Source organism: Oncorhynchus kisutch, linkage group LG28, assembly GCF_002021735.2.
Source record: "Oncorhynchus kisutch isolate 150728-3 linkage group LG28, Okis_V2, whole genome shotgun sequence".
In the NCBI taxonomy this organism is placed as follows: domain Eukaryota; kingdom Metazoa; phylum Chordata; class Actinopteri; order Salmoniformes; family Salmonidae; genus Oncorhynchus; species Oncorhynchus kisutch.
In genome coordinates, this window is record NC_034201.2 from 15,295,067 (window position 1) to 15,367,155 (window position 72,089).

Below are 72,089 nucleotides of genomic sequence, written 5' to 3' on the forward strand. Positions count from 1 at the left end.
CTTTGTCATTATGAGGTATTGTGTGTAATCTACACACAATACCCCAAAATGACAAATCAAAAACAGGTCAATTTGGTTTTTAGCAAATGTATATATTAAAAGAATACAGAAATACCTTATTTACATAAGTATTCAGACCCTTTGCTATGAAACTCGAAATTGAGCTCAGGTGCATCCTGTTTCCATTGATAATCCTTGAAATGTTTCTACAACTTGATTGTAGTCCACCTGTGGTAAATTCAATTGAATGGACATGATTTGGAAAGGCACACACCTGTCTATATAGGTTCCACAGTTGACAATGCATGTCAGAGCAAGAACCAAGCCATGAGGTCGAAGGAATTGTCCGTAAAGTTCAGAGACAGGATTGTGTCCAAGCACAGATCTGGAGAAGGGTATCAATAAATGTCTGCAGCATTGAAGGCCCCCAAGAACACAGTGGTCTCCATCATTCTTAAATGGAAGAAGTTTGGAACCACCAAGACTCTTCCAGAGCTGGCCGCCCGGACAAACTGAGCAATCAGGAGAGAAGGGCCTTAGTCTGGGAGGTGACCAAGAACCCGATGGTCACTCTGACAGAGCTCCAGAGCTCCTCTGTGGAGATGGGAGAACTTTCCAGAATGACAACCATCTATGCAGCATCCACCAATCAGACCTTTATGGTAGAGTGGCCAGACGGAAGCCACTCCTCAGTAAAAGGCACATGACAGCCCGCTTGGAGTTTTCCAAAAGGCACCTAAAAACTCTCAGACCATGAGAAACAAGATTCTCTGGTCTGATGAAACCAAGATTCAACTCTTTGGCCTGAATGCCAAGCGTCACCTCTAGAGGAAACCTGGCAGCATCCCTAAGGTTAAGCATGGTGGTGGCAGCATTATGCTGTGACAATGTTTTTCAGAGTCATGGACTGGGAGACTAGTCAGGATCGAGGGAAAGATGAACGGAGCAAAGTACAAGAGAGATTCTTGATGAAAACCTACTCCAGAATGTGCAGGTCCTCAGACTGGGGTGAAGATTCACCTTCCAACAGGACAACGACCCTAAGCACAGAGCCAAGACAACGCAGGAGTGGCTTCAGGACAAGTTTTTGAATGCCGTTGAATGGCCCAGCTAGGGACTTGATCCCGATCAAACATATCTGGAGTGACCTGAAAATATCTGTCCAGCGATGTTCCCCATCCTACCTGACAGGGGATCTGCAGAGAAGAATGTGAGAAACTCCCCAAATACAGGTGTGCCACGCTTGTAGCGTCATACTCAAGAAGACTTGAGGTTGTAATTACTGTCAAAGGTGCTTCACAAAGTGCTGAGTATCACTAGGATCACTAGTCACTTTTAACAATGCCACTTTAAATAATGCCACTTTAATAATGTTTACCTATCTTACATTACTCATATCACATGTATATACTGTATTTTATATAATCTACTGCACCTTGCCTATGCAGCTCGGCCATCGCTCATCCATATACTTATTTGTACATATTCTCATTTACCTCTTTAGATTTGTGTGTATTAGGTAGTTGTTGGGAATTGTTAGATTACTTGTTAGATACTACTGCACTGTTGGAACTTGAAGCACAAACATTTCACTACACTAGCATTAACATCTGCTGACCATGCGTATGTGACCAATACAATTTGATTTGATTTGATATGAAAGTAAAGGGTCTGACTACTTACGTAAGTGTGATATTTCTGTCGTTTTTTTCTTTATAAATTAGCAAAAAAATTATAAAAACCTGTTTTTCTTTGTCATTATTGGGTATTGTGTGTAGATTGATGAGGGGAAAAAACAATTGAATCCATGTTTAGAATAAGGCTGTAACATAACAAAATATGGAAAAAGTCAAGGGGTCTGAAAACTTTCAGAATGCACTGCATATTATTTAAATGGTCTAACGTGTCGTGCTGAACAAGATACATGGCTGGTGAACGAGACAGTAAAGATTTATCCCTGATTGCCATCTTGTGGTAGATACTGTATCTAGCAGGCCTAATTTCAACGAAATACAGCCTTCATTTCTAAGAATATGGTTTAGAAACTGTATTGAGGATTAACTCTCTTATTTTACTTATTTCAAACAAAAACAAAAAACTCAATTTTTAAAATACTTTTGTTTCCAAAGGATAGCCTACCTTATAAACAAATTATGTATAGCTCCAAATGATGTCGAATTGTTATTAGATGTGTTATAGAAATCACCTAGTGCTGTGCATGTGAACATATGATGGGATGCACCATTGTTTTTGTTGATGCCCACTATTTTAAGATTTGCACACATTATAGAAAAAAACAAAATGTGTTACTATCTCAATTATATTCATTTCCAAGGTTATTATCATCATGTCTAAATTATATCAATATTATTGAGAACGTTCTAGTGGTATAAATTGTGTTATCGCGGTATTTCACTACTGTAAACCAGCGAGAAATTACGAAAGGGGCGTATTCGCTCGTGTACATTCTATTTAATAGCTATGTGAAATCAGCGACATTAAGCCACACTAAGCGACACCAACGGGTCCCAAATCGCGCAAAAAGCTTCAAAACAAAATCATAGATTTACCTGAACACGATCACAAATTGTATTATAGTTTGTCTGTTTCAAGATGTGTTCTGTTTTTCTGATCCTACCCTCATCTTTTCGTGTTATTTTAATAGATATTAAGGCTCATGGTTAAATTCTAGAGGTTATTTGTCAATATTCTGCCAAGGTGGGTAAATAAACAAAAAAACGCAATCATTCGATTTGAATAAGGGGACATACTTATTAAACATCAATGTTATATGTAAATGAGTTGAAAACGAATTAATGATTGAAAGTGAAATATTCTAATATTAGTTTAATTTCCATTCCACTGGATGGCACTGTCCCCCCTGCTGCTCCAGGGGTCTGAGGATTAAACTAGTCAAACACATGCATTGGTAGATTTGGTGTGCATGGTTATAAACGTTACAATTGTTACACTGTTATTGACTGTTATAAACACATATTACATTGTACATTGTTATTACATTGTTAAAACAACAAACCCACATTGTGAAGAGTGGGTGAAATCATAAAGGGTTTGCAGAAGCACATGAGCTGAAGGGGGGGGGGGGGGGGGCAAGTTAAAATAAAATAAGTTACAAGAGGAGAACCAAGAAATAACCCACAGACAGACAGACAGACAGACAGACAGACAGACAGACAGACAGACAGACTGTCATACAGACAGACAGACAGACAGACAGACAGACAGACAGACAGACAGACAGACAGACAGACAGACAGACAGACAGACAGACAGACAGACAGACAGACAGTCATACAGACAGACAGACAGACAGACATGTAACCACTTATCAGAAGCTGATGAGGTTGTTGTAGATGAGACTGAGTTTCAAGTAACCAATAGGATTTGATATGCTGTATTCATGTACATTTTTCTCAGTAGCCCCTACTAATTCTGCTCTCACCGAGATATTCCCGTTACTCACATCACCTATCATAACCACCAAAGCCATTCCCTGCTCACTCAGCTCCTGAAACTGGTCACACTCTGCCCCTTCCAAACACCCACCTTCCTACACCATCCACTGACACCTCCTCCTCCCTCAATATCACTCCATACGTCGACTCCTCCCATACCTTCCACCCCAAGATTCTTGCCATCATACTAAATACCAGAGTGTGGTCCAAGGCAGAATCATTCCCTGTGGCTACATTAATCCTGGTCCCTCGGCCATCATTCAGGCACACCAGCTCTTTCACCTCTATCAAAGTGGCCCATGTTCCCCTGCCAGAGTGTGTTGTGTGAATTAAATCGCCACACCACATTATCGTGTATAGTGTTGTCATAGAGGACTTAAATAAAATATAAATAAATGTCAGCAGTGGATGTAGATTTCTGCTGAAAAAAATAGCCTGATGACACAAACTTTGTTGGTATAACACTGGATCCTATTAGTGTAGGAGGATTCCAAATCACCCCCTTTATTGGATACAACTTGTATTGTTCCAATAGTACAGTAACAAATAGCTGTAAAGTGCTGTAATGAAAATACGGTTTTGGTAACAGTTGACAGTAGGTTTTCCTCAAATAAACTATTGAATGACGCAAATATAGCCATCAAAATGATCAATGCTTTGTAAGTTATGTACCTTTTGTAATGTTATTTTATTTTTTGAGCTGCAGCCCATAGGTAATAATGAATTTAAATGTTTAAGTAACTTTAAACTATTACCGTTCTGATTTTATATTTAAAAAACGTACTGTAAGTCTAGTAAACATTTTTTGAGGGGACTTTTATTATGAAATTTAGCCGTTTGATAATGTGACCTTAATATCGCTAGGTTCACGATGCTCTATCTAATGACGTACCAATTTGCTGTATAATAACTTACACAGTCTGGTCTAAAAACTCATGATAAGAACAAAGTCCACAGAATGTCAGATGAAGAGATTCCGTCAACTTCCAGAGAGCCTTTTCCTGAAGATGAAGAGGTGAGCATTTGAAAGCAGACATCTTCTTTTCCAGAAATATTAGATAGAGTGTTAGTAGCTAGCTAGAAGTTTGCAGTATTGTTGATTTTAGGGGGGAACATGGCGGGAAGGAGGCTTGCACATCTGCATAGCTCTCTACAGATGCTAGCTAACTAGATACCACCAGGTCAAACGCTGACCAGAAAACATTAGCTACAATGTTTGTCGTCGTGCAGTTGAGAGTAATGTAGCCAATATTCCCGTAGACTTTTAAATTCTGCCAATTTCAGTCTGACGAGCCTTGGAGTCCCAGAGCAACCCCACTGACGGTATCTGTAGCTTGTCGTCTGTTTCATTTAGCCCAGGCAGCACACCGCACAGTCGCATGCAGCAAGACCAGCCCAGAGCAAATCAGCTGTCTACTTTCAACACTAGCTGCTTGTTGCGCTCTGGGGACTGTCAATTGGCTACAGTAGCTAACAATGTCATGTTTATGTTTATGAAGAACAGGCGTGGTGAGGTGTACCTAACTGCGTGAACTTTAACATCGGTTCAATTGAAGGCATAACTTATTGCACACTTTATAATAAATAATATGTGAACGTGCTCAAAATGTATTATAATTGATTGTGCAACAAGCATCACATGTAGAAAACTTTCTCGACCGTCAACCATAAATCTGTATTGATTAAACGTATTATAGAATAATGTTGCATGAAGTCACAGGAAATGGTATACAATACGCAGCTCATTCCCGTATAAGAAAACTGAAATTGCCATACAAATTTGTTTTAAATTGCACATTACGTTGATTAAATGTTAGTGAATCATATGCCAAATAAATATGTACAATTCAGTGAGCATGTCATAAAGTAGTCTACTGTGTTTGTGCTCAGGCAAAAGACCCCCCATTTCAGCTGAAGCCACCTCCAAAGGCTTTGCCTAAGGCGGAGGGAGAGGTGGATCCAGAATACGAAGAGAAAAGGGTGAGACAAATTGCTTTGTCACAAACTCTATGGATTAATTTAAGATTTTAAAATGCAATTGCAAGTTGAATGATTACATTAGGGAGTATCACGTGACACAGATTAGTCACAGCATTGGTTAAATTCTGTGCCAGATATTTGAGAAAAACATAACATAACATTATTTTTCCAACTTTTGCAATGGGCTCCCCACTGTGGTAACTGTGGGGAATTGCAGTGTGTAGTAGTGAGACTGCAGTGTATAGGGAGAATGTGAATGGCACAATTACAGTTAAGCATAACATTGATCTCATATCCTTACTAGTCAAAAACAACTTGTTGGTGTATTTCTGTATCCCCCCCCCCCCCTGTCTTTTTACCATAGAAAACAGATAGAGCGAACCGGTTTGAGTTTCTGCTCAAGCAAACAGAACTCTTTGCCCACTTCATCCAGCCTGCGTCTCAGAAGTCTCCTACTTCACCCCTGAAAGTGAAACCTGGACGACCTCGCGTTAAACAGGATGAGAAACAAAATCTCCTCTCTGTTGGAGAGTATGTGGCTGTTGACTTGTTTTAAGAGTCTTGCCTTTATTTACAATTTTCTAAATATCAGGTCTATGTTATTGTAAATAAACAAGCTATATTGGTGAATAATCCATGAATAATAAACAATACAATCTGTTTACCATTGTAGCAAAGCATACTATTTGTCCGCCACCTGTGTTTTTACAGTAACCGCCACCGACGCACAGAACAGGAAGAAGATGAGGAGTTGTTATCTGAGAGCAGGAAGGCAGCTAACGTCTTGGTTCGCTTTGAAGAGTCCCCATCCTGTACGATGTTTTCATATAGCTTTTAAATGCTAATTTTAATAGTCAGCCCTCCATTTAAATGAACTGTAGCAGGTGCTGTAAATGTTGTATTCTAGCAGGTGTATTCCTTTAATACTAATTAGCTCCCATTTGAGAACTGCTGATGATGATTTTTTTTTTTCCTCCATTAATGACAAAACTTTTTGTCTTTTCCAGATGTAAAAAATGGAGAGCTGAGAGATTACCAAATCAGAGGTCTCAACTGGATGATCTCCCTTTATGAAAATGGCATTAATGGAATCTTGGCTGATGAAATGGTAATAATGACTGTAACTTAAACATATAATTAACAATAGTCTATGTTTACTTGCCTCCATTAAGTGCCAGAGCCATATATTGATATCCAAGTGTAAAGGGACATCCACACCAAGGATGATAAAGATAAACTATACATAACTATAAAGCGTTGGCAAGCCTCCACACTAGAGGAAGGTTTATTGTTCTGCAGCAGGGGTGGGTGAACTTTTTGGCTTTAGGGCCACATCAGGATTTTGAAATTCAATGGAGGGCCAGAAAAAGAGCAGTTATTTGAAAATGTATAGGTCCATTATAAAATCTGCATACTTTCTATCTAGTTTTAGACGTTCGAGTGACGTTTTTTACACAAAACAATCATTTCCCAGCTCATCATTTTTACTCAAACCTCCCGCCTGTGTGGGCCGTAGTTTGCCAACCCCTGTTCTACACTCTAGGCTACACCTGTCAATCAACTGATTAACGCATCCTACTGCACGCTGTAGGCTTATCACTATTTTCATGGTGTGTTCAATGTAGATAATAATATAGAAACACATATTTAAATGTAGCAATTCAACAACAAACACTGTTTAGCCTGTGCATCTTCATGTTATGCTTGCCTTGTTGCTCTAGTGGTTTGCAAGTGATTTCCATTTTTCTAATAGTTGTCAAATCTTATTTTTCGCTGTGCTCATCTGTCTGTTCTGTACACCATTTGCAATGCAACAATGTTATCACCAGCTAAAGAAATCTTTTTCTCCTCAACTTTTTTTACATTCAGCAATTAGCAAGAGCAAGCCTGCTTGTGTCCTCGAATAGGCTGTTAGGTGTACTATAAAAAATGTCATATAGCTTTTGTAGCCTGTAGCTTTTCCTGGGAATGCGCATGGTAACAGCTGGAAGAGAGGCTAGTTGAGATGTGTCAAATCAAACATTCAATCACGTTTTATTTGTCACATGCGCCAAATACAAAAAGTGTAGACCTTACTGTGGAGCCCCCGAGTGGCACATCAGTCTAAGGCACTGCATCTCAATGCTAGAGGCGTCACTACAGGCCCTGGTTCAATTCCAGGCTGTATCATTACCATCTGTGAATGGGAGACCTATAGGGCGGCACAAAATTGGCCCAGCGTCGTCCGGGTTAGGGTTTGGCTGGGGTAGGCCATCATTGTAAATAAGAATTTGTTTTTAACTGACTTTCCTAGTTAAGTAAAGGTTAAATAAAATACTGTGAAATGCTTACATACAAGCCCTTAACCAACAAACATTTTTTATAAACTAAAGTAAGAAAAAAAGTTATACAATAAAATTACAACAACGAGGCTTTATACAACAGGTGGGTCTAATCCTCAATGCTGATTGGTTTAAACTGCATTCCAGCCAGTGTCTATTCCACAAGTTACCACCGGCTAAATCTATGACTTTAAAATGTCTATTTACTCTGTTTCATCTGACTGCGCAATCCACTGTCTCATCAGCCCAGCCAGGTAATTTATAAACTTGATCTTCACTATAAAAAGCGTCTAGACATTATCTCACATTTCAATTTCGACTAATATTTTGTTTTCAACAGCTGAGATTTATATAAACCTTGCTGTCTGTCTTTCCAACATTTGCAACATTGTTTAAAAATTCAAATTAGATCTCCAGCTGTCCCATAGTAATGAGCGTGTTGAGACGAGACAGGCAGGCAGCATTTCTCAGCCAGTCGAAATCATGAGTCAGCTTTCATAATGACTCCCAACACCATCATTAAGTTTGCTGACGACACAACATTGGTAGGCTTGATCACCGACAATGATGAGACAGCCTATAGGGAGGAGGTCAGAGACTTGGCAGCGTGGTGCCAGGACAACAACCTCTCCCTCATCGTGAGCAAGACAAAGAAGATGATCTTGGACTACAGGAAAGGAGGGCCGAACATGCCTCCATTCACATCGACAAGGCTGTAGTGGAGCGGATCGAGAGTTTCAAGTTCCTTGGTGTCCACATCACCAACAAACTATCATGGTCCAAACACACCAAGTCAGTCTTGAAGAGGGCATGACAACACCTTTTCCCTCTGAGGAGACTGAAAAGATTTGGCATGGGTCCACAGATCCTCAAAAAGTTCTACAGCTGCACCATCGAGACCATCCTGATTGGGTGTATCACTGCTTGGTATGGCAACTCCTCGGCATCCGACCGTAAGGCGCTACAGAGGGTAGTGCGTACGGCCCAGAACATCACTGGGGCCAAGCTTCCTGCCATCCAGGACCTATATACTAGGCAGTGTCAGAGGAAGGCCCAACAAATTGTCAAAGACTCCAACCACCCTAGTCATAGATTGTTCTCCCTGCTACCGCACAGCAAGCTGTACCGAAGTCTAGGTCCAAAAGGCTCCTTAACAGATTCTACACCCAAGCCATAAGACTGCTGAAGAGTTATTCAAATGGCCACCCGACTATTTATGTTTTTATACTGCTACTACTCGCTGTTAATTATCTATGCATAGTCACTTTACCCCTATCTACAGTACATGTACAAATTACCTCGACTAACCTGTATCCCCACACATTGACTCTGTACCGGTACCCCCTCGATATTGTTACTTTATTGTTTTACTATTTGATTGTATTTTTTATTTTAGTTTATTAAGTAAATATTTTCTTAACTCTATTTCTTGGTTAAGGGCTTGTCAGTAAGCATTTCACGTGAAGGTCTACCAACACCCGTTGTATTCAGTGCATGTGACAAATAACATTTCATTTGATCATTTTTAAGGATACCGGTGTATATACAAAGAAATGTCAATTGAAAAAAGGTCAAACGAAACGAAGTGCAGTCTTTCCAGCTTCAGTTTGAAGTGATTGTGTTAGCTCTGTTGTTGGCTAGCTCCTAGAATAACAGTGTCCTGACTAGAGAGCACATTTTCTATGCCCGGCGAAATCGTGCCTCATTAGCTCATTGGATGTATCCAACTAAATGACTCTAGAAAACAGCTTAAACAAATGCAAATGCAGCTACTCTTGGGATAAAGCAAGGGATAAAAAGATGCCAGCCAGTATGGCAATGGAACATTTTAGAATGAACGACTGGGTCGTGTCCATAGATACAGAACAAAAAGACTGAACGACTGGGTTGTGTCTCCGGTAGGGTTGCAAAATTCTGGGAACTTTCAATACATTTCCTGGTTTTCCCAAAATCCCGGATGGACGATTCCTGGAATCAGGAGGGAATAAACATGAAACCTGGAATCTTCCAACAAGGATTTCTGCATAACCAGGGAATTTATTGAAAGTTCCCGGAATTTTGCAACCCTTGTCTCTGGCAACTGAACCGATAGAATGAACGACCAGCCGGCTTGGGTAGCAACCCTAGATTTGTGTTGTGAATATAGCTTTTGGAATGATGAAATATTATGAATAAATTCATCTAAATAACGTAAATCATTATTTGAATATGTTTGTAACCCGTTGTATAAAATTGATAATGCCCCCTAGGCCGGTGTTTGGAGGATACATTGGCACGGTTTGCCGGCCATCGACTTCGGCTCGGGCCTAACAACACCCGTGCCAATATGTCCTCCAGACACCGGCTTCTTGGGCATTATCACTTAAATATACAGGGGGTACCGGTACCGAATCAATGTGCAGGGGTACAGGTTAGTCGAGATAATTCAGGTAATAATAAACAGCGAGTAGCAGCAGCTTAAAAAAGGGGGTCAATGCAAATACAGTAGTCCAGGTAGCCATTTGATTTACAGTCTTTTGGCTTGGGGGTAGAAGCTGTTAAGGAGCCTTTTGGACCTAGACTTGGCACTCTGGTACCGCTTGCCGTATGGTAGCAGAGAGAACAGTCAATGACTAGGGTGGCTGGAGTCTGACAAATTTTAGGGTCTGGTATAGAGGTCCTGGATGGCAGGAAGCTTTCCCCCAGTGATGTACTGCGTGATACGCACTACCCTCTGTAGTGCCCTGCGGTTAGGCCATTCATTACAGGTGTGGGATCTTAATTTGAGCCAATTTGCTACAGCAGTACAATAATCCTGCAGAAACAGTAAATGTTGATTATAATGAATTTACATTTTTGTAGGGGTTGATGCATTATTTATGAGGGAAAATAAAGTGAAATTTCAAATTGGATATTGCAAACTTCAGAAGCCTTTTTAACTTTTACGGGTTGGGTCCTAAACTGGGAAGGTTGTCGCTAACGTGCGCTAATGTGACTAGAACTTTCCGGGACATAGACCTATCTGATATGGGCAGAAAGCTTAAATTCTTGTTAATCTAAATGCACTGTCCAATTTACAGTAGCTATTACAGTGAAAATCCCATGCTATTGTTTTTTTTAACCTTTATTTAACTAGGCAAGTCAGTTAAGAACAAAATCGTATTTACAATGACAGCCTAGGGACAGTGGGTTAACTGCCTGACACTGCTGATAAATCCACGATAATCAAGAATTTCAATGAGCATTTATCTACGGCTGGCCGTGCTTTCCACCTGGCTACCCCAACCCCGGCCAACAGCTCTGCACTCCCCGCAGCAGCTGGCCCAAGCCGCTTCTCCTTCACCCAAATCCAGACAACTGATGTTCTGATAGAGCTGAAAAATCTGGATCCCTACAAATTAACTGGGCTAGACAATCTGAACCCTCTTCCTAAAATTATCCGCCGCCATTGTTGCAACCACTCTGTTCAACCTCTTTTTCATATTGTCTGAGATTCCTAATGATTGGAAAGGGGCCGCCACAGTCATCCCCCTCTTCAAAGGTGGAGACACTCTAGACCCAAATTGTTACAGACCTATATTCATCCTGCCCTGCCTTTCTAAAGTCTTCGAAAGCCAAGTGAACAAACAGCTCACCGACCATTTCGAATCCCACCGTACCTGCAATCCGGTTTCCGAGCTGGTCACGGGTGCACCTGAGCCACGCTCATGGTCCTAAATGATATCATAACCGCCATCGATAAAAGACAGTACTGTGCAGCCATCTTCATCGACCTGGCCTTCGAGTCTGTCAATCACTGTATTCTTATCGGCAGACTCAACAGCCTTGGTTTCTCGAATGACTGCTCGACTGATTCGCTAACTACTTCTCAGATAGAGTTCAATGTGTCAAATCGGAGGGCCTTTTGTCAGGACCTCTGGCAGTCTCTGTGGGCATGCCACAGGGTTCAATTCTCGGGCCGACTCTTTTCTCTGTATATATCAATAATGTCGCTCTTGCTGCGGGTGATTCTTTGATACACCTCTATGCAGACGACACCATTCTGTATACATCTGGCCCTTCTTTGGACACGGTGTTAACAAACCTCCAAACGAGCTTTAATGCCGTACAATACTCTTTCCGTGGCCTCCAATTAATCTTAAATGCAAGTAAAACTAAATGCATGCTCTTCAACCGATTGCTGCTCGCTCCCTCCCGCCCGACTAGCATCACTACTCTGGATGGTTCTGACTTAGAATATGTGGACAACTATAAATACCTAGGTGTCTGGCTAGACTGTAAACTCTCCTTCCAGACTCATATTAAGCATCTCCAATCCAAAATGCAATCTAGAATCGGCTTCCTATTTCACAACAAAGCCTCCTTCGCTCTTTTTGCCAAACATACCCTGGTAAAACTGAATGTCATTTACAAAATAGCCTCCAACACTTTACTCAGCAAATTGGATGGAGTCTATCACAGTGCCATCCTTTTTGTCACCAAAGCCCCATATACTACCTACCACTGCGACCTGTATGCTCTCGTCGGCTGGTCCTCGCTTCATATTCGTCGCCAAACCCACTGGCTCTAGGTCATCTATAAGTATTTGCTAGGTAAAGCTCCGCCTTATCTCAGCTCACTGGTCACCATAGCAACACCCACCCATAGCACACGCTCCAGCAGGTATATTTCACTGGGCATCCCCAAAGTCAACACCCCCTTTGGCCGCCTTTCCTTCCAGTTCTCTGCTGCCAATGACTGGAACGAATTGCAAAAATCTCTGAAGTTGGAGACTTCTATCTCCCTCACTAACTTGAAGTATTAAATGTCAGAGCAGCTTACCATCGCTACAGCTGCAGCCCATCTATAAATAGCCCATCCAACCAACTACCTACCTCATAACATATTTGTTTTTGTTTTTCTGTTCTTTTGCACACCAGTATTTCTACTTGCACATCCTCATCTGCACATCCTCATCTCACTCCAGTGTTAATTGCTAAATTGTAATTACTTCGCCACTATGTCCTATTTATTGCCTTACTTCATCCCAGGTGTAACTCTGTTGTTTTTGTCACATTGCTTTTGCTTTATCTTGGCCAGATTGTTCTCAACTAGCCTACCTGGTTAAATAAAGGTTATATAAAAAACTACAGCCTCCACTCTTCTGGGAAGGCTTTCCACTAGATGCTGGAACATTGCTGCGGGAACTTTCTTCATTCAGCCACAAGAGCATTAGTTAAGTTGGGCACTGATGTTGGGCAATTAGCCCAGGCTCGCAGTCGGCGTTCCAATTCATCCTAAAGGTGTTCGATGGGGTTGAGGTCAAGGCTTTGTGCAGGCCAGTCAATTTCTTCTATACCGATCTTGACAAACCATTTCTGTATGGACCTCGCTTTGTGCATGGGGGCATTGTCATGCTGAAACAGGAAAAGGCCTTCCCAAACTGTTGCCACAAAGTTGGAGGCACAGAAACGTTTAAAATGTAATTGTATGCTGTAGCGTTAAGGTTTCCCTTCACTGGAACTAAGGGGCCTAGCCCGAACCATGAAAAACATCCCAAGACCATTATTCCTCCTCCACCAAATTTTACAGTGGCACTACACATTGGGGCAGGTAGCGTTCTCCTGGCATCCGCCAAACACAAATTCGTTCGACGGACTGCCAGATGGTGAAGCGTACTTCATCACTCCAGAGAATGAGCTTCCATTGCTCCCGAGTCCAATGGCGGCGAGCTTTACACCTCTCCAGCCGACACTTGGCAGAAGAAGGCTTTAATAGAACGTATTTTGGATTGTTTTTTGACGTTGTACTGTTGGGGAGACGGGGATAAAATCACACAAAGTTATCCCAACGATAGCTATTGTTTTCCACTGTTTTTATAGTTATTGTTGTAGTGTGGACGCTGCTGTTCACTTGAATTATAAAAACTTTTAAACATTTTTTTATTGTTATTGTCCTTGGTGTGGATGGCCCTTAAGTGTCTGGTAAGTGCTACTAGTTGTGAGTCAATCTTATGCGCTGTATGTATGACAGGTTGTTTATTTGTTTATTGACCACAGGGCTTGGGGAAGACCCTCCAAACCATTGCGTTGCTGGGATACCTAAAGCACTACAGGAACATTCCAGGCCCCCACATGGTTCTGGTTCCCAAATCAACGCTACACAACTGGATGAATGAGTTCAAACGCTGGGTACCAACCCTGAAGGCTGTCTGTCTCATCGGGGACAAGGATGCAAGAGTATGTCCTGTTTTTTTCTCTTGAATGACACTGATTAAACATCCCTTTTCATAAATCATTTTCAGGTGGGTAGGTAACTAAGACCACTAATGACTCCTTTGACAAATGTTCTCCTTATTCACCAGGCGGCTTTCATCCGTGATGTCATGATGCCAGGGGAATGGGATGTTTGCGTCACATCCTATGAGATGGTCATCAGAGAGAAATCTGTCTTCAAGAAGTTCAACTGGAGATACCTTGTCATCGACGAAGCTCATAGGATAAAAAATGAGAAGTCTAAGGTATGAACTCAAATTAAAATAATTTAGGGATAAACATGTTTATTTTTCTACTTTTCAATGAAGTTTGGCCTATACACAATAATTTTTATGTAACCTTTACATGAATCCTGTGTTGTCAGCTCTCAGAGATTGTCCGTGAGTTCAAAACCACCAACCGTCTCCTCCTGACTGGAACACCTCTGCAGAACAACCTCCATGAGCTGTGGTCACTCCTCAACTTCCTGCTGCCTGATGTCTTCAACTCTGCCAATGTGAGTCCTGCCTCTGTTTGTTCTCTCCATGTATTCCTCTTGTAGTGATATTCCTCTCCTTTAGATTCATGTGACTGGAATACCAAATCGAGGAAGAAAGAAATTCATATTTCGCTCCAGGCAAAAGGAACTGCATTCTTTTTTTGTTTTGTATCAAAAGACCCTCCAGCAGTATCTTAATGTTTTTTGTTGTTCCGTTTATATCACCAAGTTTCAATTCGCTTCAGTCAATCACTTAGCTCCTCAGCCCCACCTGACATGCTTCTTGTCTTTCCATGATGTGTCAGAGGGAAAGGTAGCCCCGAGCATAGGCTTCCCCCCTCAGGCACTGCTCTGTTCTATTGTCAGTTCCTCCCAATTTGTCTGGGATCCCTCCCCCCAGTCACCCCCAGAGGCAGTAGCTGATCATATGTATCCTGTCCTTTTCTCTAACACAATCCTCTCTACAACCGAAGCCAAAGCAGAATCATCTTTACCTTTTTTTCCCCCTCTAAAATAACTTGCACATTCATGGAAAATCTATGTGTTAAAAACAAAATGAACATTTTTCTTTAATTCTCAGGACTTTGATTCTTGGTTTGACACCAACAACTGTCTGGGGGACCAGAAGCTGGTGGAGCGTCTGCATGCGGTAAGTTGTGTTTCACACTTCCATTACGTTCAGAGTTCACTGCAGATTCCTTCTTATCTATATTTATTTTTAGTATACATAATACATCCCGAGTGGCACAGCGGTCTAAGGCACTGCATCTTAGTGCAAGAGGCGTCACTACAGTCCCTGGTTTGATTCCAGGCTGTATCACATCCGGCCATGATTGGGAGTCCCATAGGGCGGCACACAATTGTCCCAACGTCGTCCGGGTTTGGCCGGGGTAGGCCATTATTGTAAATAAGAATTTGTTCTTAACTGACTTGCCTAGTTAAATAAAACAAATTTTAAAAATGATATACACTGAGTGTACAAAACATTAAGAACACCTTTCTACTATTGAGTGGCACCCCCCTTTGCCCTCAGAACAGCCTCAATTTGTCAGGGCATGGACTATACAAGAAAGCATTCCACAGGGATGCTGGCTCATGTTGACTCCAATGCTTCCCATAGTTGTGTCAAGTTGGCTGGATGTCCTTTGGGTGGTGGACCATTCTTGATACACATGGGAAACTGTTGAGTGTGAAAAACCCAGCAACGTTGCAGTTCTTGACACAAATGCTACACTTGGTACCTACTACCATGCCCTGTTCAAAGGCACTTAAATATTTTGTCTTGCCCATTCACCCTATGAATGGCACACATAAACAATCCATGTCTCAAGGCTTAAAAATCCTTCTTTAACCATTCTCCTCCCCTTCATCTACACGGACTGTGTATGTCATGGAAAGAGCAGGTGTTCTTAATGTTTTGTACACTCAGTGTATGTAAAGAAATACTTGTAATACATGGGTAAAAATAGATGAATTAAAGCATTTGCCTTGTTTAGGTGCTGAGGCCTTTCCTTCTGCGTCGCATTAAAGCTGAAGTGGAGAAAAACCTGCCTCCCAAAAAAGAGGTGAAGATTTACCTCGGACTGAGTAAGATGCAGCGAGAATGGTATGTGTTTGCTTCAACTACTTAGTACTTCCCAGTGTTGGCCATAGCTTTTGTTGGTTCAATGTTCCTACCTATGAAATTCAAGAAAACATTATTTCAAATGAAACAATGTTTTGTTCTAATTTTGTTAGGTACACACGGATTCTGATGAAGGACATTGACATCCTCAATTCTTCTGGAAAAACTGACAAGATGCGTCTCTTGAACATCCTGATGCAGCTGCGGAAGTGCTGCAACCACCCATACCTGTTTGATGGGGCCGAGCCTGGACCCCCCTACACCACCGACACTCACCTTGTAACCAACAGCGGCAAAATGGTGGCCCTGGACAAACTGCTGCCAAAAGTCCAGGAGCAAGGTGCTACATTCTCTCTGATCATTAAATGCTTTTACTGTAGTTTATCCCAACAGATAATAAGGGGGGTTAAACAAAAAATACATTATTCATGTAAATTGGATGTCTTTATCTCAGAGCTTTGATCTGTGGTTGTTACTGTACATTTTCAGTTGTGACAGACTATGCAATAGGTTGTATATACAAACTCTGATAGATTGAAGTACATAATGGTCCTTTAAAACCTCTTAAGGAACGTACTCTTTTTTTCAATTTTCGCCTAAAATGACACCCAAATCTAACTGCCTGTAGCTCTGGACCTGAAGCAAGGATATGCATATTCTTGATACTATTTGAAAGGAAAAACTTTGAAGTTTGTGGAAATGTGATATTAATGTAGGTGAATATAACACATTAGATCTGGTAAAGATAATACAAACAAAAACATATTTGAAATGCAAGGGAAAGGCCATACTCTCAGATAGGAGTCTAGGTGTAATTTAGATGTTGGCCACCAGATGACAGCAGTGTGTGTGCAAAATCAGACTGAGCCAGTGAATTACATTATCAAGTCTGCCAGGAGTTTGCCCAAATGTGCTGAATTGGTCAATTGATAGATTTTCAAGTACATAACTATAGAGAACATTCAAAAATGCTATGGTAAAAAAAAACAAATTAAAGTTTACACACTCTCAGGAATGTCATACATGATGGATCATTAGCTTATACACAAACTTTCATATCTAGGTGGTGAGGTGAGTGTGGAGCCAGAGACAGCAGTGGGGTCAAACTGTAGACCCCAGTTACTACATTTGAACATAAAAAATTATTTAAACAAACAAAACGATGTTACATTTTATCTCTGGGACCCTCAGGATGACAAATCAGACACCCATCTCGTAGAGGTTAAAAGGGTAAGGACAACCTCATAGGATGCAGGCTCAAAGGTTTGCATTTTGTTGAAGGACATCAGGATTCACATGTAGAATTTCATTTTTTTTCATGAAGCTTTCATAATGAGACGTTCATTTTGACAATCAAATTAGTCATGCTCATTTAGAATTAATCAAACCTTGCTGCATTTGAACTAGAGCTATGTGACTGATATTGTATGCTGTTCTGTTCCCTAATGGAATGACTGTTTTGTCTCATTGGTTGCCAGGGTCTAGAGTCCTCATCTTCAGCCAGATGACCAGGGTCCTTGACATTCTTGAGGACTACTGCATGTGGAGAGGTTATGAGTACTGCCGTCTAGATGGGAACACTCCACACGAAGCCAGACAGGTACGGTGCATGACTTCAGCTGATGAGGCCTCATTGACCACAATCACATGCTCCCATGGAAACCATAAGGAGCTGTATTGGAACGGCTCAATCAAACCTACCATGGTCGTGTTTTTGTAGTATCTTTACTTCAAAACACTGTACTTTGCCTATTGTGCTTGTAAAATTTGTGTAAAGTGTAATTACTTTAACTACATTAAACAAAACTGATATCTTAGATATTGTGTCTAACTAATGCATTAGCTTTATGGCCATGTTTCAAGGAAGCCATAGAGGCCTACAATGCTGACAACAGCAGCAAGTTCATTTTCATGTTGAGCACCAGAGCTGGAGGTCTGGGCATTAACTTGGCAACTGCAGACGTCGTCATCCTGTATGACTCCGACTGGAACCCTCAAGTGGATCTGCAAGCAATGGTGAGAAACATTTCAGTTGTGGCTTCCTTGGAAACGTACTTCTATATAGACTGCTCAAAAAAATAAAGGGAACACTTAAACAACACAATGTAACTCCAAGTCAATCACATTTCTGTGAAATCAAACTGTCCACTTATTGACAATAAATTTCACATGCTGTTGTGCAAATGGAATAGACAACAGGTGGAAATTATAGGCAATTAGCAAGACACCCCCAATAACGGAGTGGTTCTGCAGGTGATAACCACAGACCACTTCTCAGTTCCTATGCTTCCTGGCTGATGTTTTGGTCACTTTAGAATGCTGGCGGTGCTTTCACTCTAGTGGTAGCATGAGACGGAGTCTACAACCCACACAAGTGGCTCAGGTAGTGCAGCTCATCCAGGATGGGACATCAATGCGAGCTGTGGCAAGAAGGTTTGCTGTGTTTGTCAGCGTAGTGTCTAGAGCATGGAGGCGCTACCAGGAGACAGGCCAGTACATCAGGAGACGTGGAGGAGGCCGTAGGAGGGCAACAACCCAGCAGCAGGACCGCTACCTCCACCTTTGTGCAAGGAGGAGCAGGAGGAGCACTGCCAGAGCCCTGTAAAATGACCTCCAGCAGGCCACAAATGTGCATGTGTCTGCACAAACGGTCAGAAACAGACTCCATGAGGGTGGTATGAGGGCCCGACATCCACAGGTGGGGGTTGTGCTTACAGCCCAACACCGTGCAGGACGTTTGGCATTTGCCAGAGAACACCAAGATTGGCAAATTCGCCACTGGCGCCCTGTGCTCTTCACAGATGAAAGCAGGTTCACACTGAGCACATGTGGAGACGCAGTGGAGAACGTTCTGCTGCCTGCAACATCCTCCAGCATGACCGGTTTGGCGGTGGATCAGTCATGGTGTGGGGTGGCATTTCTTTGGGGGGCCGCACAGCCCTCCATGTGCTCGCCAGAGGTAGCCTGACTGCCATTAGGTACCGAGATGAGATCCTCACACCCCTTGTGAGACCATATGCTGGTGCGGTTGGCCCTGGTTTCCTCCTAATGCAAGACAATGCTAGACCTCATGTGGCTGGAGTGTGTCAGCAGTTCCTGCAAGAGGAAGCATTGATGCTATGGACTGGCCCGCCCGTTCCCCAGACCTGAATCCAATTGAGCACATCTGGGACATCATGTCTCGCTCCATCCACCAACGCCACGTTGCACCACAGACTGTCCAGGAGTTGGCAGATGCTTTAGTCCAGGTCTGGGAGGAGATCCCTCAGGAGACCATCCGCCACCTCATCAGGACCATGCCCAGGCGTTGTAAGGACATTACATCAAAGTTGGATCAGCCTGTAGTGTAGTTTTCCACTTTAATTTTGAGTGTGACTCCAAATCCAGACCTCCATGGGTTGATAAATTTGATTGTGGGTTGATAAATTTTTGTGTGATTTTGTTGTCAGCACATTCAACTATGTAAAGAAAAAAGTATTTAATAAGAATATTTCATTCATTCAGATCTAGGATGTGTTATTTTAGTGTTCCCTTTATTTTTTTGAGCAGTATATATATATATATATATATATATATATATATATATATTAGTGTATTCACACCCCTTCACTTCTTCCACATGTTGTTACGTTACAGCCTTTTTTCTCATCAATCTACACAATACCCCGTAATATCAAAGCAAAAACAGTTTTAGAATTTTTTTTAGAACTGTATTAAGAATATAACTTAAATATGACATTTACATGAGTATTCAGACCCTTTACTCAGTACTTTGTTGAAGCACCTTTGGCAGCGATTACAGCCTTGAGTCTTCTTGGGTATGATGCTACAAGCTTGGTACACTTATATATTTTAATATTTGGGTAGTTTATCCCATTTTTCACTGCAGATCTTCTCAAGCTCTGTCATGTTGAATGGGTAGCTTCACTGCACAGCTATTTTCAGGTCTCTCCAGAGATGTTCGATCGGGTTCAAGTCCGGGCTCTGGCTAGCCCACTCAAGGACATTCAGAGCCTTGTCCCGAAGCCCACTCCTGCGTTGTCTTGGACGTGTGCTTAGGGTCATTGTACTGTTGGAAGGTGAACCTTAGCCCCAATCTAAGGTCCTGAGTGCACTGAAGCAGGTTTTCTATCTGCTCACTCTACCATAAAGGCCTGATTGGTGGAGTGCTGCAGAGATGGTTGTCCTTCTGGAAGGTTCTCCCATTTCTACAGAGGAACTCTGGAGCTCTGTCAGAGTGACCATTGGGTTCTTGGTCACCTCCCAGACCAAGGCCCTTCTCCCCCGATTGCTCAGTTTGGCCAGGCGGCCAGCTCTAGGAAGAGTTTTGGTGGTTCCAAACTTCTTCAATTTAAGAATGATGGAGCCCACTGTGTTCTTGGGGACCTTCAATGCTCTTTTGGTAGCCTTCCCCACACCTGTGCTTCGACACAATCCTGTCTCGGAGATCTATGGACAATTCCTTTAACCTCATCGCTTGTTTTTGCTCTGACATGCACTGTCAACTGTGGGACCTTATATAGACTGGTGTGTGCCTTTCCAAATCATGTTCAATCAATTGAATTTACCACAGGTGGACTCCAATCAAGTTGTAAAAACAGCTCAAGGAGGAATAATGGAAACACCTGAGCTCAATTTCGAGTCTCATAGCAAAGGGTCTGAATACTTATGTAAATACGGTTTTTGTTTTTTAAAATACATTTTCAAAAATATCATATGTTTTCACTTTGTCATTATGGGGTATTGTGTGTTGATTGATGAGGGATTGTAGTTTTTTTTACATCAATTTTAGAATAAGGCTGTAACATAACAAATGTGGAAAAAGGAAGGGGTCTGAACTTTTTGAAAGCACTGTATATTAAGCATTTGGAAAAGTAATTATTAGTCAGTATTAAAATAAAGTAAATATGACTTAGTAATTATTAGTAAGAATTTCACACATAAGTGACTAATACTATGTCATGCATACAAAAATACTAGTAATGTTAGTTCATAACACTGGCTTGTATCTTGTCTTTTACTTTTAAAAAGTGTCTTGTTTCAAAGAAATAGACACCTCCATACACTGAGGCAATCAGTGTGTTTGTTTTTGCCTCTCTAGGACAGGGCTCATAGAATTGGTCAGAAGAAACCAGTGCGTGTGTTCCGCCTCATCACTGATAATACAGTCGAAGAGAGGATTGTAGAGAGAGCTGAGATGAAGTTGAGGCTAGACTCCATTGTTATACAACAAGGTATTCAGCATGGTTTTAATTTGCAACTTCGTGGTTTGTCATTCCATGGCTTTCAAATCCATGTAGATCATATAAATTTACTAGAGAGGTTATGTCATAAACCCTCAAAGTTCCATAATGGGGTGAAATTTGCAGCCAGCTTGGTCAGGAAGAAATCCAAAACCAGTCTAATTGGAATGAATGGCAGTAGAGGCATAATGTAGGTGATGCATTTCCTGCTTTTACTTACACAGGAAAATAAAAGTAAGGCATGTGATGTATCAGAAATACAACGGAATTATAGTCAACATAAAATATTGTCACATTATAATTACAGTATGGAGTTTTATACACATTTTCTGGATAAACAGCATCTAAAATATATGTAAACAGTCCATAACTGTCTCGTGTTTTGTTTTCTTGGAAAGCTGAGTGCTATTATATGATACAATATCAGTACTTGCTGCATTTATAACTCATCCAAGTCCTATTCAGTGCCTTGGGTGTGAGAAAAGAGCTTTACAAATTAAATGAATTATTGTTATTATGAACTGATCTGAGCCTGTGTATGGCTGTGGATTGACTGCATTGTTTGAATGGAATGTTGGCATATTGGCAGCTGATTCCTCTAAAACTGCCTGGCTAGCTAGTTAACACACAGTGCAGATACTTTCTTCACATTCATTGTTTTTCACAATATTTTATCACAGCACTGACAAACTGTGGTTGACTAACTCCCTGACCAACATGGCTGACCTTTGGAAGGTTCATGTCCATTCTAGTATTCTAATTCCATGTTCAAATCCCTTAAATGTGTCCTTAACTTAAACAACAACAAAAAATGTATGGTCTGACTCAGCAGACAGTACATCAGACTTGGATTTGTTATTGGGACAGGCAAGACAGACCTTGGTTAGGCTTGAGACAAAATTAGACCACACATATATGCTGTAGATGCATGCATACATACATATACTTTAGTACTTTATAGAATGATCTAGACCCTGAGACATGGATGTAAGTGCCTGCTGCAGGGTCTTGTACATTCAGTCCCACACCCCAACTACTTCTCACATCTTTTCAACTTTCCAGGGAGGCTGATGGAGCAGTCCAACAAGCTGGGGAAAGATGAGATGCTGCAGATGATCAGGCATGGGGCCACTCACGTCTTCGCCTCCAAAGACAATGAGCTCACGGACGAAGACATCAACACCATCTTAGAGAGGGGGGCAAAGAAGGTGAGTGAGGACCATGTGAAGGATCAGTATACAGTGTTTGGTTGACAGACTGGCTGCTTGGTTTTCTGTGCTCACCTGTTCACAATTGTCATACTTGAGCAAAAGTAAAGATACCTTAATAGAAAATGACTCAAATAAAAGTGAAAGTCACCCTGTAAAATACTTATTGGGTAAAAGTCTAAAAGTATTTGGTTTTAAATATACTTAAGCATCAAAAGTAAATGAATTGCGAAAATGTACTTCAGTATCAAAAGTAGAAGTATACATAATTTAATAATTATATTAAGAAAACCAGACAGCACTATTTTCTTGTTTTATTTTATTTTACGGATATCCAGGGGCACGCTCCAACACTCAGACATAATTTACAAACAAAGCATGTGTTTCGTGAGTCCGCCAGAACAGAGGTAGTAGGGATGTTCTCTTGATAAGTGTGTGAATTGGACCATTTTCCTGTCTTGCTATAAGCATTTGAAATGTATGAAAAAAGTACATTCTTTTCTTTAGGAATGTAGTGGAGTAAAAGCAAAAGTAGTCAAACATATAAATAGTAAAGTACAGACCCCCCCCAAAAATACTTTCTTTTTACTTAAGTACTTTACACCACTGCCTTTTGACTTATCCTAGACAGCTGAGATGAACGAGCGCATGGAGTCTCTGGGAGAAAGCTCCCTCAGGAACTTCACTGTGGACACCGGAGGAGCAGAGACCAGCCTCTACAACTTTGAAGGGGAGGACTACAGAGAGAAGCAAAAGGTATTAAATTACGACATGTTTTGTCATGACTCAAGGTTAATAGCATCAAAGAGCATTTTGCATTGACATTTTAGTCATTTAGCAGACTCTTATTCAAGAGCGACTTACAGCAGTGAGTGCATTCTTTTTTTTGCTCTGGTCCCCTGTGGGAATCATACCCACAACCCTGGCATTGCAAGTGCCATGCTCAACCAACTGAGCAGCTTGATATGGAAGTGTACTTTGATTAGCTAAGTCCCTTGTGCCTCAGGTTGAATTTCATCTTAGATATTGAACTTTGTGACTACTGTGTGATAGAGGTAAAGATGGCATACAGAGTATACTATTCATAGATGCTTATGAAATACACTTTATGAAACCACCGTAACCATGAAATGCGGTGTGCATCATGTACCATATGCTGAGTTGGTTCACCTTGTGAGGGATGGACTGGTCTTTTTTTGTAGCTGAGTATGATGGAATGGATTGAGCCTCCTAAAAGAGAGAGGAAAGCCAACTATGCGGTGGATGCCTACTTCAGAGAGGCCCTGCGTGTCAGTGAACCTCGAGCCCCCAAGGTAACGCCCACTCACAAACTGACACAGAAACCGCCAACTGCCTGGCTTTGCATCCCTGCTTATAAATGACATGCTTATTCAAGTGCTGTCCCAATCAGGGTTATTATACTAAACGAAAACTGAAACTAAAATAAAAACAAAATTGGAAAAAACAATTTAGTTAAATAAAACAATTCTGAAAAATGTTTGAAAAACTAAAACTATACTGAAACTATTATATTTGACTACAAAATTAATGTAAAGGAAAAACCATCAAATTATCTTTAGTTTATTTTTTTTCTTGGACAAGGTTTTCAAGCTTCTAATGGGGATTTCTGGCTGATTTCTGTCTGAATCTGGAGGGTAAATGCTGCTAGTAGATGCCGATGTTTCAAATAGGCCTAGCTTGTGCATCAGTATCATTAGCTAACAGGGAAGAAATCCAAAGGCGCGCATTGAGTATATCTGGGCCAAGCTAGAACGGCTTGTGAAGTTGCTGCAGCCGTTCACAATCTACACCGACCAACTTCAAACTGACAGCCAGTCGTAGTCTGATGTGGTGCCGTGCTTTCTCAACCTTGAGGCACACTTGCAGTCAATTACTATTGCAAAACAGTTGGCACAGGTCCTCCTGAAGTCAGTGTGAGCACTTCGCATGCATACTGAGTCTTCTGGCAGCCAATTTCGATCCATCCCCTGCAGCAGCTTGCTTGATGGACCCAAGTGTCTCTCTGTCACTTCGCTCAACAGACGGAACCACTGATGAGGGAAGCAGAGTCTTTTGTACTTCAGCAAATCAGAGAGTACAGCCATGGGGCAGGAGTACCCCAAGAAGAATCCAAAATAAATCCAACAAGCATCTCGACCACAGTGCTTCATAAATATAGCTTTCTTGCATTGAGGATTGTGTCTGAGTTCACTGTCCCTAGAGTCAACCTGGCAGGCCATTAAGTGCCCCGTGTGAGCTGAGGAAATGCCTGGAAGAGGTGAAGGGGGGCATGTTTAGAGTCACCTCTCCAGTTCTGGCAGGCAAGGATGGCTGTTTATCCAAAGCTGTACCCTGTGGCACTGGATCTGGTTTCTGCCCCTGCATCCCAAGCGTTGGTGGAGAGAATATTCTCTGTCTGTGGACCACTGTCATCAGGCTTGAGAAACCGATCAACCACCTCACAAAATGTTCATATAAAAATCTAAAAACGAATAGAAATAAAACCAACATTAAATCACAAAACTATAGTAACCGTGGTCCTCGTGTTCATGGAAGAGTTGCTAGTCAATAATTCGTAGGGTTGCAAAATAAACTACCAGAAATTTGGTAACATTCAAACTGGTGGCCGTTGTGAAAAAAAAGTCAATACTTGCAAGAATTGCAGAGTTAATTGAAAAGAATGCCTTTGTTGATTATATAATTTTTATGATAATTAGGCTATTTTCTCTTTAACCATATGGTCTGTCCACTAGAAACTCATGGGCAATATGGACACAGATACAATAAATTAATACTATATATGAAAAATAAAAATGAGTTATTAAAGTATAAATGACCTAAATTGCCATAGATTACCTGTTCATTACCAAAATTATAGAAGATTCCGGTAACTTTGGCATATTACCTGTAGCTTTGGAACTCTAATCATTCCTCTTGTTTCCCACTTCTTCCAAATAATGATGGTCAAGAAGTCAGAATGATGAAGAGGTACATATGTTAATCTTGCTCACCAGAACATGATTAATAATGATGAATATATTTCAGGCCCCACGTCCCCCCAAACAGCCCAACATCCAGGACTTCCAGTTCTTTCCCCCTCGCCTGTTTGAGCTGCTAGAGATGGAGATCCTTTTCTACAGGAATACTATAGGCTACAAGGTAAGACGGCTGTAGTTAAGTCGTTGTCTGATGGATAAATAAAGTGTGCCCATGTTGACATAGGTAGCGTTAAGCCTAGCCATTTATACTCATGTATTCTTGTTTCCTGCACATGGTATTGTGACTTGAATGTCCCTTCTTGCTGGTTCTACTTTACTGAAACAATTTACAAAGTTGAATATTTAAAAACAATATTTTGAAATCTGTTGGCTTGGGCTTTCACAGAGCCAACATATTAGTTGTAGGATGGTGAATAGAGCCCATAGAAGTGTGTCTCAACTCTGACATTTGTGAGCAGCATCCCAAGTGCTTAACTGTGCCAAGGCACTCGCTGCCAAGGCAGACTGCTGAACTGAGACAGATTGGAGCTTTTACTCCTCCACGGTGCCAGAACCACAGAACACAAATACACACACATTCCCCCTATGCCACCTGATCCCAGGGTACATCTGCTCAGTTCTGCCCAGTTAGCCTGGTTCCCCAACAGGCCTGTCTATCGCTTCACCCAGCCTTAGGGGTCTCTCGCCCAGCTTAATAGCGAGAGACAGAGCCATTCAGTGTTTTGTCTCATCAGAGGTTTATCTAATATGAGCTGTGTCCGTCCTCTCCACTGTGCTGCTGCAGGTGCCCAGGAGCCCTGACATTTCTAACTCTGCTCAGGTGCAGAAGGAGGAGCAGAGGAAGATCGACGAGGCAGGGCCCCTCAGTCCTGAGGAGACTGAGGAGAAGGAGAAGCTTCTTACACAGGTACTGGAGGGCGCTAGGCTAGACACAACTGTCTAAGATCCTTATAGTGTTTGTCACAAAAGGTGCCACATTATTGTACATGCTAAAGCTTGTATCTAACAAATGCTGTGTTTATGGTGAATGTTATTTCGCAGGGGTTCACAAGTTGGAACAAGCGAGATTTCAATCAGTTCATTAAAGCCAATGAGAAATATGGCCGTGATGACATTGACAACATCGCTCGGGAAGTCGAGGGGAAAAACCCTGAAGAAGTCATTGAATATTCTGGTAAGATACCGGAGGTCCTCATCATAATGATCATCATCTATTATTCCATTACAGTTGTTTACTAGAGACCTATTCTTGTATCTGTTTCAAATAACCATGGTTATTACAGCTTATTATCATTTTATATGCTACACGCTAGTCTTTTCATACTCTTGTTTTATTTTCAAGCCATTTTCTGGGAGCGGTGCAATGAACTCCAGGATATTGAGAAGATCATGGCCCAGATGGAGCGTGGTGAGGCCCGCATCCAGAGGAGGATCAGCATTAAGAAGGCACTGGATGCTAAGGTCATCTACTTTACATAGATTTTCTAAATAAGTGCTCAAGTGTGTTGGATAGTGGCTGATAAGTATTTTTGTATTGATCTTTAAAATGAAATGATTGCCTCTCTAAAACATATTTCCCTTGTATATACTGTGGAAATTACTTATTTGAATGTGATACTAGCAACCTTTTATTTTGAGTATGCTCCAAGATGAATTCTTATTTTCAAATTGACCAAATGGAAATGTTGTCTTGATTCATTTCAGGTTGCGAGATACAAGGCCCCTTTCCACCAGTTGAGGATTCAGTATGGCACCAATAAAGGGAAGAACTACACAGAGGAGGAGGACAGGTTCCTGATCTGTATGCTTCACAAGATGGGCTTTGACAAGGAGAATGTTTATGAGGAACTCCGACAGTGTGTCCGCAACGCTCCACAGTTCAGATTTGACTGGTTCATCAAGTCCCGAACTGCCATGGTACAGTACACGCTGAACAGTTTGACTAGGTTATAGCTGTTAGAAGGGTTCGTTGAGCAAACATGGGGACAGGTATTTGATATGACACCTGGACTGCCTCTGGGATAGTCAATAAACCCAGTTACAGTGTCTTAGTGGCCTACTTCTTTGCTTTCTCTGGACCCATCATAAAAACCTGTTTTATTACTTTTTATTATAGAAAATAGTACATTTGTAGTGAATTTAGAGATCATCTTGTTTGCTTGCCTGACATTTATAGTAGGTATGGCGGAATATAGAGTTGAATTTGTTTCAATCTGTTCCTCCTTTACAAGTTGAGATGGATGAGAATTCATGGGACGAACGACTCTTATAGATTCAGTTTCATGCATCACTTGAATACAGAGACACTTACCTCTCTGGGGTTATTTTTCATTACTTTGTGCTTTTGACAAAGTGGTATGTTACATGAACTGTTTTGGTTATTGAAATGTCAATATTACGAACAAAAACTGTAATAACCACACAAGAGCATATTGAATGAATATATATTTTTGTTGTTGCTACAAACAGACTGGCTGACAGTGGAGGAACAGCAGACATACATTGTACTATTGTTTTCTTGTTCTCTGCTAACAGCTGTCTCTTGTTCCCCCAGGAACTCCAGAGACGTTGTAACACTCTCATCTCCCTCATCGAAAAAGAAAATATGGAGATTGAGGAAAAGGAGCGTGCTGAAAAGAAGAAAAAGACACCAAAAAGCCAGACGGTAATTGATCTTACCATTTCAAAAGAATAATATACCGATTTTAACCATTTTAAATGTCCAAAATCCAACAGGTGTATTGGCTGACCATCTTGAGGATTCTGAACCATGTTACCATGACAAATGGATCAATACTCAAGTGTTAGAATATTAATATTTCATACATACATTGTAACATTCACACATAGACATGCAATTGATTTGATTCGAATGTCATTTTTATTCTAAGGCTCACAAAAGGAAGGCAGATGCGTCATCAGAAGGCACAGGACGCAAAGAGAAGAAAGCAAGAGCCTGAAGATGTCATGTAATTAATGTAGCTCCCAGCAGGCCCAATCCTAACTTGAAAGATAAGTCATTTGATCATTTGATTTACGCACACAGTTCTCAAGTTAGGATTTGGCCCATCAAAAACAAACAGCATTAATCACCCACACAAAAAAATACAAAAACAACCTTCAATAGTTGTGGAAGTGTGGCTTCTCATTTTTAAGACATTTTGTATTACTCTTTTTTGAAATTGTTTGATGACCTTTGAAACTCAGCATGCTATATGTAAACTCAGCAAAAAAATAAATGTCCTCTCACTGTCAACTGTGTTTATTTTCAGCAACGTGTAAATATTTGTATGAACATAACAAGATTCAACAACTGAGACATAAACTGGACAAGTTCCACAGACATGTGACTAACAGAAATGGAATAATGTGTCCCTGAACAAAGGGGGGGGGTCAAAATCAAAAGTAAGTCAATGCAGCTGGTGGCCACACCAGATACTAAGTACTGCAGTGCCTCTCCTCATGGACTGCACCAGATTTGCCAGTTGTTGCTGTGAGATGTTACCCCACTCTTCCACCAAGGAACCTGCAAGTTCCTGGACATTTCTGGGAGGAATGGCCCTATTCCTAACCCTCTGATCCAACAGGTCTCAGACGTGTTCAATGGGATTGAGATCCAGGCTCTTCGCTGGCCATGGCAGAACACTGACATTCCTGTCTTGCAGCAAATCATGCACAGAACAAGCAGTATGGCTGGTGGCATTGTCATGCTGGAGGGTCATGTCAGGATGAGCCTGCAGGAAGGGTACCACATGAGGGAGGAGGATGTCTTCCCAGTAACGCACAGCGTTGAGATTGCCTGCAATGACAACAAGCTCAATCCGATGATGCTGTGACACATTGCCCCAGACCATGATGGACCCTCCATCTCCAAATCGATCCCGCTCCAGAGTACAGGCCTCGGTGTAACGCTCATTCCTTCGAAGATAAACACGAATCCAACCATCACCCCTGGTGAGACAAAACCGCGACTTGTCAGTGAAGAGCACTATTTTGCCAGTCCTGTCTGGTCCATCGACGTTGTTGCCGGTGATGTCTGGTGAGGACCTGCCTTACAACAGGCCTACAAGCCCCCGGTCCAGCCTCTCTCAGCCTATTGCGAACAGCCTGAGCACTGATGGAGGGATTGTGCGTTCCTGGTGTAACTCAGGCAGTTGTTGTTGCCATCCTGTACCTGGCCCGCAGGGGTGATGTTTGGATGTACCAATCCTGTGCAGGTGTTGTTACACGTGGTCTGCCTCTGCGAGGACGATCAGCTGTCCGTCCTGTCTCCCTGTAGCGCTGTCTTCGGCATCTCACAGTACGGACATTGCAATTTATTGCCCTGGCCACATCTGCAGTCCTCATGCCTCCTTGCAGCATGCCTAAGGCAGGTTCACACAGATGAGCAGGTACCCTGGACATGTTTCTTTTGTTTTCTTCAGAGTCAGTAGAAAGGCCTCTTTAGTGTCCTCAGTTTTCATAACTGTGACCTTAATTGTTTACCGTCTGTAAGCTGTTAGTGTCTTAACGACCGTTCCACAGGTGCATGTTCATTAATTGTTTATGGTTTATTGAACAAGCATGGGAAAGTGTTTTAAACCCTTTACAATGAAGATCTGTGAAATGATTTGGACTTTTACAAACTATCTTTGAAAGACAGGGTCCTGAAAAAGGGTATTTTCTTTCTTTTTTGCAGAGTTTATCTACGGGTGTGTTTTGATTGTTTCATTTCTTGTGTAGTTGGCGTGGTGGTGAAATAGCAACCTTTGTATGTTTGTTTTTCCTCTATTTCTGTGCATGGCTGTTTTTGAAGACCTGTGTTTGACACATTGTTATTATGTTACATCAAGCGGTTCCCTGTATGCACCTTATATAACCTGTTGCTTTGCACATATCCTCAGATCATTTTATATTGAGTTTAATTCCATTGATCCTTTTAAACTATTTTAAGTGTTGGTATCTGAACAAAAAGTACCTGTTGTATTTTGCTTTTCCTGTAAATTCTTTTAAATGTATGAGTTCATTAAACAAAATCCAACCTTAGTTATACTGTACTTTACCTTTTTTTGAGAGTAACTTTTGTGTCACACAAAATCCCAGTTCACAATATATTAAACTCATCAAACTAAACTAAAGAAAGCTGTGAACCCAACAGTAGCAGATAGTATTGCATAAGATAAGGGTATGTGTAAGTACAAATCTGGGTTTGGCGGATGCCAGGAGAACGCTACCTGCCCCAATGCATAATGTCAACTGTAAAGTTTGGTGGATGAGGAGTAATGGTCTGGGGCTGTATCTCATGGTTCGGGCTCGGCCCCTTAGTTCCAGTGAAGGGAAATCTTAATGCTATAGCATACAATGACATACTAGATTTTTCTGTGCTTCCAACTTTGTGGCAACAGTTTGGGGAAGGCCCTTTCCTGTTTCAGCATGACAATGCCCCAGTTCACAAAGCCAGGTCCATACAGAAATAGTTTGTTGAGATCACTGCGGAAGACCTTGACTGGCCAGAGCCCTGACCTTAACCCCATTGAACACCTTTGGGATGAATTGGAACACCTATTGTGAGCCAGGCCTAATTGTCAAACATCAGTGCCAGACCTTACTAATGTTTTTATGGCTGAATTGAAGCAAGACTCTGCAGCAATGTTCCCAAAAAATTGTGGAAAGCCTTCCCAGAAAAGTGTAGGCTGTTATAGTAGCAAAGTGGGGGACTCCATATTAATGCCCATGATTTTGGAATGAGATGTTCGACGAACAGGTGTCAACATACTTTTGGTCATGTGGTATATATTGTATTGACACTGACAGCTGCAACATGTTGGACCCCCATTTTTGTTGGCATAAAATGTGTGTGGTTCCCCTTTTACAAATTCTAGAGCAATAATATGCTTCACTGAGCAATGATTAATCTAAGCTGCTCATTTATTATTGGGAGGGAACTCTTCGTGCTTCATGGAGGCTGAAGTTACACTATATGTCCACATGGGGGCATTTTAACGCTGTCCTAGAATAAGAGGCAGCTTCACCAGTCTAGAACCAGGTGGCTAGTCTGAGAATATACTATAGTATATTCATCATGTCATTTTTAACCTGTTAAGAAACCAATGATATTGCAAACCACCCTTCAGTATGTGGATATTCCCCTTGAATCCAACTCAACTCGTTTTTTATTCTGTTTTCAAAAAGCAGTAATTCAAATCACATATACTTTACCTTTAATCTAATTGAAATAGAATCGCTGCTTCAGAGCTGTGAGCTTACTTTAAGCTGTGAGACAGTGTTAGCATGATCTGATTGAGACTGTGATATTAGGCCCTGCAATTTATACTGTAACTAATACTTACAAACATCTGTAGAAAAACTGTAAGTGAATCTCGGTAGCATGCATATCTTTAAGGTGTCTTCTGCCAGAGGTTTAAAAAGTCTGTGGAGCTACATGCAGCCTAGTTCTAATTAACACGTACAGTAGCTGTGATTACTCAGGTGTGATAAATGTTAACAATGTTACATCCTTCCTAATGCATGGATTATCTCATTATCAGTTAATAGGGAGGTTCTCATTTGTCGCTTTTCAAATAGTCTAATTGGTGTGAATCACTAGGAGCTTTAGTTTGGGTCACTTAGTTGATACACAATTTCAATTCTGACATGTGACAACAGTACACCTATTTAAGCAGACTAAACTACATACGATGTATAATGCAGAGTTAAAATATTGTTGTTAGATGTATTATGTTTGTGTACATTGTCAATCAGGAACATCTTATACTGTGGGCTACTGCATCATCTGAAAGACAACATTGTGTGATACACTGACACTGCGTCAAATAGTTTTTTCTTTGTGCTGATGAATATGATTCCCTTATTTTAAGAGTGAAATCCATGCCATTGTCCCTCCTAGAGAATATCCCAAGGTGAACTGTTGTCTTATAAATGCTCTGTGAGAAGAAGGGAGCCATGATGCATGACAGGCCTCATAAAACTCTGGTCCCAAATCGTAGAGCCAGCCTATCTATAATTAAGAAATAATGAGGCCCTCAGAGATTGGCATCAATTGATTAGAGGAAAGAAAAGAGCAAAAACTAAAAGAAAGGAAAGCAACAACAGCCTCTCACAGAGGAGGATCAGCATCCCTCCATTCAATGTGTTTGCCTTTGATTTTCAAGTGATCTCAGTCCCAGGTGAGACTGGGCTGATGAAACACGACTTAAGACAAGTTAGAAAGGTGATGTTTTCAAGTTGACTTGTTTCTTGTCCCTGTGTAGATGGTACACAGAGATAATTCTGTTGACATTAACACAATATTGACTCTGTAATGGAGTTTGTAATTGATTTCTCCAAACATAGTCTCTGTTTTTTTTTCTTCATTTAATTACTATCTTCCCCTTGTGATATTGCTGGAAACTATGGTGTATCAAAGTGTGAACTTCCATCTGAAATTACGCAATAGAAAATAGATTGTGTGAAATAGCCAAATTTGAATTGGAGTTGCCTTTTGGTGGTTTTAGAATGATTTAAATTATGGGTGAAGAGATAACATCTCTCATTGTACATGTAACAACTGTTGATATTCATACGAAATAGACAGAGTTGTGTTTAGATACATTTCTTGATTTACTACACTGATGTGAAAAATCCATGTCTTTGTAATTGTATTTTTAAATCATCACGATATGTCTAATACATCAATGTGTGTTTATTTAGTGAAAATAATATTTTTTATAAGTTATTTCCCTGAGATTCCTTTGGCCCTTGAAATGCTCAGTCTGATCGTGTTGGCGTAAGGAAAGAAATTTGAAGATATACACAGCCCTGATTGGCTGATAGGAAGGTCCAGAGCCCACCCCCTTAACCAAATGAAAAGGCATTGGTCTATTATAATCAGATCACATCGTGACTTCATGATGTGGGCTAAAAGTTCCATCTCACCTTTTTTTTTCTTAAACAGCTCATACACAAAAAGGGCATTATCATCATTGTCACAATTTCATTGTGTTATTTCAACCAAAAATCCTTTTAAAAAATGAAGAACTACACTGTTTTTTACTGCACTGCCCCTTTACCACTATTTTCTCAGTTTATATATGTGAACCAGTCAAAATGGCATCAGCTCTGTCTGCGAGGAAGACACAATGTTGCCCCTGAGACTATTTGGCCAACTAAACACCCTGTGAACAGTACATGATAATAGCTGCTATTCTCGCTGTCAGGCCCAGCAATAGAGGGGCGAGGAAACCTTGGCCTGTCTCCAAGTCATTTTCCATCACTTGACAGCTGCCAGTCAGGTTATGAGAGATGACACCCTGCACACTTACAGCACTAACTGCTGTCTGGTGAGTGAGCAATGTTCTACGTATGGCAAGATGACTATTCTGTCTTACAAACCAACTAACAATGCTAATGATGGGGTATTTCATGATTTGTCTTATCTTTCAGTAAGTACCACTGTTTTCTACAGAACGTGTTCAGGACTAAAGTGACCTACTTGTTGGACCAAATCACCTCACCAATCACTCTAAATGAACAACAATCACAATTTTTTTATGAATATTGTTTATATGTGTAATTATGCACCTCATTAGGTTGCTGTAAGAAGAGCTATATGCAGTCCACAATCTCAGTATGACCTCCCAGTCTAATATCACTTCAAAGTAGTGTTCTGATGCATGATAGGTGCCAAAGCCCTGTGTAGTGGTTTACAGATTTACAGATTTACATTCACATATGACCCGATCACAATGTCCCAAGGCGAATAGGCTGTTTATTCCATGTGGGGGAAGGAAACCATTGTGCACAGCTCTGTGTAGGCCTACTCTAACCAAGGTACTGTTTGTGGCAGAACGGTATGGCATGTGCAGTGCTAACATAATCACTTGATTTCCAAGTTTTGTTGGAACAGTATATTGTTTCTATGTATATCGCTTTGCATATCATATACGTATAATTCATATAATTTCCACGGGTGACATCAACATGACAGCAAGCCAGCTGAATGACATATAAATGCTAAATGATAGTCAGCCGACATCATAAAGAAGAAGAGTCTTACTTTGAAAGCCTGTAATTAATTCAGCTTACCATTCCTCCTACTTTTGACACCCAGTCCTAATATCCTGGGGCCTCCTCTGCTGCTGGCTTGTCTCCCAGTGCCTTGCCACTATGCCTTAGTGTAACTGTTAGTTCTGCTGTCAGAACTGCCTGCTGCTGCCTTTCTTTTGTATTGTTCAGCCAATGCCAAGTACTTTTTCATAATCTCCATCTGCTTTCCCACCTACCCATGTGCCATTCTTCCATACCCTCCTGCATCTTGTGATTCATTTGTTCCCGAATAGAAATAGCACATACACCCTGTGGTACAGCCCGTACTGTCTTTTATCAAGCACAGCAGGTCATTCTAACAGCACACCTGTTGACCAGCTCCTAAAACCCAGACCTTCAATAAGCCCCCCCGCTGCCCTTCTCCTTCAACACGCACATCTGGACACTGCTGCTGATTGGAAATCAATATGGCTTCATGAGACCTGTGTGTGTTTCACCTCTCATACACTGTTAAAAAGCCAGACAAGCTCTGCTGGACCTCTGTTTTTTTTATAGGCAGAGCGACATGGCACTGCCCTTAAAAATAAAACGTGGAAAGAACACCTGTGAAAAAACATGGTTTTTGAAAACGTGTGACGTTTTATATTTTCACGAGTCCGGCGTGTTTTTCTAACACGTGTGACGTTTCACATGGATTTTTTACCTGTACGTTTTTCACATGACTCAGACACGTTGTTTCCCAACATTTTACGTGTGATATAAATTAGCTTATAACTGTCGGGATTAGAACCCAGGTCTCAGCCAACGTCATCTCCATTAGACCAAGAGGGGCATCACTAATTTCGAAGTCGCAGGCAAGGCTACCTCATCACATGACCATGAGCAACCATGACCGACTCATGTCACATGTGCATTTTCACATTTTAAAGTCAATTTGGGCTGTCAAACAATTCAATAATGTAATCGTGTAATATCGCAGGATTGAGCTGTAATTTCATTTTTTTTATATACAAAAAGCATTACAAGAATATTGACGTCTTGGTTTTGTCCAAAGTAACGATTAGCAAAATCAGGTAAATTGATAAACACTTTCTTTAACCTTAGAGTCAATTTGTTTTGACTTTGTATTGTTGTTTTTAGCTGTATATATGATGCATTTTGCATGTTTTCAGTGTATTTTGAACGCTTTCACTAAAATTTCAAACAATTAACTGATTAATAACTGACAGCGCTAATTTGAACATGTTGAACAGGATAAATAAGGAGACACGGAGCGTTAGCTTCTCTGTTCTTTTCACTGGGCTTCTTCCAACGGTCACTAACGAACATATGAAGAGAGGCGTGCACCTGCAGCAGTAACATTCCGAATGGATGGCTCATCATTTTTAATTGAGTTGAATTATTACACTCAGGTAGGCTTTTACAGAATGGCATTACAGAATTTGCAATTGCATACGTGGAAACATTGCTACTTCAATTTGTTAATACCACCTTTTCAGATGTGAGGAGAATAACACCTTTTCCCCACGTTACATTTTCACATGCGAATGTTTCTTACATGTGAAACTCCAAATTAGATTCCACATGAGAAATGTTTTCACATAGGAAACTGCATATCAGTAGTGAAAATCAAAGCATGTTTTTTTCCCTCACATGTGATAAGGTGGTGTGAACAACTCTAAATGTAATACATGCGAAAATATGGTTTCACATGTGTCATTTAAGATCAATATGTGCAAACAGCCATTTCACATTCGAAAATGTGATTTTCACATGTGGAAATGCACATTTGACATGTGTTTTTTTTTGTAAGGGCAAACTGGGTCACCTGTCACTTTATTTAAAAGAGAGAGCCCCGCATCCAATCTCACAGCAGATGTGTTCTGATCTGAGGAAAGGGACTACTGTATTACAGAGGCAGTGGAGCTCTGATTTTCCCCAACACCTGTAGAGGTGCTTGAATTAACCTCTGTATTCAGTCACACAGTGATTCCACTACCCGGGGCAGGACATGGCCCAGATTACTCATTACAGTCTGAATTACTCCCAGTCCAAGAGCCAGAATGCCATTCGCACTTTTTCTGCCTGTTAAATGAGCTGGAAATCCAATCTCACAATGCATTTTTGAGGTGGGAGGAAGAATGTAGCATAACTCACTGTTCATTTCCTCCGAAAATAAGACAGAAAACAAAAGTATATCAATATACAGTAGAAATAAAAATGTCTTTGATTTTCAGTTTTATGTAGAAATAGAAACCCATGGTCAGTAATTTCTCAGTCTTATAAAGAATGTGTGCTTTTTTACCTTTACCATTACTTCTCTGTTTACTTGTAACGATCTAGCCTGGCTGACACAACACGTGTGGTACACAGCGAGGGAGAGCTGTGACACACTGGTCTGGACAGGCGAGCAGTATTCGCTGTTAGTGTGGTATTCAAACAGAAGTTGAGGCTTAAGCTTTGATTGGTTCTCTCAACAACAACAAAAGGATCTGGGGGTTGAGACCTCCAGTTATTTGGATTTGAAAATCCAACAGTTGCATTGGAATGAGGCGACGCTCGGGGGCTGTGTGGATGTTTGAGTGAGAAAGACACAGAGGAGAACCAGTCAGTAAAGCAGCACAGCCCCCTTCATCATTGACACATCTTGCCTACAACATCATAGAGCCTTTCCAGACTAGTAATGATCAGTATTTTTGTAAACAATTTGAAATGTGTATTCATGGGCTCTAAAGTGGTTTGTCTCAGAGTAGGGGTAGAAGACACACACACCAAAAAATTATAGACAATGTAGATGCATTTTATTATACACCCTTTGTATTTACATGATAGAACCTATGTTTTGGCACACTACATTTACTTCAGGGTGAATGTGCAACTTTCCTCCTCTCATAAAGTGGTTGATCTGCCCAACCAACCCTGGGGAGGTATAGGCATATTCTTTTGTAGTCCCCCTTTAATATCATGCAAATGCTAAGAAATGGATTCCAATTTGATATTCATGAGAAAATGCTTTGTATTGAATTTCATTTTCAACACCCTACAATGTTTCATTTATGTAGCCCAATACAAGATTTATAATAATGTTTTGTCAAAATGTCACTTTTGATTTCAGTTTTCTGATTCTCTTTGTGAATGGTCATTGACAGATGAAAGGCACATTGTCTAGCTGTCTTGATTCTAACAGAAACATCTAGACTAGAGCTTGAAATTGTTCAGTGGTCCTATTCTTTGAGATTAAAAGTAAATATCAATCTTGTTTTTTCTCTCAATTGTATTGTATTTGATCTATTTGGACATGCCATTTATATTTTGTTTTAAATGTGGCATCCATAATAATCATCGTCATATAAATCAAGATCTGTATGTGGGCTGGTTTCTCTCTGTCAGTCTAGTGTATGCCTCATTGGATTTGACAGCAGTAAGTATTCTGGCATGCACTGCTGCACATTTTGTTTCTTAGCAACAGGTCTCCAAATAATACTGTACAAGAGTGATTTGTGAGGGCTAGTTTCAGGCAAAGTGATTGAAATAATAATATTTCAATAATAAATGCTTAGGAATAATATATGACTATATTTTCTTATCCCAAAGCACTAGAATGTTGTTACAACAAAAAAATCTCACCCTTTCAAACTAAAAAAAGATGACCCCTCTGATTAAAAATGTAAGCATTAACTAATGATACATTTTGTTAACTCAACTTGATCTAGTCAATAGGCAAAGCATTTCAATTACAGGGGTAACATAATAAAGTGAAGGACAGTAGCTAGCTGTGATATATTACTTTGAGCAGTGCAAATCTATGTGTCTAGAAATGGTTTCCCCCCCCCCCCCCCCCCCCCCCACTGGTATCTCTTTAGCATTCAGGCTAGTCTGGCCTGATGTACAGACAAACTGGAAATTGGTGACAAAATTATCCCAGCTCAGCTACTCCAGAACCATTAGTAAACTGTAACTACTGCATGAAAGCGGGAAATACCAAGCATTAAGAAATATGAAGGCAGTGACATTTCAGGCTTAAGGGTACTACCAAAAGTAACCCTTTCTATTCTCATGGGAGCTGTATGTCTTTTCTCTAGGTCAATAAGTCATAGTAGACCTCTAAAATGATACAATGGAATTAATTGAACTGTTTAAGTCCATCCAGGGATGAGAATACTTTGATGCCTTCTAGGCTGCTATGGACAGACTGGAAGCAGTCAGAACCAACCACACTTGAGGCGAAATTATTGACATGGTCTGGTAATAAAAGGATGGTCTGTTGTAAATATCAACATCAATAATTCAGCCATGGTAAACGGTGGCCACGGCAATAGATCATACTACAATGCACAGAGCTTATTTGGGGAGAAACTCGGGAGTAAGAAAGTCCATATTTTCTCCACTGACAATGGTCCTGTGCCAAAGGCACAAGGCACTTTCTTTTAAGCAAAGCCATGTTTTGCCTCCATCATTCTGTCCATTAGATTTTTTTGAGGGAACTCTCAATGAAAGACGACCATGCCCCAATCCCTACTGAGTAGCACTCCTTATCTGTGGGGTAATTAAATATATATTTTTTAAATTGTGTAGATTCAGTATGTACTGTATACTGCATATGGGAAACCATACAACAATTTATATTCATGCAATAGCTTTAATGTAAGCATTAGTAATTCATGCTGAAAACCTGTTTCAGAGAATGATACAAAGTTTACATGTAAATATATGCCATATTAGGATATTATAAAAAAAAAAGTATAAAAAAATAAGTAACATGCAGTATTTCTTTGTGCAAAAGTGTCAATGTCAATGTCACCCTGGAGTGAATAGTGTTGAGTGAACATTGATGTATCATGGGAGATTAAATTAATTTCTGAATTTTATGCCTATCTAATTCCTGGCAGGGTAGTGTGTATCACCATGATACTGTCACGACTTCTTGTTCGGGCGGTGTTCGGCGGTCGACGTCACCGACCTTCTAGCCATCGCTGATCCATTTTCCATTGGTTTTGTCTTGTCTTCCATCACACCTGGTTTCTATTCCATCAATGACATGTTGTGTATTTAACCCTCTGTTTCCCCTCCTGTCTTTGTCGGTGATTGTTTGTTGTATGTTTTGTGCGAGTCATGTTCTGGTGTGCGACGGGTTTTGTACCCTTTTTATATAGTATTTATTAAACTGCTCCGTTTATTCCAAGTTCACTCTCCTGCGTCTGACTTCCCTGCCACCACCCATTACAGATACAGTATGTGATGTTGGGAGGTCACTTTGTGCTAACCACATATATTTTTTCCCATTTTACCCCAATCATGGTGAGCAGCAGGAAATTAAATGATAAACAATGGTAAGCATATCATTTGGATAAATAAAACAATTGAATTGCTGTTGACTTTCTTCAGGACTGAATTTGTCTTTATTAGGATTCTGCCCAGATGATGGATTCAGGGTGTCAGGTCTTTCTCGACCTGCCAGTTGATGAAATGAATCTCTTTAGGATTGATTTGCTAACTTCCCTTTTTTTCTCAGGGTGTGGGCTTGACAGAGGGTCAGTGAAGACTGGCAGAAGAGAGAATAATCTGTCCATACAAGATGGAAATGGAGAGAAGAGCAAGATACATCTTTAGTGAGCCATGGAGACTTTCCATGTGTCTCTCACTCTGCTTTTCAGCATTGTGTTGTTGTTGATTTGTGGTAGGCCTACTATGAGTTAGTACATACTGTAGTACTGACATAGACAGCACATTTATTGTGATAGAACATTATTACTGCATTTGAAATAGTATTATTATTAGGCTATGTTGCCAGTTTGAGCCCAAGTAACCACACATTTGGCACTATATGTTGTCCATTCATTTGTTGAAGGATAGTGTTGTTGAGAATTATTGAGAATTCTAAATCCCTTACCTAAATTCAAGAGTGAATTTCTGAATAAATATGTGATCATTTCAACTGTCTAGCACCTCAACAAGAAGATCTGACATCTCAAATGAGCTTCAGAAACAGCTCATCAAGGCTACATTTATGCATGCTTTACAAGGCATCAGGAAAAGTACATCTCTTTCATCCCTTGTGAGCATAGGTTTGAAATCCACTACAAAGAGATCAACACTAAGATTTTTTGAGTTGAAAGTTGAAAGGAAACCCGACTTGTTTTTAACTGTCATACGTTTTTAAGAAATAAAGCAAGAATTTCAATGTAACTAAAGCATGCAGCACGGTTCTATTTCATTCTCTGCACATAAACTTTTCTTTCTGTTCAGGCTCCTACCTCCAGTCAGTGTATGTACAGTAGCTATGATAACATGTTATAATAATATATCTAGTAAAGTTAAAGCGGGAAGCAGTCACTAACTAAGCATCTAGGAAATAAAATGCACACATCAAATAAAGGAAGGGTCTTTGAAAACTAATTATACTAATACCACTTCAAGTTTTATACAAAATCTACTTTTCCCAGCCAACTCCGCTCATGTTAAAATAGCCCATTGGAAATGAGCACGGTGGCCTCAACAGAGCATTTAATTGATAGATTTCTGTTTTTTCAGATTGTTATGTATTTATTATATTCATTCGCTTATTTTGTTGGGTACAATGAATGTTGATGGTTAAAAAAGACTGATTTCAAGACAAACATATTTTTGCTTGTTAGTTGAGTTGAAGTTAATTTTATTTTTACAGGGACAGTGCACATTAATCAACGTTTCAGTAAAAGTGCCGGTTTTAGCCAGCCGGCTAATTTTCAATCGCAGTCCCTGGGCAGGTTATTAAAAACAATTACAATACAGACAATCAATGAGCAGTGAGCACACACAGAGCAACACAGGACAAGCAAGACATGGCATGCAGACAGAGCAACATCAAACATAAAGAAACATGCAACGTGCAACATGCAACATGCAAAAGCAACAAAATGGTTTGACCTTATGAGGTTATTGATAGTGGAGATTAGGGTATGAACCAGAAAATCCCACCTGCCCTTCTGGGTTGTAATTGATAGAATGGTGTTGGACTAAGACGCCGGTCTCTTAGGACTCCTCTGGTGATAGATTGAATTAGCACTACTCTCGGTAATTTGAGCACAAACATGTGCACTCACATAATGCTGATGCAACAAAATACAACCTTGTTCAAGTATTAGCTCGATAAAAGGAGAGGAGAAAGGCCAGAAAGACAATGTCTAATCTAGTTATTTGTGTACCTATCTTTTTGATTTAGATGGGATTGAGGCATATATCTGGATCTACACAACAGATACCACAGGACATGAAACCATCTCAACATAACACTTTTGATGTCTAAAAACATCTGACAAATAGGGGCTTTAGAGTGAGCTATCACTTTAAATGTTAACTGCACCAGAGATTTGGGACTTAATGAGGAATGATAAATAATTTAAAATGAAGTTCTCATCACTGCGTCTTGGTAATAATTTAATGAGAGATAGTTAATGATATAGTTTTTCTACATAGTATACCTATGGTGAATAAGCACAGTAAAATGAAGTGTGACCTGCAAGAGGCAGTGTCTCTTGTGATTTATATGTCATTATTGGGAAATAAACAGGAGATAGCTTGTTTATATATTAGCAATTCCAAAGGCCAATGACAGTTTCTCAGTTCAGAGGCTGGGGCAGCTGTGTTATACAGCATTTATCTGGCCCAGCAGGCCTGTAGATCTAACTATTACAGGTCTCTATATATCTGAGTAGACATGTAGCACTAACTGACCCAATTGCAATTAACAGTCCCTGGATTTTACAGGTTTCTCCCCGGGAGTTTACTCACTCACTTTACAGCTCCCTCAAGGTAACATGTTTTATTTTCTAACATCAAAATGTTTGTTAGGATAAAAGCCGCTGACATGTTTGCATTAGGGTCTGAAATATAGCAGCTGGGGTGATGATTCATACCGCAGTGTCATATCAATTTCCTTTCATACTTTTGCAGGAAAACCAAACCATTTATATTGTGTGGGACATGCGGACTTAAACAACCTCAATATTCATGGTATTGTATGAAGAAATGCCACCAGAAGCCCAATGATAGACACAGCAAGCACCCAGTGACCTTAAAGGAGCAATAGAAAAGCAACAGTATGAAGGTGCCAGAGAAATGCCAGGGCAAAACACACTTCTGTTCCCTGTCCTTTTGTGACCCATTCTTCAACAAAAACCACCTTAAGATCATGGGGTCAGATGCAGGTCGTCTGTTTTTGGAATCAGTAGATAACGGGATCCAAAATTGAATGAAATATTCTTGATAAAAATGTGACAGAAACAGGAAATCCTCTGGGGAATGGGTAGGAAAAAAATATTGATAAAACGCTATAAAATGTGTTCTGTACTTGCATTGTAACCTCATGAGTCAACTGAAATCTTGAGTTCACCTCAGCTAGTTGTGCTCAGTATAAACAACCTTTACCTATAGACCTCTTCTCAGGTAGGTAGACCATTCATTAATCATGATAGCAAAGTGGTACACCCCTTCAGGGCACTTATAAAGGTTTACACTTTCACGTTACCAACAAATACAGCACAAAATATGCAATGAAGGAAATCCCAAAACCCTCTCTCTTCTTAATTCTTACTTTACAGCAGGAGTCTAACAGGATGCAGTATCGCTTTTCTTAATCTATTTAGGCATTCGACGTGGTTCAAGAATAATCTTTCTAAGCCTTGGACGTGACATGGCAGAATCTCAGCCTTATTTGTATTGAGGGATTAGGGCATGCATTTCCTGACTGCATGACAGTAATATGCGACTGATTTGCCTGTTTAGGCATAAGGCTTTGAAACAATTTCACCCTTTAAATAAAAGATGAAATATCCTTTAATTTATTGTTTCTCAACCATTCCCTTGAATAGAACATTGTTGTGAGGTCAAGACTATTACTGTTTTCCTCTGAATAAAACATGAGTGCCATAACTGCCACCCTTTAGCCCACTGATTTCCTCTGTTGGACGTTAAGCAGGGTGGGGCCTTTCCGAAACCTGGATGGGAGACCATAAGATTCGGGAAGCGTGCTGTTGTTCGGATGGGACGCTAAATGGACGTAGTGACTCTCAATGGTCATTCAAATATCGTATATCACTTGTCACAAGACAATGGGTGTTAACGCCAGTGTCCTGTCTGAATTCCCAACCTGACTGCCCATGCTACCATGACCACCTGAACATCCTGGCCTCAGATTGGCTCATTCAACTCTTCACCTCTCCTCTACAACTCTTCCCTGGGTCATTATTAAAAAAGAGAATGTGTTCTCAACTTCTTCATCTACTTACCTGGTCAAATAAAGGTAAATAATGTTCATTTTAAATACCTTTTATGAATAAATTCAACAAAAAAAAAGGATATTGCTTACCATGTTCTATCCTATGCAAAGAGGTGGATGGGCTGTCCATCAGCCTCCTGTCCATAGACATGTTTAGATTAGCTTTAAGTGATAAGGGAGTGCTGGAATAATTATTGGTTGGCGGTAATCCTGAAGGGATTCATAAAAATCCTTTGTTTGTCTTCTTGAGGGCAGAGAGGTCTTTGGAGACAAACTGTGGAAAGTGTGGATTACTGTGGCGGTAAGGTCTGCATACAGATAGTATATGATGTCAAGGACTTTGCTGCAGACTCTTTTAGTAGCAAGAGCAAACCTACAATGCTTATGAGGTCACAGAGTTAAGTTATAACGTCATACTCATCAAGAGCTGTAAACACTCCTAACATTATAAATGACAGGAAAGTAAAAAGAGAAAATCTGCATAAACTCGGACAAAACTGAAACCTTTCATATTTTCATGTTCTATCAAATCTGTAGGGGAGAGAGGGGCTGGTTCTCACATTTTTATGTATATATTACTCAGCAATGATTTTAAACATTAACAATAAGACATTACATTTTTTATTTTGGTGGTGAAAAACACCCTCCAGGTTTTTAGTTATGAGCACTGTGATCAGAAACAACCAGTGTGAGAAGCAGCTGCGTTCTCCTCTTCTACTAGATAGTGCCTCTCTCTTCACAGCTCTGTATACATTATTCATTTTTCATTTTATTATCTTCACATCATTTTACAATCTAGTACAATTTTCAGTTCTGTGACTGAAGACTAAGGGCTGCAGGTTAACGTCAACCAAATCAAATTCTTACAGTGCAATTTTCCTTGCTACCGCACTATGACATTTTGAGGGTAGCCTACGGTCACCCCACCTTTTAAAACACCCTAACTGGTTTGACACTCCTAATTAGAAGTTTTCAGAGTGAATTTACCCCCAACTGGGGTGACATGACTTAGTAAGAGTTTTACAACCTCCTTCATTGATTTGCAGATTATCTCACACACTGGAGCCTGTCCTCCCTTTGGGAATAAATGTGGGAAAGAGGCTGGAAATATCCCTGTCCTCTCCAGGGTGTGAGAGATCAAGAAGGAGAAGTAAGTAGACTGAAGCCAGCCCCAGCCCCTGACTCTTCTCTTTGTTCCTCTCTTAAGGTTAACCCTTTGCTGTTCTGTCTTCCACACTGATTCTGAAGATCCACTGGAGCACGTCTGCAGTCATAATACAACCATACCCTATGATATTTTGACCTGGCTATAAAATAATGAAGGTAGAGGAAGAATTTAATAGGATTACTGGACTATTTTTTGTGACCAAATTTTCTTTGTCGGGTAGGGGGTGGGGGGCGGGGGGGTTACAGGTACAATAGATACATTCTGTGGGCTGCCACTCAAAAAAGGAGTACAACGTATTGAATCATTTCACTTTGGAAACAATTATTCTTTTTGCATCCACACCCAACCTGCTATCCCATTCCCCCAACCCCACCCATCCAACATGTCTCCATTTAACCTTAAAACAAGCTTCAATGCCATACAACACTCCTTCCGTGGCCTCCAACTGCTCTTAAACGCTAGTAAAACCAAATGCATGCTTTTCAACCGGTCGCTGCCTGCACCTGCATGCCCGACTAGCATCACCACCCTGGATGGTTCCGACCTAGAATATGTGGACGTCTATAAGTACCTAGGTGTCTGGCTAGACTGCAAACTCTCCTTCCAGACTCATATCAAACATCTCCAATCGAAAATCAAATCAAGAGTCGGCTTTCTATTCCGCAACAAAGCCTCCTTCACTCAAGCCGCCAAGCTTACCCTAGTAAAACTGACTATCCTACCGATCCTCGACTTCGGCGATGTTATCTACAAAATGGCTTCCAACACTCTACTCAGCAAACTGGATGCAGTCTATCACAGTGCCATCCGTTTTGTCACTAAATCACCTTATACCACCCACCACTGCGACTTGTATGCTCTAGTCGGCTGGCCCTCGCTACATATTCGTCGCCAGACCCACTGGCTCCAGGTCATCTACAAGTCTATGCTAGGTAAAGCTCCGCCTTATCTCAGCTCACTGGTCACGATGGCAACACCCATCCGTAGCACGCGCTCCAGCAGGTGTATCTCACTGATCATCCCTAAAGCCAACACCTCATTTGGCCGCCTTTCGTTCCAGTACTCTGCTGCCTGTGACTGGAACGAATTGCAAAAATCGCTGAAGTTGGAGACTTTTATCTCCCTCACCAACTTCAAACATCAGCTATCTGAGCAGCTAACCGATCGCTGCAGCTGTACATAGTCTATTGGTAAATAGCCCACCCTTTTCACCTACCTCATCCCCATACTGTTTTTATTTATTTACTTTTCTGCTCTTCTGCACACCAATATCTCTACCTGTACATGACCATCTGATCTTTTATCACTCCAGTGTTAATCTGCAAAATTGTAATTATTTGCCTACCTCCTCATGCCTTTTGCACACATTGTATATAGACCCCCCCCTTTGTTTTCTACTGTGTTATTGACTTGTTAATTGTTTACTCCATGTGTAACTCTTTGTTGTATGCTCACACTGCTATGCTTTATCTTGGCCAGGTCGCAGTTGCAAATGAGAACTTGTTCTCAACTAGCCTACCTGGTTAAATAAAGGTGAAATAAAAAAATAAAAAAAATAACACATTAACCAACCACTGCCACTCCCTTCCCCCACCACATATTGACTAAGTCCCCCTCCCCTCTACCCCCTAAACATCCAATGTTGCTTGTCAACCGAGGATGCTTTTACATCCACCCTCCTGCCCCCTCTCCCGGAAACCAGAGAAAACCTTCCCCCATATCAACCCATCCCTTTGGGCCTGAAAGTAAAGAAAGTACAAAAATATGAAAATATGTATCTATATTTAACAAAAATATAAATACAGCATGCAAAGTGTTGGTCCCATGTTTCATGAGCTGAAATAAAAGCTTATTTCTCTCAAATATTGCACAAATGTATTTACATTCATGTTAATGAGCATTTCTCCTTTGCCAAGTAAATCCACCCACCTAACAGATTTGGCATGTCAAGAAACTGATTAAATAGCATGATCATTACACAGGTGCACCTTATGCCGGGGACAATAAAAGGCCACTATTAAATGTGCAGTTTTGTCACACAACGCAATGCCACAGATGTCTCAAGTTTTAAGGGATCGTGCAATTGGCATGCTGACTTGACGAATGTCCATGAGTGCTGTTGCCAGAGAATTTAATGTTAATTTCTCGACCCAATGTTGTTTTAGAGAATTTGGCAGTACGTCCAACTGGCCTCACAACCGCAGACCACATGTAACCACGCCAGCCCAGGACCTCCACATCCAGCTTCTTCACTTGCAAGATCATCTATTACCAGCCACCCTGACGGTTGATGAAACTGAGGAGTATTTTTGTCTGTATTAAAGCCCTTTTGTGGGGAAAATCAAATTCTGATTGGCTTGGCTTCTCAGTGGGTTGGCCTGGCGCCCAAGTGGGTGGACATTTGCCGTCCCAGGCCCACCCATGACTGCGCCCATGCCCAGTCATGTGAAATCCATAGATTACGGCCTAATAAATGTCTTTAAATTGACTGATTTACTTATATGAACTGTAACTCAGTAAAATCATTGAAATTGTTGCGTGTTGCATTTATATTTTTGTTCAGTGTATAAATACTGAGTACATAAAACATTAAAGACACCAGGTGAATCCAGGTGAAAGCTATTATCCCTTATTGATGGGGGTGCAGCTCAATAGGAAGTTGTTCCTAATGTTTGGTGTACTCACATACGATATATATACAGTATATTGTATGTGTTAGGCTTTATAGATTGTTTATTTGTATGTGTTGGGTTTTAGCTAAGATTATTCTTTACAGAGTCAAGTATATTTGTCCAGGTCTCAATTGTTCCTTGATTCTCACTGTCGATCATTCTAATGTTATAACTTCTAATAGTAACTATATCTACTGGTGAATCGGGAGAGAGTGAGGTGATTGTCATCTAAGAGCCAGCATCTTTTTTTGCGGCAGTCCTGCCTGCCAGCAGTAATCGTCTCTGATTGATTGAGAGATTCAAGGAGCTATTATCGTTAAGTAACATAATAGATGCAAAGCATTGAATATATTGAATACATACTCCTACATCATATAAAGGAATGTGCATACCTGATTTAGAGGGCACAGTGAACAGTTGGGGCCAATTTCATGGAGTATTGGACTATTGAAAGTTTGCAAGGGGGGTGAATTCCTTTTTGATTTTGGTCTTCCCTTACCACTTACCAGTGATGCAATGGTGATAAAATGGGGTGAATTCCTTTTTGATTTTGGTCTTCCCTTACCACTTACTAGTGATGCAATGGTGATAAAATGTGAGGAAACATCCTGAAAAATTGATGCAGCAGTTCCAGTCTTTCATACTAATGGGTTCTGAGTCTGAACCTGCTGGTTCAGTCATACTTTGGGAGAGAGATCTTTATCTTTATTTACTTTAACCTTATTTTCCAATCTGCTACATACCAGACATTCAATTAATTCAATTTAAATTGTAACAATCTTACTATTGTATTATTGCTATATTCTTTAAAACTAGAAACTTTACGTATCATTCGGTAGCAGGTACCATTACTTAAAGCAAGTAACAGTAGTACACATTGTTATTACATATATAGTACGAGTCAAAAGTTTGGACACACCTACTCATTCAAGGGTTGTTCTTTATTTTTACTATTTTCTACATTGTAGAATTACAGTGAAGACATCAAAACGATTAAATAACACATATGGAATCATGTAGTAAGCAAAAAATTGTTAAACAAATCAAAATATATTTTAGATTTTAGATTCTTCAAAGTACCACCATTTGCCTTGATGACAGCTTTCCACAATCTTGGCATTCTCTCAACCAGCTTCATGAGGAATGCTTTTCCAACAGTCTTGAAGGAGTTCCCACATATGCTGAGCACTTGTTGGCTGCTTTTAGACTCTGCGGTCTAACTCATCCCAAACCATCTCAATTGGGTTAAGGTCGGGTGATTGTGGAGGCCAGGTCATCTGATGCAACACTCCATCACTCTCCTTCTTGATCAAATAGTCCTTACACAGCCTGGAGGTGTGTTTTGGGTCATTGTCCATTGGGTCATTGTCCATGTGGTAGCATGCTGAATAAGTATGCCTTGAATTCTAAATAAATCACGAACAGTGTCACCAGTAAAGCACCCCAGACCATCACACCTCCTCCTCCATGCTTCACGGTGGGAACCACACATGCGGAGATCATCCATTCACATATTCTGCGTCTCACAAAAAATCACCAAATCTCACATTTGGACTCATCAGACCAAAGGACAGATTTCCACCGGTCTGTCCATTGGTCGTGTTTCTTGGCCCAAACGAGTCTCTTCTTATTATTGTTGTCCTTTAGTAGTGGTTTCTTTGCAGCAATTCAACCATGAAGGCCTGATTCACACAGTCTCCTCTGAACAGTTGATGATGAGATGTGTCTGCTACTTGAACTCTGTGAAGCATTTATTTGGGCTGCAATCTGAGGTTCAGTTAACTCTAATGAACTTATCCTCTGCAGCAGAGGTAACTCTGGGTCTTCCTTCCCTGTGGCGGTTGTCATAAGAGCCAGTTTCATCGTAGTACCTGATGGTTTTTGCGACTGCACTTGAAGAAACTTTCAAAGTTCTTGAAATGTTCCGTATTGACTGACCTTCATGTCTTAAAGTAATGATGGAGTGTCATTTCTCTTTGCTTATTTGAGCTGTACTTGCCATAATATGGACTTAGTCTTTTAACAAATAGGGCTATCTTCTGTATACCTCCCCTGCCTTGTCACAACACAACTGATTGGCTCAAACGCATTAATTAGAAGGGAAAAAAATCCACAAATTCACTTCTAACAAGGCACAACAGTTAATTGAAATGCATTCCAGGTGACTACCTCATGAAGCTGGTTGAGAAAATGCCAAGAGTGTGCAAAGCTGTCATCAAGGCAAAGGGTGGCTACTTTGAAGAATCTCAAATATAAAATATATTTTAATTTGTTTAACACTTTTTTGGTTACTACATGATTCCATATGTGTTATTTCATAGTTTTGATGTCTTCACTGTTATTCTACAATGTAGAAAATAGTACAAATAAAGAAAAACCCTTGAATGAGTAGGTGTGTCCAAACTTTTTACTGGTAGTAGTATGTGTTACCATATTTTATTTTGTTATTCTTACAGTACGTACATCATTCTCTTATTTAGCAATAAGGCTGCACACAAATTCAACTATTTTGAATCACTCCACTAATATGGACTCTTAATTATGGATGTGATCAAATCGATGAGCATACAGGTTCTCCTCCATGAGAAACAAGTCTAACTTTTGGTTCTAGTCAATCTGTATCGCTGAACCATTGCAGATTGTGTGATCGAAATGTGAAGGTTATTTCCAATAGAGCCGACATATGCAGCGTTTACCGTGAATGCAGTCTCTGCTTACGTAGGAACGTTGCCTTTAAATTTGAATCATGCTGTAATGCTGAACTTCAACGATATGGTTCAATAGAGCCATAGTTGAATAGAGCCCTCCAATGTTACTTTGACCCTTAGATAGCCATTGGCTTTATTAAGATGACCTTTTGTTTTCACCATTCAAGGCATTTCTGTCAACAGAGGAAATCTTGAATCTGGGAACAATGTGAGCTAGAGGTAAATATCTATTTGCCAATAGCTAATCTTTATCATTCACCTGCCTCACCACTTTCTGCCTGGTCTTTAGGGGCTGATCCATCCCCTGACTGCTACTGAGTTGGTCAGAAAATCCAATAAACCTGGGATTCGTTTTTCAAGTTCAACCCCCTCAACACAGGCTTCCCTGGTCTGATCTATTGGTAATGCCTCCCTTTTAAGGTGCCCTTTTTGCTTAGTTCTTATTTTCATCTGAAATCCCACATAAACTTTGCCCATAGTGCAATCAATCCTGGAGCATCTTCACAGTTAGATTCTTGTACTCACAGCAGGACAGTTGTTAACTGTAGTGTAGGTTTGGCAGCACATCAAATATTTGTTACATCATGCCAACTTTATTGTCCACTTGGACTCAGACAAACTCTCAAAGAACTGCTTATGTATGAGATTAGTTCCATTATAAAGGTTGGAAAACTTCGGTATTCACAAAGTGTCAACTGGGAATTGAATTGTAAACAGTGTAGACCAGTAAACCATGGTTATGTGAATATTCCCAGAAGATTTGTTAGATTGCGGCAAATGTTCTCATAACTAAAAAACTGTCCAGTTGTACAATGTTTGAATATAACATTCGCCTGACGTTGTAAGAATGTTTCCAGAAAACATATAGTCTGTTCTTAAAGGTTCCAAGAATGTTTCATTAGGTTGTGGAAACATTCTGGTGGGAACATTATAAGAACATCACAAAAGATATGTTCCCAAAACACAAAAACTGTCCAGTCATGTGAATGATTATACAATGTTTATTTAAGGGTGCAAAAAGCATTCACCTGATGTTGCAAGAACGTTCTCAGAACAAATGTTTTATGTTCTTTAAAAGGTTCTAAAACATTTCTTTAGGTTGTGGTAACATTGTGGGGACATGACAAGAGATAAGACCCAGAACAACAAAAAATGGCCAGTTGTGCTGATGATCACAATGTTTCTATTAGGTTGAAAAAACATCTGCCTGATGTTGCAAGAACAATCCTAGAACACATTTGTTATGTTCAATAAAAGTTCAGATGTTTTTTTTTAGGTTGTGTTAACATTGTGCGGATATGACAAGAGATCGCTTCACAAAACACAAAATCTGTCCAGTTGTGATGTTGCTGTATGTTCTAAAAACATTACTGGTACACTGTGGTTTTACTTTACCTGGAAACCTAACGAGAACGTTTGGGGAATGCTCTGTGGGGGTTGTTACAGATGTTGTGCACAACATTTTAGTGAACATTAAGAGAACATTCTAAGGATACCTTATCTGAAGAATGTTTTTTTATGAAGAAAAAAAAAGATTTTGGGATGATATCATCCTAATGTTAGATAAAACCCCAACTAGAACTTCATGGGAATCTTAGCTAATGTTCTGGGAATGTTCTCGGGTTTGCTGGGAGGTATGTAAAATATGTTATTTTAGCAGGCTTTACCAAGCACTCTCTTTCTCTCCCTCTCTTTCTTTCTCATGCCAATAAAACAAACAATGATTTGACAGAGTGCAGCGGAGTATCCCCAGTTGAAATTCAAGAGGTAGATGCTAAATACCAATGTGCTTGACTGTGTGCCCCTTGATTAGCTCTACTTTAGACAAGCCAGCTTTGATTGTGTCAAGATAGTCTTTCGGGGAGGATTACTTTGAGTACACCCCTGAACTACATTGACATACTGAGGATTTCAAGTATGTCAGGAAGAAAAGCATTAATTGGCATAGAAATACAGATAGAAGTGATTCAAGAGTTTACTCCATGAGCTACTTTTGCAGGTGCTGTGGAAATGTTCAAAATTACGTAACATTGAACAAGACTGAGCGAGATGAGTGAACATACACTGTTAAAATAAAGTGCTTTGTAACACCAAAACTAGTGGCAACTGAGCTGCCATCAATATGAATTGGACGAAACCTTAACTTGGAGTATTGAAACACAGCCTCCTGATATGTTTTGAAACATTACATAGTGTGTTGTAACACCATTTAACCAAGTGCTGTGCAACACCTTGCCAGGAATGTGGAGCACTACCAGAAGAGGTTGAAAACACACGTTTGGAGTTTTGAGTTCTGTTTAGTACATAATTAAGTTCCCTTTTGATGCCATTTCCTCCCTCTAAAACTTCTAAACACGATTATGGTGTTTCAAATCCTGCAGAATTAGATACATTCTTTTGGTGTATTTTAATGTTGAACATTGATTTATGTATCTGGTCATTTGCCAGTTTAATATATTTTGGGAGGCATTGTTGAGCACAGGGCTAAATCCACCAACCTTTATTTAACCAGGTAGGCCAGTTGAGAACAAGTTCTCATTTACAACTGCTACCTGGCCAAGATAAAGCAAAGCAGTGCGACACAAACAACAACACAGAGTTACACATGGAATAAAAGAATGTACAGTCAATAATACAATAGAAAAAAGTCTACATACAGTGTGTGCAAATGGCGTGAGGAGGTAAGGCAATAAATAGGCCATAGTAGCAAAGTAATTACAATTTAGCAAATTAACACTGGAGTAATAGATGTGCAGATGATGATGTGCAAGTAGAAATAATGGTGCGCAAAAGAGAAAAAAAGTAAATAAAAGCAAAATGGGGATGAGGTAGGTAGATTGGATGGGCTATTTACAGATGGGCTGTGTACAGCTGTAGCGATCGGTTAGCTGCTCAGATAGCTGATGTTTAAAGTTAGTGAGGGAGATATAAGTCTCCAACTTCAGCGATTTTTGCAATTCGTTCCAGCCATTGGCAGCAGAGAACTGGAAGGAAAGGCAACCAAAGGAGGTGTAGGCTTTGGGGGTGACCAGTGAGATATACTGTACCTGCTGGAGCACGTGCTATGGGTGGGTGTTGTTATTGTGACCATTGAGCTGAGATAAGGTGGAGCTTTACCTAGCAAAGACTTATAGATGACCTGGAGCCAGTAGGTCTCGCAACTAATATGTAACAAGGGCCAGCCGACGAGAGCATACAGGTCGCAGTGGTGGGTGGTATATGGGGCTTTGGTGACAAAACGGATGGCACTGTGATGTGTTGGAGGCTATTTTGTAAATGACATCACTGATAGTCAGTTTTACGAGGGTATGTTTGGGGGTGTGAGTGAAGGGGGCTTTGTTGCAAAATAGGAAGCCGATTATAGATTTAATTTTGGATTGGAGATGTTTACTATGAGTCTCGAAGGAGAGTTTACAGTCTAGCCAGACACCTAGGTATTTGTAGTTGTCCACATATAAGTCAGAACCGTCCAGAGTAGTGATGCTAGTCGGGCGGGCGTGTGCGGGCAGCGATCAGTGGGAAAGCATGCATTTAGTTTTACTAGCGTTTAAGAGCAGTTGAAGGCCATGGAAGGAGTGTTGTATGGCATTGAAGCTCGTAACTAGCAGTAACTAGAGGTCTTACAGAAAGCATTACAGGGTACTGTATTTTCCTCTACAATTAAAAAATTCTATGCAATTTTGGCTGAAGGTTTTTATGTCCGTTCATCATGATCCATTACACTTGATGGTAAGCTGCTTTATACTAATATAGAAGTATACTTTTATTTTTTCAAACATGCATCCAACATTTTTTAAATAATAATAAAGTATAAAAATGACCCACAATCCTCAATAAATACAGCCACATACAAGATAGGAAGTACAAGGAGATTAAAACCAGACTTCCAATGATTAAAATCACAACATTTTCCCTATCTTTGGTTATCCTCATAAAATATATTTACAAGTTGTACAACATATTAATTTGGGTTGAAACGACTTACATTCTTTTTTATTAAGTACATGTTGGTTGTTTTGATTTAAGTCAATTTCAATTCACACCAGAATAAGGTTTTACAGTGTGGCTGTGTAGTTGAGTGTGTAAAATTCCGATGAAATGTGCCATATTACTGTTCCAGAAGTTGGGGGTTGAATTCCTGCTTCCACCCACCCACTACTTCACTGTCTTTTTCTGTTTCTGAAGTCTAAAAACCTTGAAAAATGCAGGTGGAATTTCACAAAAATATTTTACATAGCCCTCATCATCAATCAATATTTAGGCTATTAAACCATTTGCATTTCTTAACCATTTGATTGTATGAGTGTCACACCCTGATCTAGTTCACCTGTCCTTGTGATTGTCTCCACCCCCTCCAGGTGTTGCTTATTATCCCCGTTGTATTTATCCCTGTGTTTCGTCTTTCTCTGTGCCAGTTCGTCTTGTTTGTCAAGTCAACCAGCGGGTTTCCTTGCTCCTATTTTTCCCCAGTCTCTGTTTGTTTCTAGTCCTCCTGGTTTCGATGCTTGTCTGTCCTGACTCCGAATCCGCCTGTCTGACCACTCTGCCTGTTCTGACTACCAGTCTGCCTATCCCCTTGTACTGTTTTGGACTCGGCCTGACCTTGAGACTGCCTTTTGTCTGGTACTGTTTGGACTCTGACTTGGTTTATGAACTCTCGCCTGTCCCCGACCTGCCTTTGCCTGCTCCCTTTGTTATAATAAATATCGGAGCTCTACCATCTGCCTCCTGTGTCTGCGTTTGGGTCTCGCCTTGTGCCCTTTTACTGAGAGACACAGTGTGTGACGTAGAAGTCCGTCACTGGCCGCGGGCAGCATTTGGTACTTTAAAGCACGCACACATTCATCACTCCTCCCTGCTCCATTATCAGATAAGGTAACAATGTATGTCGACACACAAGCTAACTTCTGTCTTAGTACATACATATTTCACACTTATGTCAATGTTCATAGTTAATATAAGCAATATGTATTATACTTATCTATGTTGTGGATGAGCGCTTTGTTTGTTTGTTTGTTCTGTTCCTCTCTATCTCTGTAGCTTCCGGGTATGCTGGATAAGACCCGAGCTAAGGGAATTGGGCTGACTTTGTAGTGCCTGTCCCAAATGGCTCATTAATGTAAATGGGCATATTAAAAGACACTGTCAATAGTGATGTCATTTTGTAAATATTGTGGTGATATTGTGGTGATATTGTTTAATAAATATGTTGTAATTGCTTAATTAATTAGTGTTAATTGTTCTGAGGGGAGGGGCTAGCACTACAAAAGGAGCCTCTCTTTCAGTTCATGGAGAGGCCATTTTGGATTGAACTGTGAATGGGGCAGCATTGTTTTTAGCAGTCCCATAAGGTGGCAGTACTGTTGTTTTTGTTTCGGAATCAATTTGTAAATAAACACAGAAGAACATTTGTGGCTCCGCCATCTTTTTATTTTGATAGAGGTCAGGTTTTCCAGTATAGCCTTCTGGCCTACTCCACGTGACACAGTGTTTTGATGCTGCCTTTCACATGCACTGAAACCCCAAAAAGTGTTATCGCAACTCTCTCTTAAAAACACCAATATTCAGATTGAATTACCACTTTGGGTGTTTCAGAGTACTTCTATTCTGTTTTAAAACACTTTCTGTGTATAATAACACTTGCAATGGGTTTACTGTAGTGTCAAACACCCTCCAAACACCAGATTTCCAGTTACTTTCCATGGTTTTATTACACAATCATGGTGTTTTAAATATGTCAATTTTTACAGTGTAGCTATACATAACTGCCCATAACAGGAGTTTGGTTATGTACATTTTTTTGCCAACTCTCTTGCTATATACTGTATGTATTCACATAAGATTTGTCTTTGATTTGTATTCACATATAGTCTTTACTTCACAAGCATCTTTTCAAAACAAAATCAAGTTACGAGTGCAAATCGAATTCGACCCTGAGTCGAATTCCACTGGGACGAAAAATCCATTGTATATAAAGCCATTGTATATTTTGTATTTTATTCTCTCCACACGACTACACTGTCAGCCTTGGTATCCAGGCTATTTAGATACTTTTCAGATAACAGTAGGTCCTTGTACAATAAAAAAACATGATTATGAAATTTGTCAATCTGATTATTAAAGGTTCACTGTGATTGATAATTCATATTTTTCATAGGAAACACATGCTCTGAAAGTTGAAAAACATCTTGTTAATTACCCCCTCAGAACATCTGTCCTGCTTTATTTGCCTGTAGCTTTTTGACCGGTGGTGGACCTGCAAACATAAGTCTTCCTCCACGGGATCGTCTGCTGTTAGTGTGGGGGTTCATTTGATAATAAGCTAGATGGACACGAAATAACTGCAAATAAGCTGCAGTCGGTGAGCAGACCACTGAGAATCAACCACGCATCTGCTCAAGGTTTTTAAATATAGATTTCACCCTGGAGGGTGTAACTAATAAATGTGACCTTGAATGAGTCATTAATTAGATTAATTTCTCTCCAATCATGTCCTTTGCAGACAGGACTGGCACAGGAGCAGCCCAGGAGTCAGGACTCTGCTCCGCTCGGCTGCTACACTACTTTCCTGTGGGGACAGGATGGGGGCAGTAGAAAACACTACACAGCTCATTTCAGAGAGCAGTCTTAGGCCTTGGAGGAATGACAAGTTTAAGTACAAACTAACAGTAATAATGTGATCTAATGTGCTGAGACAGATGAGATCACCACAAATCTGCTGAGATTTACTAATAGATCTTGAAGCAACAGGGGTATACGACAATGATTAAGACGCATGAATACACAACTTCACAATGGATGTCAAAATAGTGTTTTCTAAGTTATTTTAAATGTCAATGTCATCCTTTCAGTACTGTATTCAGTGCCATCAGAAAGTATTCATACTCCTTGACTTATTCGATTTTCTGTCACCCATCTACACACACTATCCCACAAAGAAAAATTGAAAATATGTTTAAAGAAATTCCAGCAAATGTTTTGAAAATTAAATACAGAAATATCTCATTTACATAAGTATTCATACACCTGAGTCAATATATGTTAGAATCACCTTTGGTAGCAATTTCAGATTTGAGTCTTTCTGGGTATGTCTCTAAGAGCTTTGCACACCTGTATTGTACAAACATCTTCAAGCTTTGGTGATCATTGCAAGACAACACATTTTAGGTCTTGCCACAGATTTTCAAGCAGATTTAAATCTTATGTTGTCTTAAGGGTCAAAAATGACCCGCAGCTATGTTTAACAGCAGAGAAAACCCCCTAAATTATATTTTTTCCAACTTGAAATTTGATGACTTTTCCTAGAGTGACCCCAACACTAGAAAAAGTGAAACATCACCTCTGTTCATATTTCCATGAAAGCTGTACACCACCAGGGTACAAAGATTGTCTTAGGGTCATTTTTGACCCAGCAGTTATAAAATAATGTATACACCACAAGAACCACAAAGACACACACACAGACACACACACACATATATACACACACACACAAACTCACAATGAGAAATGTAGATTATGTGTGCTACTGATTGAACTCAGACACAACTTTCTTGTGCATGTGCAGCATCTCTCCTCCACGACCCCACACATGACTCAAGTTCACAGACAAAATAGGAAACCATTTCAGACAAAATAAACCAAATTATAGACAAAATAAACATTTCTTGAAAGCATTGTTTACTAATGTGGAATGCAGTCAGAGGCTATAAAGGTGCTGCAGATGACAGTCCCCCCAGTGGTCTCTTTGCTGAAGCCATGAGTGCATGTTTTCAGATGTCCAGGAGGAGCAAGAGAACATTGATTTAGAAGCGGAGGAGGTATCTGAAGAAGAAGATGGGAAAGAATACAACATAGAGCACAAGCACTTCATCTTCAGATGAAGAAGAAATCCCCAAGCTGAAAGAGAGACATTTTTGTCAAAGAACAGCAAAATAATATGGTCCTTGTCACCATATGACAACCAAGGCATAAGGTCATGAGTCATAAAGATGACCCCAGTGCCCGCAAGACATGCAGTTGCCATGCCCAGGACATCACCTCAACATTCTACATGTTCATCACACCAGCCATCAAAAAAATCATCCTGGATGGTTTCTGTAAATATGGAGACAACTGGAAAAGGATGCATAAGATTGACCTGCGTGCCTACATAGGGCTGCTAATCTTAGTGGGTGTGTATAGGTCCCGAGGCGAGGCTACATGTAGTCTCTAGGATGCAGAGAGCGGAAGGGTGATATTCCATGCCATGATGCCACTGAAAGTCTTTCACACTTTCTCAAGAATGCTACGATTTGATAACCGTGAGTGAAGACCTGCAAGACGTGTGAGAGACAAACTGGCGGCCATAAGAGAGGTCTGGGAGAAGTGGGTGGAGCATCTGCCATTCCTCTACAACCCTGGGCCTGAAGTAACAGTGGATGAGCAACTTGTTCCATTCAGAAATACATTTGTATTTTCATATCTGTAATGTAAGTGATTTTCACCGTTAATTGAATTATGTATTGTTGTAATATCAGTGATTTATGTGATTGTTTTCTGTGGCACTGATACTAATTACTGATAGTAATCTATTTGTTCAAAAGGGGTCTGTCCTCTCCGGCAGAATATGCCCAGCAAGTCAGCAAAGTATCGCATCAAGATGTGGGTGGCCTGTGACACACAATCCAGCTACGCTTGGAAGATGCAAGTCTACACAGGGAAGCCGACCAGTGGAGGCCCGGAGAAGAACCAGGGGATACGGGTTGTGCTTGATGTGACAGATGGACTGAGGGGGCACAATGTCACATGTGACAATTGCTTCACCTATTATGAACTCAGCCAGCAGCTCCTGAAGAGGAAGATCACCATGATTGGCACAGTTAGAAAGAACAAGCCTGAGCTCCCCTCTGCACTCCTCACAACAAGGGGGAGAGAGGCCTTCTCATCAAAGTTTGCCTTCACCCCCACCACCACTCTAGTTTATTACCTCCCAAAGAGGAACGAGAATGTGGTCCTCGTGAGGACAGGAAGCCAGCCATCATCCTGGACTACAACCACAACAAAGGAGGTGTGGACAACCTGGACAAGGCGATTAGAACTTACAGCTGCAGGAGGATGACTTCCCGCTGGTCCCTGGTCATCTTCCATAATATCATTGATGTGTCCTCATACAATGCCTTCGTGATATGAAACAAGATCAACCCTACCTGGATGCCTGATAAGCAGAACAAGAGGAGGCTGTTCCTGGAGCAGCTGGGAAAGGCACTTGTAACCCCACACAATCAAAGAAGTGAGTGCCTCCCCCACACAGTAGCCTCTGCAGTGCCTGTGAAAGCTGTTCAGGGGGCTGAATCTTGTCCTGATCCACCTGAGGCTGCATCTGGAGCAGGCAAGAGGAGGACATGCCAATTCTGCCCCCCAAAGAAGGACTGTAAAATAATACTATGTGCTGCACATGTGAGAAATACATCTGCAAAGTCCATGCACACACAATTGCATACTGTCCTACATGTGCTAATTAGAGTTGATTGATTTATGTTCTTCACATTTTGTTTTGTATCTATTATCTTATTTTATTCTTATTTATTGTCATACACCTTGTGGGTGGGGGCAATGGTTAAACAATAGGAGAAGACTAGTATTTTCTAGTTGAATTCCTCATTGTACAATATATAAGAATATATCACTATGTTGCCAATAAAGTTCAAGACTGTTATTGTTTCCCTTCAATAAAATCCATTCAAAACTACTTTCTGCACATTTCTGCTACTTTCTTAGGCCATACAAGTGCTATCTCTTGTTTAAAAAAATATGTTTACAGCTATGCAATACCTTTAGCAATAATAATAATAACAATAATAAACCTCTACTTTAGTAAAGAAAACAATTATGACAGGTGTGTTGTCATAAAAACGAGTGGTGACCACAGATTAAATGCAGTCGTTCTTCATTACGAAGAGGGAAAATCCAGATGTTCACAAAGTTTGTGATGAATGACAGGTTGTTTCTTCATGCAAAATATATTAAAAAATACAAATTAAAAAAATATAAATAAATAAATAAATTTGGGGTTTAAAATTCAATTAAGCTGCTTTATTTGAGGGGTTTAGTGAAGGCGGGTCATTTTTTACCTTCAGGACAACGGGAGTATACAGAATGCTAAGACTACACAAGGGTTAAGACAAAACTGTAACTCGGTCACTCAGGAACATTCGCTGTAGTCTTGGTAAGCAACTGGTCCAGTGTTTAAGGTTATTGTCCTGCAGAAAGGTGAATATGTCTCCCATTGTGTGTTGGAAAACAGACTGAACCAGGTTTTCCTCTAGAATTTTGGCCTTTTCTTTTTATCATAAAAACCCTAGTCCTTGCCGATGACAATAATACCAATAACATGATGCAGGCATCACTATACGTGAAAATATGAAGAGTTGTCACGACTCCCGCCGAAGTTGGCTCCCCCGCCTGTTCGGGTGGTGCTCGGCGGTCGTCATCACTAGCCGCCACCGATCCCTTTTTCTTTTCGGTTAGTTTTGTCTCATTTGTTACACCTGTTCCCATTTTGTGTGTGCTTGATTTGCTTCCATATTTAGCGTGTGGAACCCGCCCCTTTGTTGTGCGGGATTATTTTGATGTTCACGTTGTGTCATTGGTGTTGTTTGTGCTCTGGACCGTGTTACCCGTTGTTTTGGGTTGGTCAGTGTTTTACGCCCTGCGTGTTTGGGCATTTCATGTTGGTGCCGCATTAAAGTGCATCTTTCCCCTGGACCTCTCTGCTCTCTGCGCCTGTTCCTCTCTACACACCTAGCCAGCCGTGACAAGAGCAGTACTCAGTGATGTGCTGTGTTGGATTTGCCGCAAACATAATGCTTTGTATTCAGAACATAAAGTTCATTTCATTGCCACATTTGTTTTACAGTTTTACTTTAGTGCCTCATTGCAAACAGAATGCATGTTTTGGAATATTTTTTATTCTGTACAAGCTTCCTTCTTTTCACTCTGTCATTTAGGTTAGTATTGTTGAGTACTTTCAACAGTGTTAATCCATCCTCAGTTTTCACCTAGCTCAGTCATTAAACTCTGTAACTGTTTTAAATTCATTATTAGCTTCTTGGTGAAATCCCTGCAACTGAGTTAGGAAGGACGCCTGTATCTTTGTAGTGACTGGGTGTATTGATACACCATCCAAAGTGTAATGACTAACTTCACGATGTTCAAAGGGATATTCAATGTCAGTTTATTTATTTTTTACCCATGTACCAACAGGTGCCCTTCTTTGCGAGGCATTGGAAAACATTCCTGGTCTTTGTGGTTGAACCTGTGTTTGAAATGTACTGCTTGACTGAGGGACCTTACAGATAATTGTATGTGTGGGGTTCAGAGATGAGGTAGTCATTCAACAATCATGTTAAAACGTATTATTGCACACAGGGTGAGTCCATGCAACTTATTAGGTGACTTGTTATTAAGCAAATGTTTACTAGACTTATTTAGGCTTGCCATATTAAAGGGGGTGAATACTTATTGACTCAGAGCATTTCAGCTTTTCGTTTTTAATACTTTTGTATACATTTTGAAAAACATAATAATGACATTATGGGGTATTGTGTGTAGGGGAGTAACACAACAACATTTGGAAAAAGTCAAGGGGTGTGAATACTTTCTGAAGGCACCGTACACTCTTTAAAAAAAGTGCTATCTAGAACCTAGAAGGGTTCCTCGGCTGTCCCCATAGGAGAACCCTTTGAAGAACCATTTTTGATTGCAGGTAGAACCCTTTTAGGTTCTATGTAGAACCTCTTGTACAGAGGGTTTTTACATGGAACCCAAAAGGGTTCTACCTAGAACCAAAAATGGGTTTACCTGGAAGCAAAAAGGTTCTCCTATGGGGACAGCCAAAGAACCATTTTTTTAAAGAGCATAAATATAACCTTGTGTAATAATACCCATGGTCACAGGTACTTGGTACATTATGTATCTATCCTGTTACATGATAGCCCTGTGAATGACATGACATGTCATTAAATAAGAAATAAGTGCTGTCTTGGGGTAGACATTGGGGTGACACTTGGTTGTTAAATGAAAAAGAATAAACATGCAGTATTCTGTCAGATACAGTAATATAAAGCATTGCCCACAGCAGGGTAGCAACATTGCCCACAGCAGGGTAGCAACATTGCCCACAGCAGGGTAGCAACATTGCCCACAGCAGGGTAGCAACATTGCCCACAGCAGGGTAGCAGCATTGCCCACAGCAGGGTAGCAACATTGCCCACAGCAGGGTAGCAACATTGCCCACAGCAGGGTAGCAACATTGCCCACAGCAGGGTAGCAACATTGCCCACAGCAGGGTAGCAACATTGCCCACAGCAGGGTAGCAACATTGCCCACAGCAGGGTAGCAACATTGCCCACAGCAGGGTAGCAACATTGCCCACAGCAGGGTAGCAACATTGCCCACAGCAGGGTAGCAACATTGCCCACAGCAGGGTAGCAACATTGCCCACAGCAGGGTAGCAACATTGCCCACAGCAGGGTAGCAACATTGCCCACAGCAGGGTAGCAACATTGCCCACAGCAGGGTAGCAACATTGCCCACAGCAGGGTAGCAACATTGCCCACAGCAGGGTAGCAACATTGCCAAAAAACATGTTTTATTTAGCTGAAGAACAAACTATTGTCTGTTGATTGACAGCTGTCATATGTGCTGAATATTCCAAATGGAATGCTGAAGTTTTCATGTCTTTGGTCTCCTTGGAGATGGTGTTGAAAAGTGCTGTCTTCCTTGAAGGCAATTAAACAGTTGTACTTGATTTCCCATGTCACTTTACAATCTGGGGATCCAGATGTTGGGCAGAGTCTCTGTTGCAAAATCTGAAACAAAATAAATATTTACCTTATATAAACCCTTGCTGCAGATGATGCCACATGTTAAAATGACTGCAGGCTGTTGCAAAGTATGGGGGTGTGGTACAGTATGCTGTATAGAACTTACCTTGACCTCGCCTGTAGACCTTATTTACAACATTGTGGATTATGTTGTTTGCACAGGCATTTACAACGTAAAGCTGTCCATTGCTTAATCAATCGTTCCAACAATGTGAGATTACATCAATTGTCTCAGCTCTGTTTATCACGCTCCCCCTCCTCCGTGTCAGCCTTCTTTTATCCTTGGCTTGATTCTTTTTATCCTCAGCCTCTGCACCTCCCAGCGGAGGTAAATCGACCATCATACAGCATGCACAGGTATAGGTTATTCCATTCATCAAAATGTCACTGCTGATGGCATGTTAAATTATCCATGCATTTTCTCCTCTGGTACTTTTTGCTAACAAAGCTACCTCAGGTGGAAGCCAGAGTTTGTGAGGTTGACTCGATGCAGCCACCCCGGGGAGCTCATGTTGTAAGGCCTCTTGTTAATTTGTCGTTTTATCACATGACATAACTGAAACGGATACATGTGAAGTAAATGATATACAGTTTCTTCAGAAAGTATTCATACCCCTTTAGTTATTCCACATTTTGTTGTGTTACAGCCTGATTTAAAAATGGATTCAATATATTTTTTTCTCTCACCGATCTACACAATACCCATAATGACAAAGTGAAAACAAGTTTTAAAAATACAAAAATATCTAATTTGCATAAGTATTCACACACGAATCAATACTTTGTAGAAGCACCTTCGCCGGCAATTACAGCTTTGAGTCATCTTAGGTATGTTTGTATCAGCTTTGCACATCTGGATTTGGGGATTTTCTCCCATTCTTCCTTGCAGATTTTCAAAAGCTCTGTTAAATTAGATGGGGAGCGGCAGTGAACAGCAATCTTCAACTCTTTCCACATATTTTCAATGGGATTCAAGTCTGGAGTTTGGCTGTATGCTTGGGGTCATTGTCCTGTTGGAACATAAATATTCAGCCCTTGTCTTGGTTGTTTGCACACTGATGCAGGGATTTGCCTGTATTTGGCTTAATTCATCGTTCCCTCTATCCTTACCTGTCTTCCAGTCCCTGCTGCTGAAAAGCATCCCCATAGCATGATGCTGCCACCACAATGCATCACGGTAGGGATGATGTTAGATGGGTGATGAGCTGTGCCTATAAGGGCACAAGGCAGGACACAGATGCAGACACAGGAGGCAGATGGTTGGAGTCTTAGATGTTTATTAATCCAAAAAGGGATAGGCAAGAGAATGGTAGTGGACAGGCAAAAGGTCAAAACCAGTTCAGAGTCCAGTAGGTACTGAAGGGCAGGCAGGCTCCAGATCAGGGCAGGCAGAATGGGCAGGCAGGTGGGAATGGAGTCCAGAAAACAGGCAACGGTCAAAACAGGGAGGACTAGCAAAGAGAAGAGAAGAAGGAGTACGGAAAAAACACGCTGGTTGACTTGACAAACATACAAGACAAACTGGCACAGAGAGACAGGAAACACAGGGATAAATACACTGTGGAAAATAAGTGACACCTGGAGGGGGTGGAGACAATCACAAGGACAGGTGAAACAGATCAGGGTGTGACAGTGCCTGGTTTTTCTCCAGACATAACGCTTTGCATTTAGGTGTCTTTTATACTGATAACAAGTTCAAACAGGTGCCATTAATACAGGTAACGAGTGGAGGACAGAGGAGCCTCTTAAAGAAGAAGTTACAGGTCTGTGAGAGCCAGAAGTCTTGCTTGTTTGTAGGTGACCAAATACTTATTTTCCACCATAATTTGCTAATAAATTCAATAAAAATCCTACAATGTGATTTTCTGGATATTATTTTTTTCTCATTTTGTCTGTCATAGTTGAAGTGTACCTATGATGAAAATTACAGGCCTCACTCATCTTTTTAAGTGGGTGAACTTGCACAATTGGTGGCTGACTAAATACTTTTTTGCCCCACTGTATATGCCTCATCACAATTATATCCCGGAGATCTACGGACAGTTCCTTTGGCTTCATGGTATAATTTCTGCTCTGACATGCACTGTGTGGGACCATATGTAGACAAGTGTGTTTCTTTCTTAATCATGTCCAAACAATTGGCCACAGGTGGACTCTGATCATCCTTTCAAGTTGTAGTGACATCTCAAGGATGATCAAAGAAAATTGGATGCACCTGAGCTCGATTTGGTGTGTCATAGCAAAGCGGTGTGCATATTTATGTAAATTAGATATTTCTGTATTTCATTTTCAATACATTTGCAAACATTTCTAAAACATGTTTTCACTTTGTCATTATGGGGTGTTGTGTGTAGATCGATGAGGAAATATATATATTGAATCCATTTTGAATTCAGGTTGTAACACAACAACATGTGGAAGTCAAGGGGGTGTAAGGCACTGTATACCAGAGGCTTTGTTGGTTATACATAGGATGTGAGCTAAGTGTGTTACAACACATTATAGGGGTTATAAAATTGGCTAGAATGACTGTATCAAATCGTATTTTTATTAGCATCCCCCTATGAATATCACAAAGATGAATTGATGATTAAATATCAAAGCTTGAAGCTCAAAATGGGAACCTTATGTGCAAAACAAATGCTTGCAACCAGATCTGTTGTTGCAATTTTTTTGACTTGAATCATGTAGCCTTTAAGTGGTGGAGGGTCAAAATAAACATTTCTTTTGAAGTTTAATTAAGTCAGTTCCCAGGACAAATTGACTGGATGACTGACAGGCTGGGCTACTTGGCTACAGGCAAAAGTAATTGGAGGAGAGTGGTAGAAAGAAAGCTTTTTGAATGGGTCACTCTAAATTCCTTTTAGACACAGCAACAGGATATGCACATATTTATTAGCAGATGTTGACTGTGCACTTCTAATTCAATGAATTTACAATTTTATGTACAATTTACCCTGCCACAACTTAACACCTGCAGGCACTAGACAGCATTGTACAGATTTGCAATGTATTGCTTTGATGCATCTGGAAATCTATAGCAGCTGCGGAATTATATGTTAATATCCAATGTTGTTGTCACCATGCTCATTGACAACACAATTTCACACCGTAATTTATTCAAAGCAAGTGCTATACAAGTCACTGTATGGTACGCAACACACTATGCTGATGTATCCATTATGCATGAATGTAAAGGAAGCGCCTGCCAGATATTGTAGGTGTAAAATTGTCTTTGAACACCACCAGATAGACATTTATAGGTTTCATAATGGAATAATTCATTGGTCTATAAGTTCAAAATAACTTTATGCTAAGCATTGTAATGATACAATACTGCAGAAACATTACTAGCCTACTGCATTCAGACCAATGAAAGCTTTGATGTTGTACATGATTTTTTTCATACCACAGAACGTTTTTTTTAAAATGCATCCAAGAATATTCCTACCATTTGTATTGTATGATAAAGATTATTTAGAATAATTTTGAACAAAAAGTGTATGAATATAATATCAATATATCCAAAGATCTAAAAGATACAATATGCCTAAAATCTTGCCAGCTGGGTGATTTTACTTCATTGACATATACTTCAGAAAGTTCCGGTATATTTCTAATATTCATACCTCAGAGTTAGAGAATAGTGATTGTGTTATTCACACCCCCCTCACATGACAATCACAATATTACAGGATAAATGCATGGTAATAATATATGTAATTATTTTGTTCTTTCCACAATATTTTCCACATAAATACATACAAATGGCAGCATGACTGTACACAACTGTACAATCATCAAGTTTGCAGATGACTCAACAGTAGTAGGCCTGATGACGAGACAGCCTACAGGGAGGTGGTAAGAGTGGTGCCAGGAAAATAACCTCTCACTCAACATAAACAAAACAAAGGAGGTGATCGTGGACTTCAGGAAACAGCAGAGGGAGCACCCCCCTATCCACATCGACGGGACCACAGTGGAGAAGGTACACTTCACTGACAAACTGAAATGGTCCACCAACACAGACAGTGTGGTGAAGAAGGCTCAACAGCACCTCTTCAACCTCAGGAGGCTGAAGAAATTTGGATTGGCCCCTAAAACCCTCACAAACCTTTACAGATGCACAATTGAGGGCATCCCGTCGGGCTGTATCACCGCCTGGTACTGTAATTGCACAGCCCTCAACCGCAGGGCTCTCCAGAGAGTGGTGCAGTCTGTCTAATGCATCATCGGGGGAAACTACCTGCCCTCCAGGACACCTACAGCACCTGATGTCACAGGAAGGCCAAAAAGATCATGAAGAACATCAACCACCCGAGCCACGGCCTGTTCACCCCGCTATCATCCAGAAGGCGTGGTCAGTACAGGTACATCAAAGTTGGGACCGAGAGACTGAAAAACAACTTCTATGTCAAGGCCATCAGACTGTTAAATAGCCATCACTAGCTGGCTACCACCTGGTTACGCAACCCTGCACCTTAGAGGCTGCTGCTCTATATACATAGACTTGGAATCACTGGCCACTAATAATGAAACACTAGTCACTTTAATAATGTTTAAACAATGTTTGCATACAGCTTTACTCATTTCATATGTATATAGTGTATTCTATTCTACTGTATTTTAGTCAATGCCACTCCGACATTGCTCAATTTAATATTTATATATTTATTAATTCCATTATTTTACTTTAAGATGAGTGTGTGTTGTTGTGTATTGTTAGATATTACAGCACTGTTGGAGCTAGGAACACAAGCATTTCTTTACACCCGCAATAACATCTGCTAATATGTGTATGAGACCAATGAAATTAGATTGGATTTATTTGAACTAGTTTGTTACATTGTAATTACTCTGGTCTAAGCCCTGTGTAATGTAGCGTGTGGCCATGTTCTTGATTCTGGTCATACATGACAATTCTTCATCTGTCTGCTCCAGCAGTGCTGTGAGCCAGCTGGAAGTGGCCAGGGACTTGGCTGAGTGCTGTGACCACATGGAGGACTGGAGTGGATTGGACTTGCCCACCTGTGTCTCTGAGGCAGCCATGTCATCTTCACTGTACAGCCAACAGATGAGACATATTGATTAAGACCTTCAAACCTTCTCATACCTCTGCCTTTTATGATTGCATTGCTGCAAGATTTCAATCTTTTAGCGCTTTCTCTTCAAAAGCAGCGATACCTTTTTGTCTACATATCATCGTGCGAGGCTGGATCTCGACATGGCAGTGGTGGACTGGAGTTGAGTGTTCTATGTTCACAGCTGTAAATTGCGACTGTGTGTGAGCAGTAGCCCACTATTACAACCGCTCAGGCTGTCATTTTCTGTTACTCATGACAGATAACCAGAGGTGGCCCAATAGTCCAGGTCTCATGTTTTAAAATGTATTTTAGGATCATTCCATCTATTTTAGAAAATGCCAAAAGCGACATTAGTATCAAAAGTGTATGTGTTGCAAGATTTATTTCAAAACTTGGATGCAATAATTTATTCTGCATTACACCTAAACAGTGTGGATACTCAAACACTATTAGATGCAGCATGTTTTGACTTAAGTTCCACACGGAGTACTTAGGCAATATGGCAAGTTTGACAACAGCATCATGTTTTTCTGTGTGCAAAATGACAACATCCCACCCAAGAAAAATATTTTGATTGAACATTTAAATGACTCATCAATGGCTTCATTGCAGGACCAATGATGACTATAATTGGCACAACCAGATGCACATCACAGTGCCATCAATCTACTAGGAGACAGTAATAGTAAAACTAATTTGATGTTGTCAGCAAAAACACAACTGACAGGGAATTGCTGCTTGTAATACAGTCCCTGGTACCATCGCAGCAACTGTGCAACACACATACTCTTATAAGGGTTTGCTTGTGTTGTAACCAGGGGTGAAAGTAGATTTCATTTCTTACCGGTTATGGACACACAAGTGTGCACACACATTTTTTGTATACTTCCAAAATTACAGGGTAGCCTACTCTGCTGATCCATATAACCGGCCTACAAATAGGGGAGACACAAATACAATACGACGTCCATCTGACCTGGAGGAGAAAATGATTGTCCAAGAACAAACAAAAGTGTCACTGACCCAATGATTAAGACAATGAATATGCACACTCACCGGGGATATGGCCAATGTTCTTCACTGGTGCCAATAAGTTAGGCTACTGTTCACTCAATTATGTTAAGAATTTTGATAACTAACGACAGATTGGAGTCTTTTCATTTTCATCTCTTTACAGCAATAGCCATTTGCTTTCCAAACAGTTTTCCCACGATTGCATTTTTAAATATTGCAATATGCCTGGCTGGGTCTCTGCTTTTCACTGACAGTGGCAACTCAACAATCATCTATTGGTATTTGCAGCGCGTGCAGCCCAAATTGCAGGCCCTTCCGTCTGTGGGCTATGCTATTTAAAACAATCTACATTTTTTTTAAGCTAATTATCCTCCGTGGTTAAATCATGCTTTCTGGTGTAGTAGCCTATTTTGAATGATTTTATTTATTTGTGTATAGACAGGAGTAAGCTAATTAGGCTATATAATTTTGTACTTTTAATTACATTTACTTTAGGGAAAGCTTAGCTTCCCCTAGCCTTATGCACATGCCGCCTATGCCTTTTAATGTGGCATAAACACAAACGGTCATGATGTTTTCATCTGATTGTCAAACAATCACTTAACAAAGAGCATTTTAGTCCACTCACAAAATAATTTCAGCATCCAAACCCCAACAGTGCACTGTGAACCTGCAATTTGATGAATGGAAAGAGAAATCTGTTACTAAACACCTACGTGTATTGTAATGACATTCTGCAATTGTCATTAGGCCTACAAATGTAGCCTGAATTGATGCATCCACTGTTGTCCACGTGTGCCTTTTTCATGCAGCTGACATGCAGTAATGTTAAGTAATGGTGGAATTGCCTATATTTTTGATGGCATGTTGTATTATTAGTTGTGATAGGCAAATTTTTTACCTGTACGGAGAATTAATTTTGCCGGGACACCATACCGGACTGTACCGGGTTACTTTCTTTCACCCCTGGTTGTAACCCACAAAATTCTATAGTTCCTTGATATGTGTATAGGCTGTGGGCTCCACCATGGTCACTCCCTAGACATACCCATTGTCACTTCCTGGTTTAAAGTGATATAGGAAATGGGTGTGTCAGGTGGTAGGGGGGCCATTTTGGCTGCATTGTTTTCGGGTGATGAGGAAACTTTTGTTAGTTTGAACACCTAGTTTCTCTCATATACACATGAGACTTGTCTCATAGCATTTCAAAGAGTTTTTACTTTCGGTCAACCTGGTCTCAGAGCATTTTGTATTACTCTGTACATAAACCCAAGACACTTCATTTAGTATCATATGTTACTTTTTGTATAGTATGTATTAATTTGTGGATGTCCATCACCCATTTCATATGATATGTTACAAATTACAATTCATATTAAATGTTACGAATCTGCAAAATGTATGATTTGTTACAAATTTCAGCTAGGTGGCTAATGTTCGCTAGCTCGCTAATGTTAGCTAGGCTATGGGTTCGAATTAGGAGTTAAGGTTCAGTTTAGGAGTTAGGTTAACGGGTTAAGGTGTCACGCCCTGGCCTTAGTTATCTTTGTTTTCTTAATTATTTTGGTTAGGTCAGGGTGTGACATGGGGGATTTATGTGTTTTGTCTTGTCTAGGGGTTTTGTAAGTTTATGGGGCTGTTTCCGTTCTAGGTAATTGTATGTCTATGGTTGCCTAGATTGGTTCTCAATTAGAGGCAGCTGTCTATCGTTATCTCTGATTGGGAACCATATTTAGGCAGCCATATTCTTTGGGTATTTTGTGGGTGATTGTTTCCTGTGTCAGTGTTTGTGCCACACAGGACTGTTTCGGTTAGTTCACGTTTATTGTATTTGTGTTCATGTTCAGTTTTTCTTATTAAAAACCATGGACACCTACCACGCTGCTTATTGGTCCGATCCTTGTTTCACCTCTTCAGAGGAAGAGGAGGAAATCTGCCGTAACAGAATCACCCACCAAAACAGTACCAAGCAGAGTGGTGACAGGCAGCGACAGGAGGAGCAGCGCAATCAGGACTTTTGGACGTGGGAGTAAATCCTGGACGGTAAAGGACCCTGGGCACAGCCAGGGGAATATCGCCACCCCAAGGCAGAGCTGGAGGCAGCGAAGGCGGAGAGGCGGCATTACGAGGAGCAGGAGAAGCAGCGATGTAAGGATTATTGGACTTGGGAGCAGAATCTGGACTATACGACTTGGGAAGAGATAGACAGGTGGGCGATCGACCCAGGGAGAGTGCCGGAGCCCGCCTGGGATTCGCTGGAGCAGTGCGAGGAGGGTTACAGGAGAATGGAGTTGGAGAAACGAGCACGGCGGCACGGTAGGAAGCGCGAGAGTCAGCCCCTAAAATTTCTTGGGGGAGGCACACAGGAAGTACGGCGAAGCCAGGTTGGAGACCTGGGCCAACTTCCTGCGCTTACCGGAGAGCGAGAGAGACCGGGCAGGCACCGTGTTATGCTGTGGAGCGCACGGTGTCTCCAGTGTGGGTGTGGGCAGGATCGGTGCTCAAGAGCTCCAGTGCGCCTGCACGGTCCGGTCTATCCAGTGCCACCTACACGCACCAGCCCTCCGGTGGCAGCCCCCCGCACCAGGCTTCCTGTGCGTGTCCAGAGCCCAGTACTCCCTGTTCCTCTTCCCCGCACTCGCCCTGAGGTGCGTGTCCTCGGCCCAGTACCACCAGCGCCGGCACCACGCACCAGGCCTACAGTGCGCCTCGCCTGTCCAGAGCTGCTAGAGTCT

The 72,089-nt window shown here is 40.7% G+C and overlaps 1 protein-coding gene and 1 long non-coding RNA gene across 2 annotated transcripts; both read left to right on the forward strand.

Annotated features, from left to right (window-relative positions):
- Window positions 1-4,353: 4,353 nt before the first annotated feature.
- Window positions 4,354-30,587, forward strand: LOC109872877 (SWI/SNF-related matrix-associated actin-dependent regulator of chromatin subfamily A member 5). Its single transcript, XM_020464284.2, has 24 exons — window positions 4,354-4,491; window positions 5,367-5,456; window positions 5,821-5,987; window positions 6,168-6,268; window positions 6,464-6,564; window positions 13,795-13,974; window positions 14,100-14,255; window positions 14,375-14,506; window positions 15,069-15,137; window positions 15,985-16,094; window positions 16,226-16,452; window positions 17,591-17,712; window positions 17,976-18,128; window positions 21,214-21,346; window positions 22,418-22,563; window positions 23,191-23,319; window positions 23,766-23,876; window positions 25,609-25,722; window positions 26,347-26,469; window positions 26,604-26,736; window positions 26,905-27,023; window positions 27,267-27,479; window positions 28,117-28,227; window positions 28,454-30,587. The coding sequence occupies exons 1-24, from the start codon at window positions 4,435-4,437 to the stop codon at window positions 28,520-28,522; spliced, it is 3,066 nt and encodes a 1,021-aa protein (XP_020319873.1). The 5' UTR covers window positions 4,354-4,434; the 3' UTR covers window positions 28,523-30,587.
- A 4,721-nt stretch (window positions 30,588-35,308) lies between these two features.
- Window positions 35,309-40,777, forward strand: LOC109872433 (uncharacterized). Its single transcript, XR_002252455.2, has 3 exons — window positions 35,309-35,659; window positions 35,840-35,998; window positions 40,099-40,777. It is a non-coding gene; the product is annotated as an uncharacterized LOC109872433 (long non-coding RNA).
- The last annotated feature ends 31,312 nt before the right edge of the window (window positions 40,778-72,089 follow it).

Coding starts and splice junctions, on each gene's coding strand:
- LOC109872877 (XM_020464284.2), top strand. CDS start 4,435: ATGTCAGATGAAGAGATTCCGTCAACTTCCAGAGAGCCTTTTCCTGAA. Junction 16,095..16,225: donor AGTAAGATGCAGCGAGAATG/GTATGTGTTTGC, acceptor TAATTTTGTTAG/GTACACACGGATTCTGATGA. Junction 21,347..22,417: donor CTCCATTGTTATACAACAAG/GTATTCAGCATG, acceptor TCAACTTTCCAG/GGAGGCTGATGGAGCAGTCC.